The sequence below is a fragment of the Malus sylvestris genome, chromosome 5 (assembly GCF_916048215.2).
Source record: "Malus sylvestris chromosome 5, drMalSylv7.2, whole genome shotgun sequence".
Lineage (NCBI taxonomy): Eukaryota > Viridiplantae > Streptophyta > Magnoliopsida > Rosales > Rosaceae > Malus > Malus sylvestris.
The window spans coordinates 9,877,278-9,949,366 of NC_062264.1; the positions used below are offsets into that span (position 1 = coordinate 9,877,278).

The following is a 72,089-nucleotide window of genomic DNA, read 5'->3' on the forward strand; positions in this document are numbered from 1 at the left end:
TTCTCCATAAGACTTTGGGCAATAGGATGCCGCCATGTATAGAGTAAAACCCTAACACCATGGCCGGCCACTTCCCTATATATACCCCATATTCTACCAAATTTCGGTAAGCTTTGACAACCCTAAAAAGCCCTAAACACTTACTCTTCTCAGAGAAACTAATTTAGGCATCGGAGATCCATTGGCCTAACCCCCCCCATCTCGTAGGCGCATGAGGCTTAGGTCCTTGATCAAATGTGTTGATTGTTTTGTAGGTGCATTTTCGTCAAAGCTAGAGACAGCGGAAATTTGCAATAATGGTCTCTCAACTAAAAATTCATGATCATTGGTCTCTTAACTCATTAAAACGTGCAACTATAGTCGTTTTTGTCAACTTCGTCAACATTTCATCAAAATGAGTCATGTTAGAATGATCATTGATCCAATTAGGTTAAAGTTGAGGGACTTGCTACAATTTTTTTCATTTGGTTTTTCATATTTGCCCTTTAATTCAGCCTCACATGCATGACACATGACTCATTGACGGATGTTCTAACGGAGTTGACGAAAATGACTATAGCTGCACTTTTTGATGAGTTAAGAGACCAATGGTCACAGAGTTTTTGTTGAGAGAGCATACTCCAATTAAATTAAAATTGAAAGACCATTACTACAATTTCCTCGTAAAATTAGGTCGTTAAGGAAGTTCAAGATCATCCATCAAGAAAAGAACGTGTGCTTTTGTATGTGTAATAAAAAAAGGTTTGGCAATTTCAACTCAAAAGAAAAAAAAAGGTTTGTTGATCAATAAAATAGAATCATATATTTATGTCCCTTTCTTTTGCGTACTGAAGAGAGTAATAAGAGTTTTCTAATGGTAATGTGTTGTTCAGTCCAATATTTTGGGTTGTTAAAGTAGCCCTTTTTGTTTAATAAAAAATATATATTGGCTTGTTAATTAAGATTGAAATTGATTAAATAACTCATAAACTAAAGAGATATTAAAAATTTAAAAGTGGAGGTGAATAATTTGTAATGGATTAAATATGAAGAAAACTTATTAATTCTAATCATACTACTTGAGAGCCACTTAGATGACTAATGATATTCCTCTTTACTTATAAGTAAGAGGCTTTAAATTCGAATTTTATAAATAACAAATATATCATTTTATACTTTTAACTTTTTGATGTATCAATCTAAAATTGCTAAAGCTGAAACAATTAGAAGTGCCCCTCGACACTTGGTGGCATGATTTGAGGCATTGCAAAGGCTGACATGGGGGAATAAAGAAGTAGAAGAGTTGAGTCGAGGACAAGGATTCTATTTGAAGTGGGACCTGACTTCTCTGCTCTCCCACTTTTCATACACACACATCATTTCTTATTTGTGCGGTCACGGTTAAAATACGTCAACATTTTATACTACTATTATTTTTTGTCTTATTATCTTTATAAAAAAAATCAATATAAAATGTTGACGTGGCTTAACCATGACCGCACAAAATAGGAAGGGATAAGAGTGTATGGAAAGTGGAAAGGCAGAGAAGTTTTGCATGCGTACCTATTATTATATGGGTCTACAAGCCGAATTAGTCCTTGTACCACAAATAATTGCAAAGATGTTCTTATGCAAGTCAATAGGAATTTGCTGGTATTCCAAGTGATTAAAGTGTTTTCTAAAGATTGGGGATTGAAAATATATGTGAGACCCACCTAAAAGTCGCAATCTGACTCCTGATTTTTCTGGAATCAAACTACCAAACAATATCAGGTATTTAGACTCCGAGAGAAATCTCCATCTGGAATTAAATTTTGGTACCCAAAGTACCCTTATCTCCTTCTCCCTTCCACCTCTATCTTTGGTTCACTCCGTCTCAAATTCTGTTGCTATAAAACAACTCCACCTCTATCCCTGCTTCTCTCCATCTCTGTCCTGGTATATAGGTGGGCAGCGAAAAGGTTGAGAGTTGGGAGCTGGGTCAGGTTTTCGATTTGACTGGGATTTTGAGGGATTTTAATTTTGAGGGGGGTGTATTTTGGATTTTAAGGGATTTTTTTTTAATAAATCTAGGAATTTAATTAAAATTTTAAGTGATTTTCTGAAATTCAAAGTGTTTTTAATCAGAATTTTAAGATAGTTTATTAAAATCCTTAAAAATCTAGATGTATTCATTTAAGATTTAAAGAAGTTTATAACACTCTAGATATATCCATCAAAATTTATGGAATTTATAAATCCATTAAAATCCTCAAAATCCCAATAGAATACACTACGTAGTATGAAGGGTCTACTTTACTTGTAAGTGAGAAGTTCTAAGTTCGAATCTTGTAGATGACGAGTTTGACACCAATTAAAAATAATTATGGGCCATGAAATCAAAATTTTAATCCCGATTAAACTTAAATGATTTTAGGATGTGAAAATCGCCTTAGAAATGCTAGGAGAAACATTAAGGTCAATTAAACAGTTTCTAACGGAACCATCTCTACCACAGTAAACCAAACTGATGAAGACGTAAACCAAACTGATGAAGACGTTAAGGGGAAGGAAACTGAGGGCTTTGGGGATACTTCTCTACAAAACAAATCGTCGTTAGCGAGGGTCAAATGCTGTTAAAAATGACATATTGTTGTTGAAAAAACTTATATCCGATGAGAAAAGGCACTCATTGGTTGTCGAAAACTCTTCCATTGGGAATATTTTTTTGAAAAAATTAGTATCCGGTCCCTAGTTTTTACTGTTCATTGACTAAGACCTTATTAGTTCTCAAATTTTGATTTAAGTCCCTAGCATTAATGTGATAATGAATTTACTTGTTTATTATATAATTTTTTAATATAAAAATTAGTAATTAATTTAGGGTTTAATACTCACACCTCTATTAAACTTCTAATTAATTTTCAATTCAAACATTTCCAAAATAATAAAAAATTAAATTAAATTAAGTTTGTACCTATTAGTTTTTTTTTATATATAAAAAGATTCTCAAATTTTTAATCTTAAATGTACCCATTCATATAATTTTTCAATTTTTTTAATCTTAAATGTACCCATTCTCAAATATATCAATTTGTTATATGTAAAATGTACCCTTTTTTTAATATAAAATCCATTCAAATTTTTTAATCCATGTTTAAACTTATATGGGTACATTCTTTTTTGTTGATTTGAGAATGTATCCATGTTTTGGTACAATAACTTTTTTTGTTAATTTTGGTTAATGTACCCATACATATATGTATATATATATATATATACATACACACACAATATAATAGAGAGTATAATTTATATTTTATTATTTTTTAATCCCATAAATTATGAGTTTTATTTAAAATCTCATTAATATAAACAATTACAAATTTCAATTTTTAATTTTTAATTAAAAAATATAGTAACTTACATTATTACATTAATATCAGGGACCTCAATCAAAAACTAAAAACTAACAAGATTTCAATCAAAGAATATTGATAGCTAGGGACCGCATTCAAAGTATCCCTATTTTTTTTTTCAGACCAACCATTATAAATACTTCATTTCTAAGTACTAATTATCCTTCCATCAAAATAAAATTTTCATAATAGCAAACTTATTTCATATTCGACATGTCATTGTGGTCATAAATACTAATATTGTTGTCGAAAATGTATTCTGAATGACGACATATGTTTTTTGCGATTATTTTCTCTACCAAAACATTGTGTTTGACCTGATAAAAAAATTGTGTTCATTAAACTTTTTCCAACAACAAAAATAATCTTATCTACGAGAGTGCACAGTCGTCACAAGCTTCAATACCGATAATAAGAAGTGGCCGAAAATACATAATGACTTGTTAAAGATACACACAATAACATATTTGCAATGATCAAGTGTCGTAAAAAATATATACTTTTGATGTTGAAGGTTTGTTGGTAATACATATATGTTTGACCATGATCGGTCGTTGCAAAGTTGTTCTAAATAGATAAGAATTGTAAGATATTATCATCAACGAATGCTTGGTCGGAAATATGGTTTTTGTGACTATATTTATTATTGAGTGATTGGAAATCTTGTCAAAAATAGACAATTGTCATTGGAATATATTTTTGGATGTCCTTGTATGATATAAGACACAAATTAAGTTATTTCACATGCAATAAAATTAAAAAAAGAAAACATCGAGCAATCAAAATGACAATGTCCGAAGCATTGCATTAATTTCCTCATTCACGTCATTGCGCCATTTCGGTTGCTTAGAAACCTTAGAGAAACAAGTGAGTTTACCAAAACTAATAGATGATAAGAGAGTGAGGAAAAGGATACCAGACAATGTTGTCAGTGCAAGTCTTGGGTTTGGAGATGTCGTCGTTGAGACGAGTCATCTTGGCATGAGTGGACTGAGTGGTTAAGGGGTAGCATCAATAAGGAAAGGGATCCTCTCTCCGGATCTCTTCCTCCTAATCCACCAAATTCGAGGATCTAGGTTGTTTAAATTTGATTAAATGACTACAAACAGGGGGGCGCCACTTTTAAAGTTATAATAACTTTAGCCGTTAGATCAAATTTTAACTGCCTGGATCTTCGAATTTGGTGAATTAGGAGGAAGAGGATCCCTTTGCACCTAATAGGTGGAAGTGACAGGAGCGACTGTAGAGGTTCAAGATAAGGAAAACACAAACACCTGAAGACACAAAGGTAAGATTGGGAGAAAAACCAAAAAAAACAAAATAAGGATAATTCCAATTAAGCACAGAGTAGGAAGAAGATTGATAAGACGGACTTCTATGACGATAGCTTTAGCCCATAATGGCCCCACAGTGTGGAGTAAGGCTTGTATTAAGGTGATTGTATGGCAATGCTTACTTTCGGCAATCTCATTTTGTTGAGGAGTATGACGGTTGTTATTCAATGTCCAATTCATGAAAAAAAGTATAAAATGATTGATTAACATACTCTGAACCATTATTACTTTGGAGAGTCTAAACAGTAGCATGAAAAATATTGCGAGCTATAGCCACACATATTTTAAAGTGATCAAAGACTTTTGAATTTCGCTTCATCGGATAGATCCAAGAGAAACAGAAAAGTTCATCCGTGAATAAATATCACATCAAATAAAGAGTAAGCATAATAATAATAATTATTATTATTAGAATAAAGAGAGTTTTAACGAAAAGCTCGCGGTACTGTTCACTTTAATGAAAAACCACATTTTTTTACTAAAAAGTCAAACCTGGTACTATTCACTTTACCCTTTATTTTGTCCTTATCGTTAAAACTCAAAGTTTTCAAACATTTTTCATTAGTTTTCCTTAGAATAAAAGGGAAGTTGCTCTGACTTGCTAAGGGCATAACCCATGCAAAAAGATTTATCGATTTTGACAGAAGAACGGTAAACTAGAACATAGACGGGACATAACTGGTGACGAAAGATGACCAAATCTTTGGTGCCAAGTGGATGATGAAATGGTGGCAAGAGCTTGGGGACATCAGGGACAGTAGGCAAGAAGGATAGAGGATAAGCCCATCCTTACACGAGCCTTAAAAAAAGTAAGAAACTAATACGTAAGTCATAAATTTGATAAAAAAAATTAGGAGCGAAAACAAAAAAGACAATATTTTCTTGATTAAAGCGAGCAATAGATAAAATATTTTTTTGAATTTCAGAAATAAAAAAGATATTACAAAAATGAAATTTAGTAGGACCAAGAGTGAGAGTAACGAAACCAGTATGAATAATATTTATTGAATTACCATTACCCAAGTAAAACATTGGTTAAACCATTGTAAGGTTGAAGCCGAAAAAATTGAAGATGGGCCGGTCATATGGTGAGTTGTCTAATAATAATTTGGGATGATTCGGGCGGGTGCAAAGAGAGTGGCAGCAGAAGGCGGAAAGGTGCGGGTCCAATAGAGCACCTTGAGAGGAGGCCTGCTGTTGGTCCTAGAAGGACGGCGGGAAGAGGACGACCAAGAAACTATCAAAACCCAAGGAAGACGCAGGGAAGACCAGGAAGGGGAGATTTTTTTTTTTTTTTTTTTTTTTTTGTTGACACATTTAAGTTGGTAAATGATATCATATTGAAGAAAGTTGACGTTCAATTATAAAACTAATTGACAATACGGAGAGTAGTTCATTTTATTTATAGCTGTTGCAATGTGCCTTCTTTTCTAAGGTGGGATTCATTCTCTCAACAGACTCCCTCACATGTGACAAATTTTCAAGCCTAACACATAGACAATACAAATCAAATAACGTGCAACACGTGTGACTATTGGCCTTCGCACATTAGACAATCAACTCTAATATCGTATAGAAATGTGACTCGTTGAACTGATCTTACATTGTTTACAATATATGTGAGGTTTGAGAGAACTCATTTGTGATAGAATTGTAAATTAATTACAATCGAAATTATATTCCGTTACTTACGGAGATGATTTCAAATTATTTAATTTTATTCTAACAATATCCAAATTTTGAGTTGAGAACATCTCCTTTGGCCACAAACAATCATTCGATAAGACTTTATATTTAATAAATTGATTATTCATAATGAGACCTTTAAAATTTGAAATGTGGGTCAATGGAGACATGCGATTGGTGCTTAAAATGGATTAGAAGGGAGGTTTCATTGGATGACTCACATTTGGAGTTGAGTTTCCAAGCTTGTGGCCATGAACAAATGGGTATACCACAATTAAACTGTAAGACCAAAATCTTTGACCTCTGCTCTCCAGTATCTGTGTCTCTGTGTGGATCAATTTTAGTCTTCCAGATGCTTCGCACCGTCACACTTCTCCACACCCCTTTTCTTGGTCTTAACCAAGGTCTTAAATGCCGATAATATCGGCAATATTTCACCGATATTATCGGTTTTTCACGGTAACGATATTTTAATAGGTATCCAATGGGTTTTCGTCAAAATATCGCGATATTATCGATAATATCGCGATATTTCTGAAACTATCGCAATATTTTGGAACTGTGCTAATCGGAGAAGAACCGGAGAAGAACGCCGGAGCTTCTACAGCTCCGACCGACTGTAAAAGAGCACCCTAGACTCCGATCTAGGTATCAAAATGAAATAGAAGACGAGATGAATGTTTTTATAAAGTCCGTTTGCCGTGAAACGGTTGGAGGTGTTAGGAAAGTTCGTCGACACCCACGGCCTCGCCGGAGATGGGTGTGCCTATTCCCGAGCCGATTTCGTCCCAAAAACCTTGCAAAAACACGATTTTGAACTTAAATTTCACATATAAGCTTCAATCTAGAACAAAAAGAGGCAAACCCGAAGCTTACATAACCGGAGAAATTCAAGAACCTCGCCGGAGTTCCTGCGTTCGCCGAGTTGTAGAGACGAGAAGGAGAGGGAGAAAGACGAGGTTACTGATAATGATGGGTATCTTCCTGAAGCAGGTGCGATGGTGTGCGTGTGTGTATGTGGGTCTCGGACCCTCGGTGCAGAGAGAAAGAAGAGAGACGGCGCCGATGAGGGAGGAGCAGAAGGCGATGTGGGAGGAGGATCGAGAGACCTTGGGTCTCTGTGCATGTGTGTGGGAGAAGGATCAAGAGACCTTGGGTCTCTATGCATGTGTGTGGGAGATCTATGTGTGCGTGTGGGAGAATGGAGAAGGGGGAGAAGGGAGATCAGAGAAGAGAGAAGGATCGAGAGAGAGAGTGTGTGTGTGCGTGTGTTGTGTTGTGTGCGTGTGTGGTGGCGTGTCGGTGTGTGTGTGTGGTTGGGTCATCTGACTCACACTCACCTGACAACTTTTACAATCACAGACCATGGACAAAAATAATAGTGCTTTCATAATGAAACCGTGTGCCACTGTGAGTCTGTGATATTCTTTCACATTCAAAACCATGTGCCACTGTGAGTCTGTAATATTCTTTCACATTCTCAAAGGTGGAGTATCAGAGCCATTCAGAGCATTTTCGTTTCTTCTTCTTCCCTTACCCCTTTCAAAGCCATTCCAGATCCATTCCAGAGCTTGAACACAAAGGTTCCATATTTAAAGTAAGTTTACAAACTTATATTTATATTATTGTAATTTATACAACGACAAAAAAATGTGTGTGGACTCGTATGTTAATTTTTTTAAGTAATTAATACTTGCAAGTTAATTTTTGTAAGCAATTAAGTAATGTTAACAATTACATGTTAATTTTTTTAAGTAATTAAGTAATGTTGTATAATTATTCCCTAGGATAATTTTAATATGTTTAATGTTATTTATTATTTTATTAATATTAGGTTTGATTATCAAATTGGATTATTATTAATTAATATTCGGTTTTTTTTATTAACAAATTGGATTATTATTCATTAATATTAGGTTTTTTTTTATTATCAAATTGGATTATTATTCAATACTATGTTTTATATTAAGATTTTTTTTTATCAAATTGGATTATTATTCATTAATATTAGGTTTTATTATTCCATATTATTTTTATAATTACTTAAATTTTTACAATCATTTTCTTTACTTCGTATTTAATTTTTCTGTAGAATAACTTTATTATTTAGGTTCTCTTATATAACCATCATCACTACTATATTTTTTGGCTAAAAAATAATTGTCTAATTTTCATGAAAAATAAATATAGGTACGTTTAAAATGTCCAGTGGAGTTACTAAACGTGATCCAGCTTAGGAACATGGAGACCCAATAGATGGAAATAAACATGGCACAATTTGCAAATATTGTGGTCAGGTAATGAAGAGTGGCGGAGTGGCACGACTTAAGTACTATCGTAGTTGTCACAGCCCGTCCCGGAGATACATTTGACGGGAATGTGAAATGACGGATTTACCCTTAGCGGGTATTAAGGTACGTGTGTGTGATATGTTTGAACATTTCATGGTTCATAAGTTTTTGGAAAATTAATTAAATTGGATTAAAGGTTGATCTAAAATTTGGTATGTATTTTTGTGTGGTTAAGGAATTAAAAGACTTGGAATTTTGGTGGGTTTTGTTGGACCACACAACACACACACGGGTCAACCTCAACCCTTTCCTTCCCCCGTGCTGCCTCTCTCCTCCCTCACGGCTTTCTCTCACTCTTTCACTCTCGACTTGTACGGACACACTCACCACCAAGCCTACAAGCACGGATCGAAGGTTGTGAAGGTACCATCGTGCTCGTGAGGACTATACGAACTCAACCACACCCATTTCAGGTAAGAAATCTTTCGATTTCACGTCGAAATCCCAAGCACCGATTTTGGCACTGTTCATGAACTTTTTGTTGGTTGATTTTTAGGACAATCCAAGCTTATAGTGAGCTTAGTGAGGTCCCAAGGAAGCTTGGAGTGCTTCGTTGGAAGGATTTGGACGTCGGGATCACGAGGGTTAAGTTTGGCCGGTTTTGCTTGGATTTTTCCGGTGAGATTTAGTTGTTTTTGAAGCTTAAAAGTAGTATATTGTGATTCTACATGTTGAGGGCTTTAAATTGATATATTATACGAAGAAAATGGTTGAGAAACGAAGGAGAACAAGGCATTTGAAAAATGCCCAGAATCCGGCCACCGGAGAAAAACCAGTCCGGCGAACTCGCGAGGAAGAAGGTGCGCGTGGGCGCGCGTGGACCCGTGCCTTCCTTGGCGCGTGGGGGCGCGTGCCACAGTAAAAAATTATTTTAAAAATTTGTCGACGTCCGTGACGTCGAGTAGGTCAATGTGGTATATTCATATACCCAATTTGAGCACCGTATGAGAAAGTTATTACGATTATTGGTTAGGTGCTTTAAATAACGTTTTATAGTTTTCGCATTTAGGTGAAAATGTGAATTGACGATCCGACCGTTGGATCGTCACCAAACTTTGATACGTTGTAATACGTAATATTTGAGGATTATTGGAACTTACGGATTGGGAATCCGAGTTACCGATCTTCCGGAATTGGAGTTGTAAGTTCATAAAATAAAATGTTAACCGTCACTTAGTTTTGGAAATTGACGGCAATCCGACCGTTGGATGGTAATGAAATTTCAGGATGTTGTCCTAGAGATATATTGTGGACTCTGGAAGTTATGGATTTAAAATCTGAGTTGCAGATCTTTCGGATCAATCTATGTAGTGGCGTATTTTATATAAGTTATATTCTATCGATATGATTTCTGAGGTTGGATTTGATTATTGTTCTAGGCGGCGATCGTCATGATGCCTTGATGAGTTGTGCTAGGGAGTTGTAGGGCGAACTCCAGGTGAGTGGGCAGTTTTGTTTTCGTATTACCTATATACTATTGAGTTTTCCCAGAAATTGAATTTAAATGAAAGCATGATTTAAAATGCCATGGATAGATTTATATGAAAAGTATGATTTGAAATGCCATGCATAGAAGTATATGAAAAGCATGAATTGATATATGATGCATATATATATGTGAATTGGTGCTGTGGACGCACATGTAAGTATCAGGTGAGTTTTATATTATTCATGTGCATTGTTGATGTGTATATTGTGGATAGCTCATAACCTGCAATCATGGTGTTAGTGCTTATATTATTCACCACACCGCACGCTCGTCTTGGATCCAAGTAGGTGGATGTCGTATAGACCAAGTGAGGGTTCCGACATGCTAGTCATATAGATTACTAGATGTGATTCCGACTAGTGGGTGACCTTAGATTATGTGCATAGATTATTGATGAGAGAAGCACTAGAGCGTATTATTACACCATCCATGTCGTACAGACTACTTCAGGTAGTTCCGACTTATCTGCAGTGTAGTGCCGTACAGGTCATCGAGGTGACTCCGGTTGGATTGGATGTTGAGCTATGGAATTAACCGTACAGGACCAACTGCAGGGTCTCCGGTTAATTCAACTTTTCACCTGTTACATTGATGCATCATTTATTTTGTTTTCGAAATTAAAACATGGCATACTTTCGGGTTTTAAAGAAAAATTGATGATTCGAGATTTATGAAAAGTATTATGTTATTATACTATTTTCTGGGAAAAGTATACAGGTTTTACAGTGAGGGGTTAGAATTATTTTTGGCGAAATGTTTTTGAAAAGCTTGGTTTTACTGACCCACTCAATTTTGTTTTTCGCCCCTCCAGGTTCTTGATAGCAGAGTTTTGGTGGCCACGAGGAATCCAACGGTATTCTGACAGAAATCACAAAAGTAGGACTCACCCTCGAGGGTTTCCATTTTAATAATTGTATTTTAAAAGCTTCCGAACTGTGTAAATGGTTACGTCACTCTCATGTGACGGCCAGCATGCTCTCCTTCGGGACGTGGTGTGTCATTAGTGGATTAGATCCAGCAAAAAATGTCCAACGATGCGATAATGTCCCCCCAGAAGTGAAGGCATTCATCAGCACATTATTAAAAAAAAAACAGCAGAAGGAAAAGATAACACATGGAATGGAAAGTATTCGAGCTGGGCTATGAGGAGAAGTCTATGGCCAAGCAGTTGACAGTGATGATGATGACGATGAGGATGAATGTGATGATGACATGGGACCTGAAGAACGACGTAGTTTGAAACAAGCATTACGTGCTTCCAAACAGTCAGCATGGGAAAGAGAACACCTTCATAAAATTCCTAATAGAGAACAAGGTTCTGGGACAAGTGGTGGTGCACAAATGAGACGGGGAGGCAGTTTTAGAGAATCACAACCAACACCACCAATAACCCCAAGTTTATATAAGTCATCCAAAGCATGTCAAAAGAGTATTTGGAGTTATTTCACTAGAGCTAATGTGAAGGAGGGAATGGGGCGTCTAATTAGCAAATTCTTTATCTATGAAAATTTCCCTGCTGAGAAAGCATCATCACATCATTTCAAAAATATAGTAGTGGGATGTCAACAGGCCGATGTTGGAGTACAACCTCCCACTCCCTATGAGATAAGAAACAAATATTTGGATATGGAGTATAAAGACACTGGCGAGTATGTTAACAAGTTGAGGTTAAAGTGGGAAACTAATGGTTACACAATCATGTGTGACGGATAGACTGGCCCGACCAGATTGTCTATCATAAACTTCATGGTATACTCCAAGGGAAAGACAATTTTTTTGAAGTCTGTTGATGCTTCAGACCATATAAAGAACTACAAGTATATTTACAAATTATTGAGGGATGTGATCATGGATGTGGGAGAGCATAATGTTGTCCAAGTCGTGACCGACAATGGTTCTGCATTTGTCAAAGCTGGAAAAAAGTTAATGAAGCATCATAATGTGTTTTGGACATCATGTGCAGCACATTGTATTGATCTCATGTTTGAGGCAATGGGGAAAAGAAAGAATGTTGCTACTATGGTAAAAAGAGCTAGAACGATCACAAATTATATTTACAATCACGGTTGGTTGTTGGCAAAGATGCGTGAATTTTGCAAAGGAGACATTATTCGTCCAGCTACCACTCGATTCGCCACCAACTATATTGCATTAGATAGCATACTTAAGAAGAAAGCAGGGTTGAAGCAACTATTCACTAGTGACGATTGGGCCAACCACAATTTGAGCCGCTCAAATGCAGGTCGTATGGTGGAAAGTATAGTGCTTGATCATGCTTTTTGGACACAATCAGAACATGTGTGCTAAGTGTTTGAACCTCTTTACAAAATTTTACGGATCGTTGACACAGAAGTGTATCCTACTATGGGGGCAATATATGAGTTGATGCGTGTAGTGAATGATGAATTTGAAAGCAAACATGGTGCAAGGTGGGTCATAAAGATAATTGAAGACCAATGGTATAAAACATTATACCACGATTTGCATGCAGCATGTATAAATTATGTCATAATTTGCAATTCATTTCTTTAGTTGCTTAAGTTTTATTTCTCTTATTAGAGTATGTGTTTCTTTGAACAACATATTATTTGAATCCTCGATACCAATACAGACCCGGTGTTGGAGATGATAGTACCCTTATACGTGCTGTACATAATGTATAATCTAAATTAGACCCCGCATCACCAGCAGTTGACCAATTTGGAAATGAGGTACACAATTACTTAAATTATAATAATTACTTTGTTGGATTAAACTAACATGATTTATTGAATTCAGCTAACATGGTTTAAAGATACAAGAAGAACTTTTGGAGAACCAACATCAGTTGCTGCTCGAACAAAAATGTCTCCTAGTGAGTGTAAACATATTTCACGATAAGTTTATAATAGAATTTGTTGGAGTTATTAGGCTTATCAACATTGTTTTTCATTGTAGCTGAATGGTGGATCATGTATGAGACCGATGCACCAACTGTGAGAAAGTTAGCAATCAAAGTATTATTACAAACAGCTTCCTTATCTGATTGTGAAAGAAATTGGAGCACATTTGCACTCATACACACAAAGCAAAGAAATAGGTTGGCTCATAGTCGGTTGGAAAAATTAGTTTATTGCTACTACAACATGAAGCTTCAAATTCGAGATAAGGAAGCAGAAATAGATCATGTCGACCGTGGTGACCCACTAGATGTGTTTGATATTGTTGTTGAAGATGATGATACAGAGGTTAACCAACTTTATCAATGGATTAGACCTCTTCATTTAGATGATGATGAAGGCAACCCAGCTCCTAGAGTTGCTGAAGAAGCACGTAATGAAGGGATAAATGTAGAAAGACTATTAGCGGAGGAGGTGGGATCTAGCAGCGCTGACTCTTTGGAAGAACTTTTGCGCCCAAGACCAAGAAACGCTGGAATTCCACCTTCTTCCAATCCTACATAACCACAACATCGTGCTGATACTAATGATAGCTCTAGTACAAGATCAGGAGGAGACTCACCTACCACTGGAGGTGGGAATGATGAATGATATAGTGGAGCTGGAGGTAGTGGTGGTGGATATGGAAACTATGTTGGACCACCTCCCGGATTTATGAGCCCCTTCACTGGTGAGGCAAACTTCATGCATGCAACACAGGATGAGGACCATGGCAGTGGGCGGGCAGGACCAGGAATTGGTGCCATAGGGAAGGACTATACTCGTAGAGAAAGAGGCAAGGGGATTTTGTCAAGTCAAGAAGATGACTCGTTATCTATAACTTCGGACTCTGTTGGAGTGGGAAGTAGTAACTATGGTTATACTCATAACCAACCATTTCCCTACCCTTCATATCCCATTCCTGTTGGATGGAATCAAGCTACTCATGGAAACAATCCGAGACTCAATCTTCAAATGGTTTTGCTTATGGACAAGGTCAACCAATCTCGGATCCATATGGGTGGCATGTTAACAATTACATGCAAAACTATTTTGGGGATTTATCATTTGATAACTACTCTTCATAATACACTCGCTATACACATGGAGATGATGAAGATAGTAAAATATTGTACTAATTCATTATATATAAATGATTATGGTGTGTTTAAACTTCTTTCATTAATTACTACATATTTTCTACACTCAAAATGTTTGCCAGCTCGCTATATAATCAACTTGATAATGTTAAATCCATCATGCAATGCATTCCCTTCCAATTTTTTTTTATGATAAACTAATAGATAATTGACTAAATAAACATCCTGCAAAGTTTCAATAAAAATTTCCAAGTTTTTCTTACAATTTCTGTGGTTTCCATATTATTTTTGTCGATATCGATATTATCCCGATATTTCCATTGATATTTCCGTGTTTTCGGACTACCGATATTTCCGATATCATCGATATTTAATACCTTGGTCTTAACCAATTATATATGGCAAACTTTAAAGGGCGGAGATTTGATAATCAAGTATTGAACTCACTTGTCTAAGTAAATTAAATATGTGATTACCACAACAATTTGGTGATATTTCTCTTCATATATAAGTGAGTATATACGTTATTATCTCACTAAATCGTTGTGGTATGGTTTATTTATTAGGGCGTTTCGATGTAGCCCTCTCGTTTTTAAGCTTCTTAGACTAAACATTTGTTTGTTTTAACAATTTGATTAATCATTCTCTTATAATTTTGATGCCCTGTGTATTTTAATTTACGTAAATTACATGACCTGCCATAGCATTTAACAAAGCAGATTTTGGTTTTTGAATTTCAGAGTATGAATCATGTTAATTTCCTCCTGTGAAGTTTATTCTCCAACAACACATTCTCCCCTTAAATGAATGTACGGCAAGTTTTAAGCTCCCTCTTTCCGTACCAAGGTCCACTTGCTATTGACGTTCCGGTTTTTTTTTTTATTCAAATTATAAGTTGGGTGCATTGATTTTGATCGTCTTTTGAAGTCTAAGGTTGTTTTTTTTTTTTTTTTTTTTTTGTGTGTTGGCTAGGGTTGGTACATTTGTTATCATTCAACAATTGGTTTAAGTTTGCTCTTTTGAAGTCTAAGGTGGTTTTTGTGTGTGTGTGTGTGTGTGTGTGTGTGTGTTGGCTCTGGTTGTTACATTTGTTATCGTTCAATAATTGGTTTAAGTTTGCTCTGTTTTCAATTAAATGATTAGATTACAGTTGAAATGGGAAGGATTGGTACGTTTTGGCTAATGAAGATGAATAACTTATCTCTTTGTTAGTATTTGATATAGTAAGAGTGGGTACGTTTTGTTAAGTGTTGGTTAATCAAGATAGAGCACTCGACTCTTTGTATCAATTTTTATGCATTAGCAGTAGTAAGGACATAGCATGTGGTCCAATATTGTAGTGGGTAGGGTATTGGGTGTCTATCCATGCATACTGGGTTCGAAACTCCTTATTCTCCTAAATTATTATAACAGTTTCGAATCCTTCCCCTTAATAATAATAAATTATTTATAAAAAGAAAAGTAGTACGGAAATAGTGAAATAGAATAATTTTTCTCTGCCATGTAAGATTTTCTTCTTTTATGTAAAAAAATAGTGAAATAGTGAAATAGTGAAATAGAATATTATGGTTCTAACTTGTGATCCAGTATTAGTTGTTAGTTTGTATACTTATTTTTATTCTATTGTAGAATATCAACATAAATACTAGATGTCGACTACCAATTAAAAATGTTCAAGGTACATGATGCCGCTACCAACGACTAAGAATGGGAGCATGAACTACCTATCAAAGCTTCTACACTTTGTTGGTTTGTATGATGCAATTGAAGTATATGTTAAGGTCGGACACAATTTTCATATGAAGGCAACCATTTTGGAGAATATGTTAACAACTGAGCACTTAAGTACTTTGGACAGTGATAGCAAGATGATAATTGAACAATATGACAAAGATCAAAGGTGTTTTGTATTTGGTTACATCAAAAGGGTGTTGATTGCTAATGACATTGCTGATATTTGGCAATCCTAATGAAAGGAAACATTTGGAATACGTACCACCAGAAGATAAAACGAAGAAAATAACATTCATGTCTAACTATCTCTCAGATGTGGTTGACCGTGTTACTAAGACTAGAATTGAGGCATCCATAAAAACTGCAGTTGCAAAAAGATCAAATGAAGACTTTGCAAGTTTGGTGTGCCTTTATTTCTATAACACACTCTTGTTATACAATAGTTCTACCCAAATTTCGTGGAAAATAGTGGGTATATGTGAGAACTTGATTCAAATTCAAACATATAATTGGGCAATGGGGATGACTGAGTGTTTGAACAAATCGCTTGTACATGCTAATAAACCACATTTTGTAACAGGTTGTCTTTCGGCTTTGTTGGTAAGTAGAGAGTTTGATTAAAATGTATTTGCAAGATTGCTCTGTTAAGAATATAAGTCGAATTTATGCTATTTTATTTCTATTATCGATAGAGAATGTTTGGAGAGTCTAAGCCATGTTGAGTTGTGCCGAGAGGCTAGTATTTACTCAAATGGGAAAAAAAATGCTAGAGAAATGTAAAGAAAAAGGCTACCGTAAAAATGGATATTAAATGGTAGTTCATGAAGATAAATATTTGTGTAGTGAAATATACCTGGTTACATATTTTTTTTTAATTTGGTCGTTATTGGTATTCAAGAACTTCACAAAACATTGCCTTAGCAACGAGTTTTGTGCATGACCAATACTATGTATTTACAAGTGATGAGCATTATGTACTACGAGTTGATAAGTTAATATATAAGTACCTGAGGTCTGCCAATTTAGAGTGTACCATAAGTCTAGTAAGTTAATTAATATTATATTGACAAATAATGATTGTTTAGTTCATGTAGTAATTTTAATTTAGAATTTTCCACATGTTTGGTACATAAAGTTTTTATTTTAAAATGTACTCATTTGATGAAATGTTATATAGTGTGCGTTTGAAACATAACAATTATTTGGTATGTCTTTGTACATTATGTCTATGAGTAATTATCATTCGGTATTACACTACTAACTAACCAGTATGTTAATTCATGCTATTGACACATAGTGATCGTATGGTGTGAAGTCTAGACTTTTAGGTTTGGCTTTCCTTGTCAACATTGTCATTGTATCCCATGCTCAATATAGCTTTAGGCTTTTCTCTATTTATGGGCTATGTTTACTAGGAAGAAATGTTCAAAGATGTGGCGCATCTCTGTTCAAAAGGTTTGTTCATGCATGTGCATTTCATGTCTTTATTCCTGCTTCATTCTGACTAGCTTAGTTGTCTAGTCAAGCTTGCGCGCGGATTTCCAGCAAGTTGGGCACACAAATTAGGACCTGCCCACATGAGCTGACTGACAACTTTTTGTTGGTTACTAGCTTTTAACCATGGATCTGCCCAGATTGCTTTGTGGTGTGACACATGTTCCTTGTCTTTGCTAGCTAAAATGAAACATCCCTTTTGCATATATCTTTGGCAGGGTTTTCAGATTATATTATTTAGAGTAAAAAGTTAGAGAGAGACAAAGCATTTATGCTTTCACTTTCTTTCTCCTCCTCATTTATGAAACCTTAATTGCAACACCTTATTTCATGCATTAAACACCAAATCATTGAAGAATAGGGTTGCATTGTTTTTGTGGTTTTGCATTAAATTTGTGGTCAAGTGTTCCTAGTTTCAAATCTTTAAAACTGACCCATTTTAGGATTCTCATCAGGTTCTTCCTTTAACAATTTGACTGGAGAAACTAACTGGACATTAGAATCCAAATTTGCCTATCATTGGCATATCATCATATACATAGTTTGTGTGTTGATCTCGGTTCCACAAGGTGAAGAGTTTATGTGGAGTTGACATCTTATGAAGGCTGGAGACAACATGTTTTCGGTGCCACAAGGTGAAGAGCTTAGGAGGAGCTGCCACTTCGTGATGACTGAAGGAATTTATCTTGTGTGAGGCAAAGTTGCACAAAGGTAAAGTTGCTCCGTAGACTAGGTCTAGGAATTAAGCTTTGCGTGGTACTTTGTAAGAACCTTGATTATACTAGTGGATTGGACTCAATGGAAGGTCCTTGGTTTTTTAACCCAAAAGTGGGTTTTTCTGGCAAAAAAACATCTTGTGTTCAAAATTATATTGTGTTATTTGTCTCACATACATATACATGCTACATGTATAACTTGAATATTTAATTAGTATGTGCTCACAATCATGCTCACTTGACACATTAATAACTTGGAATGAACTGAGGCCTTGCTGACTGGAATAGCTTTTGGTATTTGAAATTGGTTCTTGAATCTTTGATTTATTGACTAACCAATCTATCTTTAGTTGACTAGCGGGATTGACTACTCAGTTCAGTAGGTTATAATTTTTATATACAAGATATTCCGCCTGGTACCAATTTCAATTGGTATCAGAGCCTTACTAGATATACATAGAGTGATCTCTGGGATTTACTGGTATTGGGTGGAATCTCATCATAGACCATGAGCATGTTGGTACATCTTGCAATACTCCTCCATTCTTTGATGGATCTAATTATGCTACATGGAGTGAAAAGTTTCAAATCTTTCTAGAAGCTCAATACTTAATTGTTGTTGACTATCTTACCCTGGAATGGAAAACACCATCAAGAAATGTTAATGGTGAATTTGTGGTTAAATCTAAAGAAGAATGGTCTCTTGATGAAGTTTCTTCTACAATGGTAAACAGAAAAGCAAGAAATACCATTGTCACCGTCATTTCTCCAACTCAATTTGCACATATTCGATGTTGCGCAACGACCAAGCAAGATTGGAACAAGCTCAGAATTCTTTATGAAGGAGATAAACAAGCGGAGGAATCTCAAACTTCAAATGAATCTTTCAAAGTTTAAGGACTTGAGAAAGAAAGAATGTAATACCTTCTCGGCTTTCTATGAAAAAGTTGAAATGTTAACTAATGAAGCTTTAGGGTTGGGCAAACCTATTGATGAAGCTATCGTTGTTCAGAAGACCTTGAGATCTTTGCCTAAGAGATTCATGGCTAAGAAAGTTGTCATTCAAGAATTTCAAGATTTGAATGGGATCAAACTTGGAAAAATGGTGGGTAAGCTTATCACTTATAAAATGGAGCTAGATGTAGAGAAGGATGATGCCAAGAAAATGAGTGATGTTGCTCTTCATAGTGTTGAAAATGCAAAGATTGTCATTGTTCCTTGTGAGCAAGCTCCAGAAGATAATGTTGCCTTGTTTGTCAACCAATTCAGAAGAATTCTCAACAATAAAGGAATAGAGATAAACAAGGTTGGGGAGTTCTCTAAAAACTCAAAAGTACCAATCTCATGGAAAATTTACTTTTGGTAGAGAACAAGGAAGGTTCACAAGTAAAAGGGTCAAATCCTCATCTAGAGAATTTGGTTTATGCTTTTCTTGTGGTGATATTGGGCATCATGCTGATGAGTGTGCGAACAACAAGGAATCAAGTCAAAGAATGGACAAAGCAATGATGGCTACTCAGAGTGAAAGTGAAGGGTCTACGCATTTTAATGAGCCGTCAGATGATGAAGAAAAAGTTGTTGCTTTTGTTGCTCAAATGGAGGAAGTGTCTTAAGTGATGATAGTCTAGTGCAGAATGACAATGAGAAAATGACTTATGATGAATTGTGCATCAAGTATGATACTATTTTTTATGAGACTTGTACTACAAAAGTGGAAAAGATTGAGCTGTCCAAGAAGGTTGCTGAGTTGCAGAAAGAAAACAGGTCTTCATCTAGTCAAATTTGAACTAGATGAAAAAATTGGCTATCTTGAGGCACATATCGAGAAGCAAAATGAGAAGGATTTTCCTTGCGATGACAAAGAGGAAAAAGATGAAGTTATTTATGTTCTTGAAACTTAAGTTCAAAAATTGTTGGAATCTCAAGAAATCTTGATGAATCAAATTCATGCTTTAAAAGCAAATAACGTTATGTATCATGAGGCTAATCGGAAACAGCTTCTTGAGTTCAATGAGGCAAATGACAAGGTTATTTGTCTTACCATTGGGCCTGAAAAAATGGATAAGATGCTAAGCCTTAGCACAAAAGTGGCCTTGGTTACATGGAAAATTGCTTAATCTCTTCTTGTGGCACCTAAAGTCAATCCAAGCTCGAAGTCTAGATTCATTCGCACATGTCATCACTATGGTGAATTGGGTCACATTTGTCCTAAGTGTAGGAAACTTCACTCTGTGAAGAATGATACTTTGAAGAATCAAGTGGATCAAATGGTCAATGAAGTCAACACAATTGCTCAAATTGTACAGTCATCTAGTATGAAAAGGGTAAGTCCTCGCTTCAAATGGGTTCAAAAAGTCTCAACATGTGCCTTGTTATTTTAAATGCTTTATTTGTAACCAAACCAAATGTGTGGTATCTTTGATAGTGGGTGCTCTCATCATATGATTGGAGATAAAGAGGCTTTCTCATCTCTTGTTCATTTTATTGGCAGTGGTGTTGTGTTTGGTAGTGGGGACAAGTCTCAGATCATAGGGAAAAGTGATGTAAAGATCCTTGGATTACCTAAGCTTGAAAATGTTAGCTATGTTGATAGGTTGAAGTCAAATCTCATTAGCATTAGCCAATTGTGTGATGATGTGACTGATGGAGTGTGCTTCTCAAAAGGGGTTGCTGGATTGTGGATGAACATGGAAAGAACTTGTTTGTACTCCCGAGGTCTGGAAACAATTGCAACAGTCTTGATGTCTCTAAAGTTGTTGAATACTCCCAAGTGCAACAAAGCTATTGATAAAACTAGTGTATTGTGGCATAAGAGACTTTGTGAACTTCAAAGACCTCAAGAGATTGTCCAAGCATGAGGTTATGAGGGGGCTACCACCTATTTCTATTTCTGACTCCTATGTTTGTGGATTATGTCAATTAGAAAAGCAATCTAGGGTGGCTCACAAGAAAATGACTAACATTGGAACAACTAAACATCTTCAATTGATTCATATAGATCTTGTTGGACCAATTCAAACTTTATCTCTTGGTGGCAAGAAGTACATCTTGGTAATTGTGGATGACTACTCTAGATTCACTTGGGTATGCTTTTTAAGCCTAAAAATCTGATACCTTTCAATAGTTCCTCACTGTGTACATAGTAATGTTGAATGAATCTTTGTCTAGCCATCCTACTATAGTCATAATTAGAATTGATCATGGAACCGAATTTGAGAATGCTCACTTTGATGATTTATGTTCAACAAACGACATCAAGCATGGATTTTCAACTCCAATCACCCCTCAACAAAATGGTGTTGTGGAAAGGAAAAATCGTGTTTTGATAGAGATAACTAGGGTGCTTCTTAACAACAAAAACTTGGCAAAACACTTTTGGGCCAAAGCCATGAACACTACTTGCTACATCTTAAAATCGAGTGTTTCTCAGACCTAGCACTAATATGACAACTTATGAACTCTGGAGGGGTAAGGAACCAATGGTAAAGTATTTCAAAGTCTTTGTGAGTGTTTGCTACATTCTACATGATCGAGCACATAAAACAAAGTTTGATACTAAGAGTGATGAAGAAATCTTCTAAGGGTACTCCAACACAAGTTGAGCTTATAGGGTTTACAATTTGAGAACAAAAATCATCATGGAGTCTATAAATGTCAAGATTGATGACACTGATGTCCCTCCCTTTTTGGCAACTGGAAATGATAATGTGTTATTTCCCTTTACTAATGAAATGTTCCAAAAATTAATTCAGAAGCTAATTACTGTGGTAGGCCAAAAAAATAAAGTCGTGATTAATTTTTACGCTATTAACCAAAATAAATTTCTTTTCTTAATAATCGTTTACTGATACCATTTTGTAACGTCCCAAAAATTAAGTTGGAAGCTAATTGCTGTAATAGACCAAAAAAATAAAGTCGTGGTTAATTTTTACGCTATTAACCAAAATAAATTTCTTTTCTTAATAATCGTTCACTGATACCATTTTGTAACGTCCCAAAAATTAATTCAGAAGCTAATTAACCAAAATAAATTTCTATTCTCAATAATCGTTTACTGATACCATTTTGTAACATCCCAAAAATTAATTCGGAAACTAATTACTATGATAGGCCAAAAATATAAAGTTATGGTTAATTTTTATGCTATTAACAAAAATAAATTTATTTTCTTAATAATTATTCACTAAAATTTAATTTCTCACTGGCCACACGTCACTGCACACGGCGGTTTCCAATGAACGAAAACCCAATTTCTGACCAACTTCAAAATTTACCAAATTTTACATATATGTACATCTCGTTGAGAGAAATAATTGTCATACCTGGGTTGAAGTCCAATTCGACCAGGAAATACCTGAATTTGTCATCGATCTTTCGAAACCCTAGAAATCTCGATTCGACCTCAAAACAAACTCTGATGCCTCAACCACTGCTTGAGCTTTTAGGTTTGGCTTTCCTTGTCAACATTGTAATTGTACCACATGCTCAATCTAGCTTTAGGCGTTTTCTTTTCTTTTTTGTTTATGGGCTGTGTTTACCGAGAATAAATGTTCAAGGACTTCAAAAGGTTTGTCTATGCATGTGCATTTCACGTTGTTTGTACCATACTTGACCAATCCCGAAACTACCAAGCACCGGTCCACGTTATACAGTCAAGGACCCAAAAGAGTTTCCCTCCAACCAGGAGACCAATCACAACGCAACAAGTGTCAACACCAAGAGGCCAATTACAGAGCGACACGTTTCAACATCAAAGGCCAATCACAGCATGACATGTGTCAATACTAGAACAAAGCTAGAAACTCTCTTCTATAAAAGGAGATCATTCTCCCACAATAATGCCTAATGTCATTTGTACTAAATCATTCACGAATACTCACTAAAGGAGAGCTTGAACCTATGTACTTGTGTAAACCTTTCACAATTAATAAGAACTACTCTACTCTGTGGACATAGCCAATCTGGGTAAACCACGTACATCTTGTGTTTGCTTCCCTATCTCTATCTATTTACATACTTATCCACACTAGTGACCGAAGCAATCTAGCGAAGGTCACAAACTTGACACTTTATGTTGTACCAAAGTCATCCGTCTGTGGGAATCACACTTATTCCTACTCTCTTCAGTTTTGTCAAGATGGTTTCCACCATTCGTACACTCTCTTTTGATCAAGCATCCTTCTTTAACATGGGGAGCGAAGAAAGCCACAACACGCTGAACGACACCCCCCTCGCAGTTGGTGCGAAGCAACGAAAGAAAGAACAAAAGAAGTTTGCTCTTCAGGCTAAAGTCGATGAGCTGGAGGCTTAGAACAACAAGATAGCGATGAAGAATGAGATCTTCCAAGAATAGCATAAGAAGGTCTTCGAGATGCTCCACGAGGCTAGATATACTAAAACATACGAGCTCATCACCCATGGGGAAGTTAACCATTAACTGGGTGCCCCCCCAACACGGAGGGTCATTTGCCCTCGACATGGGTATTCCTGTTGAAGAGCGAGCTACTTATTGAAATGGTGACCAACATGAGACTTTTCTCAACCCAGCTGCTTCGACCCGAAGTAGGAGGAATGGAGGAAGGCACCTCCTTACAGAAGGAGTAGAAGGATCGAAAGCCGTTTTTCGCGACTGTCGAGACTTCCTAAAGCAACGTCAAGACAATCTCATCCATGTAAGCTCGAAGATCAATGACCCAAGGGTTTCTGAAAGACCTGGTCCCCTCCCATGTCCCAGGCCGGCTACCAATTTGGGGAAAGGGCAACAAGTCCTAGAGAAACATGAAGATAAGAGAGACTCATAGATGTTCCGACAGACATACCTTGGAAGTCAGTATGGCGAGTCTAGGGAAAAATCACATGCTCTTGATCAAACCTTCTTACTTCTAAGAGGAGATGGAGATTTACAAAAGAAAGCTCCAGTGGTACATGACTCCACTCAGGATCTTCTTGTCTTACAGCTCCTTAAGGAAGTAAACAAGTTGAAGGTCGAACGATAAGCTGAGATACCTGATTGGAACCAACCTAGGCCTGGCCCTCTTATAAGGAGGATTCTCGACAACCCATTTCAAGCGAAGACAAAACAAAAGCTTGGTTTATAACTCTATACTGGAAGGGAGGACCCGATTAAACATCTTAACCTCTTTGAGTCCACCATGGCATATCAGATGCACGCCGACGAAGAACGATGTCTTCTCTTCCCTTTCATCCTCTCTGGCGGAGCTCTAAACTGGTATTGTCGTCTTCTACCCGAGACAATAGACTCAATTAAGGAACTAAGGAAACTATTTGTCTTTTAACACATCTTCCAGAACGATAGCTTACATTCTGCAGATGACTTGTACACTATTTGCCAGAAGTCGGACTAGTCATTACGAATGCATACTGGTCACTTTAGCCATTAGTATTCTCGTTGCGCTAAAGCAGATGACAATACCGCCTTCAAAGCCTTCACGACAGGCTTACATGGTTGTTTATTCAAGTACATGATCAATGCCAACACTTGGAAGACTTACTCTAAGGTGATGGCACATGCTTGCAACCACGCCTCCGCCGAAGCAATGACATACCAAGGGAACCCCTATATGGTTAACCCCTATCAACAAGTGGGAAGTGGAAGTCAAGTTCTACTAAGTGAGGAGATCTTAGCCATTCAAACACCCATTACATCATCTTCTGCCTCATTTAGCTACTCGCTAAGTCACCAAACGTATTTGTCTCTTAGTAAGAGGAAGAATTTTTACTCTTAGTAAGCCCATTACAACAAGAGGGATAAAAGTTCGTATCAAGACAACCAGGGGTGAACGTTCCGTCGACTATTGTGACTATGGGGCCAAGCCTCACTCTTTCAAAGTGGAAGACTAGGTACTAAAGGAAATGCTATTATAAGAAGGCATACACATTGCAAATGTTTTGACCCTTAACCGCTTGAGATCTTTTGTCACACAAGCCATTCGGCAAATATTTAAAGAATAGAGAATTCAGACAATTTCTTCTGAGTCTTTTGCATTCCTAGCACTGGAACACTTGGTCTACGCTGACCCACTTCTATACTCAAACTCAGAGCTTCAACATGCGTATTTTGACACAAAGTATGTGATACTAAGTGTTACAACCAACATGGTTCACATATCGAAAGCATGGATCCCTTCATGCATAGCAAAACATTCATAAGCATCACTCATGTTAATCAACATAAACATCATACATTCCAACACATTCATACATAAACATCATACATTCCAACACATCCATACATAAGCCAACTGTACTTCGAAAGGGTTCAACCCACTTTGTGTCATTCAACACTTACTACAATGTGCCTCAACACCTTGTCCTTATTCTCACCAACTAGGTGATGAAGGAACTCACCTTTATGCCACCGACTAGGTGATGAAATGTACAACCCGTACTCTCTTTCATGCCACTAACCAGGTGATGAAATGTACAACCGTACTCTAATATTATTTGGCAACTTGCCACTCTTATCACCAACCAGGTGAAGAAGGAACTCATCTTCATGCCACTAACTAGTGATGAAATGTACAACCCGTACTCTCATTCATGCCACCAACCAGGTGATGAAATGTACAACCCGTACTTTAATATTATTTGGTAACTTGCCACTCTTATCACCAATCAGGTGAAAATAGAACTCATTTTCATGCCACTAACTAGGTGATGAAATGTATAACCCGTACTCTCCTTTATGCCACCAACCAGGTGATGAAATGTATAACCCGTACTCTAATATTATTTGGCAACTTACCACTCTTATCACTAATCAGGTGAAGAAAGAACTCATTTTCATGCCACTAACTAGGTGATGAAATGTATAACCCGTACTCTCCTTTATGCCACCAACCAGGTGATGAAATGTGAAGAAGAAACTCATCTTCGTGCCATAACCAGGTGATGAAATGTGATGAAAGGTGATGAAGGAACTCACATTCGTACCACCAACCAAGTGATGAAAGCAACCCACCATTCATTCCACCAACCAGAAGACGAGTGGTACAACTTGTACATGTGAACTCATAACATTCATAAATAACCAAAAACCCTCAAGCTTTACAACTCAACTAAGGGAGCACTTATGCCTAACAAGAGTTATAGTCACCAACAAAGTCTTATTGCAAGCCAACAACGGCTTTAGTGCATGGTATACGAAGATCAAGCTCTTCAGCCCTCTTGCATCTGTTTCAGACATTTCTTCTCTATAACAATGCAAACACTACAACTCATAGAGAGCTTCACACACTCTTGATCAAGACTGTTCGAAGCAAATTCAATTTATATGGTTCATCGAAACCTTCGACTACTACAAGGTGTGGCTTGCATCACAATCTCTTGCTCAATAGTGTGGAAGCAAAATTTGTATATGTTGTCTCTCCCACATTTTCAAATTTCTAGTTTTCCCAAAAAAAAAAAGAAATTAGGAAATTCAACAGAGCTTCATCAATGAAGTGCAACCACAACTCTCAAAAGCTTCACACACTCTTGATCAAGATAATGTGAAGCAAAACCAATTTATGGTGGAAATCAAAAGCTTCATCAATGGAGGATAACCACAAATCTCAAAAGCTTCACACACTCTTGATCAAGATAGTGTGAAGCAAAACCAATTTATGGTGGAAATCAAAATCTTCATCAATGGAAGACAACCACAAATCTCAAACGCTTCACACACTCTTGATCAAGACAGTGTGAAGCAAAACCAATTTATGGTGCCAACAAGAGCTTCATCAAAAGAGTTCAACCACAATTCTCAAAAGCTTCACACACTCTTGATCAAGACAGTGTGAAGCAAAACCAATTTATGGTGCCAACAAAAGCTTCATCAATGGAGGGCAACTACAATTCCCAAAAGTTTCACACACTCTTGATCAAGACAGTGTGAAGCAAAACCAATTTATGGTGCCAACAAGAGTTTCATCAAAGGAGTTCAACCACAATTCTCAAAAGCTTTACACACTCTTAATCAAGACAGTGTGAAGCAAAACCAATTTATGGTGTCAACAAAAACTTCATCAAAGGAGTTCAACCACAATTCTCAAAAGCTTCACACACTCTTGATCAAGACAGTGTGAAGTAAAACCAATTTATGGTGCTAACAAAAGCTTCATCAATGGAGGGTAACTACAATTCTCAAAAACTTCACACACTCTTGATCAAGACAGTGTGAATCAAAACCAATTTATGGTGCCAACAAAAGCTTCAACACCAAAGCTTCACCTACAAAGTTTCAACACAAAAGCTTCACTTATAAAGTTTCACCTACAAAGCTTCAGCACCAAAGCTTTACCTATAAAGCTTCAATTCCAAAGCTTCACCTACAAAAGTTCAACTCCAAAGCTTCACCTACAAAGTTTCAACACAAAAGCTTCACTTACAAAGCTTCAACTTCAAAGTTTCACCTACAAAAGCTTCAACTCCCTACAAAAGCTTCAACTCCAAAGCTTCACCTACAAAGCTTCAACACAAAATCTTTACCTACAAAGTTTCAACACAAAAGCTTCACCTACAAAGCTTCAACACAAAAGCTTCATCTACAAAGCTAAAACACAAAAGCTTCAACACCAAAGCTTCACCTACAAAGCTTCAACTCCAAGGCTTCACCTTCAAAAGCTTCAACTCCAAAGCTTCACCTACAAAGCTTCAAAGCTTCAACACAAAAGCTTCACCTACAAAGCTTCAACACAAAAGCTTTACCTACAAAGTTTCAACTCCAAAGCTTCAACACAAAAGCTTCACCTACAAAGCTTCAACTCCAAAGCTTCACCTACAAAAGCTTCAACTCCAAAGCTTCACCTACAAAGCTTTAACACAAAAGCTTCACCTACAAAGCTTCAACTACAAATGCCAAAAGCTTCACACACTCTTGATCAAGATAGTGTGAAGCAAAATCAATTCATGGTACCCAACAAAGCTTCAACCTCAAAGCTTCACCTACAAAGCTTCAACGCCAACGCTTCACCTATAAAGCTTAAATATATATATATATATATATATATATATATATATATATATATATATTTGGAAATTCAAAAATTCAAAAATTTGGAAATTCGAAAATTCGAAAAGAAAAAAAAAAGGCCTAGGCCTCCTCTTCTTTGGGCCTAACAACTTTCATAACAAATATACATGAAGGAGGAGTTTTGGGCTACCACTTAGAAAGGAAAATGGTGAATTTTTGTTACTTTGGAAACTTGGCTTGGGGGACTCCTACCATATGCTACTACACCTCGGTACTTGGAAGTTTCATGACTACTCAGTGACTTGGATTTTTCAAGTCTCCAACTGAGAAGTTTTCCTCACTCGAGAAATTAAGGGAGCATCACCTCAACCTACATGCTTCACTCACAAAGCTTCAACATACAAGCTTCAACAAAAGAAAAAAATTCAAAGAACTTAGTGAATGAGGCCTTGGTGTATTTAACACAATACGTTGAAATGAAGCAAAGCTTATTTATTGATATCTTCGATAAATTACAAATATGTACATATACATGAATCAAAATAAACAAACAAGATGGAGCCTTCACAAAGGTTGCTCAGAAGAAGTCTCAGCAGTCGGTAGAGCCCCAGAAAGAGGAGGCACCGGACGGTGATCATTTAAAGCCTCAGTACTGGGCAGAACCTTAGAAGGAGAATGCACCGAAGGTTGATCATTTGGAGCTTCATTACGTGGTACAGCCCTAGAAGACGAAGGCAATAAATGCCTTTGGAACAAACCCACAAACCTCTAATGATCAAGTAAAATCTGACCATCAGATTCCTGCAACTGGTTAAGCTTCTTCTTCATGTTTGTAGCATAGTCATGTGCGAGCCTGTGCAACTGTTTATTCTCATGCTTGAGCCCTCTGATCTCCTGTTTGAGACTTATCACTTTAGCCGCCAATGATTCAACTTGGCGGGTTCAAGCAAATAGGCGTTGGGCCATATTAGATATAGAACCTGCTCACTGAACATTGAGAGCCAGAGAATCCTTAACAGCCAACTTATCAAACCGTTTGGAAAGTAGTTTGTTATCTTTAGGAGTGAGAAGGTTCCTAGCCACCACCGCAACGGTCATATCATTCTTCATCACAGAATCACCAATGGTAAGAGGACCAGTAGGGGATAAGAAGGATGGGCGCCATATGTTGTCTTGAGGAGGCGTGGCTGCCTCTTCACCAAAGTTCAAGTCAAAACGACGGTCGGATGGGCCAGACATTTTCAGAAATGATGAAGGAAAAATGAGGTCCAATAAATCTCTGAAGTACAAAAATAAAGGGAAAATTCCTACAAGCAATAACTATCTGAACGTACTTCTTGCACACAATTGGTGCCCTTATAAAAGAAAGGGTAGCAGGGCCGTTTGTTCAAAAATCGAAGAGGCACCACTCTCTGGATTTCGAGAAGCGGATTTTCCTGAGTAAAATCTGTTGACAATCTCCACACGCAACATCAACTCCTCGGGTACCCCGGATAACTTTGCCAAAGAGCTCTGACAAAGTTTAGACACATAAAATTTAAAGGTCCAGCCACCCTACTATTACCCACAAGGGTAAAGGAATAACACCACTGCTTGATAACTGGAAAGTCCTTATGTGTGTCAACTTCCATGCTCCGTGGCAAGGCAGACTGGCAAAAATGCCTAACCTTTACTCACATCCGAGAAAACACTTCCAACAAGATTGCTTGCTCAAAAATCCAAGAGGGACCACTATCCAAATCTCGAGAGCCAGATCCCTCAACAAGATTACTTGCTCAAAAATCGAAGAGGCACTGCTCTCCAAATCTCGAGAGCCAGACCCCCAACATGATTACTTGCTCAAAAATCGAAGAGGCACCGCTCTCCAAATCTCGAAAGCCAGACTCCCAACAGGATTGCTTTCTCAAAAATTGAAGAGGCACCGCTCTCCGAATCTTGAAAGCCTGACTCCCAATAGGATTGCTTGTTCAAAAATCGAAGAGGCAACGCTCTCCGAATTTCGAGAGCCAGATCTTTAACATATCTTCTTTCCCGAAAATCGAAGAGGCATCACTCTCCGAGCTTCGAGAGCTAGATTTTCTTGGATAAAGCTTGTCTGCAATCTTCACACGTAACATCTTCTCTCCGGACACCACGGACCGCTTTTTTCAAAGTGCTCTGACAAAATTAAAACACGTGAAGCTTACAGCTCCCACTACATTGATATGACCAAGAAAGGTAAAGGAACAGCATTACTACTTGTTGGGGAAACTCCTATTTATGGCGACCTCCATCCTCCATAGATAGGCAAACCTGCAAAAATGTTCAACCTTTCCTCATATCTAAGAGGGCACTCCCAACGAAGCCTCTTGAAATACTCAGCTTTCTTTCCCCCGATAATACCTTTGTAAACAAGCCATACCAGAGCAAGTGTATCTAATATCATCAAGGTTAAAAGCAAGAGTATCCCATATCATGCTTTTTCCCTATCTTTTCCTTCGCCTTTGTTCTTACCTGCAAGACAAGGAGAAAGAGAGCAATCAGTCAGCACTTGGAATCAAGCTTCCAGTCAGGAACTGACTGCCTGTAACCCTTTGCCTGATTACTTACCTGGCATTACTCTTAAGTACTCATTTTCAACATGTTGTGCTTCCAGAGAAGATACCACATCTGCCTGAGAAACAGATAGGGCAAGTGAGAATGATACAAGGAAGCATGTGGAAACAAGCGCAACAGAACAAGTGCCGATTTATCTATTGCTTTGTCAACAGAAAAAATATCCCATATCATCAAGGTCGAACGCACTCTTGATTTAATGGACTTGTTTTGACCCTCAAATTCTTGAGTCGGCCTTATACTCTGGAAGAAACCAAAAAACCCTCCAGCCCAATTCAAGAATAAGCCTGTGGAAAGTTACTTCTTCAAAAGCAAAAGTATCTCATATCATCTCTTTTCCATGTCCTTGTCTTTGTCCTTGTTGATGTCTACAGAACAAGGAGAATGAGAACAATCAGCCGGAACACGAGATCAAACTTTCGATCTGAGACTGACTGCTTGGAACTCTGATTGTTTACTATATATGTCACCTCTTTCGGCAGATCTTCTCGCTTAGATACTTGGGGGACTCATATTATAGGGTTTGTATCGTACTTGACCAAGCTCGAAACTACAAGTAAGCTTCAAGTGAAAATGATACATTACCTTGTGCATCCCCATCAGTTAAAGATACCACCCCTAGATGGAGGAAAACTACTTTCAGAGAAGATGCCACATCTACCTATGAGACAAATAAGGTAAGTGAAAACGATACCACACTTTGATACTTAGAAGTTTCGTAATTACTCAGCGACTTGGATCTTGCAAGTCCTCAACCGAGGAGCTTCCCTCACTCAGGAACTTAGGGGAGCACTGTTTGTACCATACTTGACCAATCCCGAAACTTCCAAGCACCGGTCAATGTTATACTGTCAAGGACCCATAAGAGTTTCCTTCCAACCAAGAGGCCAATCACAGCGCAACATGTGTCAACACCAAGAGGCCAATCACAGGGAAACACGTGTCAACATCAAAGGCCAATCACAGCATGACACGTGTCAAAGCCAGAACAAAGCTAGAAACTCTCTTCTATAAAGGGAGATCATTCTCCCACAATAATGCCTAATGTCATTTGTACTAAATCATTCACTAGTACTCATTAAATGAGAGCTTGAACCTATGTACTTGTGTAAACCCTTTACAATTAATGAGAACTCTTCTACTCCATGGACGTAGCTAATCTGGTGAACCACGTACATCTTGTGTTTGCTTCCTTATCTCTATCCATTTACATACTTATCCACACTAGTGACCGGAGCAATCTAGCGAAAGTCACAAGCTTGACACTTTCTGTTGTACCAAAGTCCTCACTGATTTTGTGCATCAACACACATCTTCTTTCTTACTAGCTTAGCTGTCTAGTCAAGCTTGCGCGCAAATTTCCAGCAAGTTGGGCACGCAAATTAAGACCTGCCCACATGGGCTGACTGACAACTTTTTGTTGGTTACCAACTTTTAGTCGTGGATCTACCCAAATTGCTCTGTGGTGTGACACATGTTCCTTGTCTTTACTAGCTGAAATGAAACATCCTTTTTGTATATATCTTTGGCCAGGTTTTCACTTCTTCCTTGGGGGTTTTTAGATTATATTGTTTAGAGAGAAAAGTTAGAGAGAGACAGAGCATTTATGCTTTCACCTTCTTCCTCTTTCTCATTTATGAACCCTAATTGACAAACTTTTTTTTCATGCATTAAACACCCAATCATTGAAGCATTGTTTTTGTGGTTTTGTATTAAATTTGTGGTCAAGTGTTCCTAGTTTCAAATTTTTTAAATTGACCTATTTTAGGATTCTTGTTAGGTTCTTCCTTCAACAGTTTCACTAGAGAAACTAACTGGACATTTGAATCCAGATTTGCATATCATTGACATATCATCTTATGCATAGTTCATGTGTTGGTCTCGGTGCCACAATGTGAAGAGTTCAGGAGGAGCTGCCATCTTGTGAAGACTGGAGACAATACATTTTCGGTGCCACAAGGTGAAGAGCTCATGAGGATCTGCCCTTCATGAAGACCGAAGGAATCCATCTTGTGTGAGGTAAGGTTGCATAAAGGTAAAGCTTCTTCGTAGACTAGGTCTAGGAATTGAGCTTTGCGTGGTACTTTGTAAAAACCTTGATTATACTAGTCAATTAGACTCAGTGGAGAGTCCCCGATTTTTTAACCCAGAGATGGGTTTTTCCGGCCGAAAACATCTTGTGTTCAAAGTTATTTATATTGTCACATATCTCACATAATATACATGCTACATGTATAACTTGAATATTTAATTAGTATATGCTCACAATCATGCTCGCTTGATATATTAATAACTTTGAATGAACTGAGGCCTTGCAGACTAGGATAGCTTTTGGTATTTGAAATTGGTTATTGAATCTTTGATTTATCGACTAACCAATCTATCTTAGTTGACTAGCAAGCTTGACTAATCAGTCTGGTAGATTATAATTTTTATATACAGGATATTCCACCTAGAACCAATTTCATATGGTTCATAACATAATTTTAATTTAGAATGTAGCAGATGTATGGTACATAATGTTTTTATTATTGGTACTTACTGGACTGATGAAACGTTATACAATGTAAGTTAAATGTGTCTTATTTGGTAGGTCTTTTAGCATTATGTTAATTTAGAAGGTATAAATCATTTAGTACATAATGTGCACATCACTCCAAGTAAAAACATGCTAAACTTTCGACAATAGTTGGATATTGGATGAGCTTACATAATAAAAAAAAAAAATTAAAAAAAAAACCCTAAATCTAAAGTTAAAGTTGATGTATGCCAAAGTTCACAACGTACCCAAAGTGAAACCTATTCTTCTATATCAAAACCTACCAAAGAAAAGATATAATAACATAATGATTTATTACCAAAAACAAATACATGATTAAAATATAGTTCAAATATCCCACCATAGTCAGCACATTAATCCAACTCTAGCAAAAAAATTTACAAAAAAATGATAGAGACATGACTGATTAATCAATAGGGTGTTGAGCAAGTCTTCATAAACCTTGCACGCCTAAGTAACAGGCAGGCAGCATCCAATGCTTATTGGGATATTTCATCAAACATGTGTCGGGCAACGTTCAAAACTTCAAGAAGTTGGCACAACTCTTTAAGTGTAGATCCGTCATTGTTATAACTTATCAACAAAAAATAAACTATCAGCGTTTACATTACTGGTACAAACCTGAAGCTAAAAACCACTTAACTTACCAGCAGAAAGCAAAAGGTTGAAGCAATAGAGAATCTGGATAAAGCCTGCACAATGTACCAGCCTCAAGCCGCCAGAAACAGAGAGTAAATTAGCAGAATAATATATGTTTAATGGGTTAATTTCTATTTACTACCTTGAAGTTTCGTGGTTTTCAACATTTAATACATGAAGTTTTTTTCATCCCAGAGTCATACCTCAAGTCTTATTTTTGGGACAGTTTCATACATCCGTTAAGTTTTCTATTAGAACCTCCGTTAACTGATGACATGGCGCCCACTTGGATAATAACTGAACACCACGTGTCAATATGGGCCACATGGAAATTAAAAAATATTTAAAAATTAAAATTAAAATTTAAAATACATAAAAAAAAATACTAAAAAAAAACCTACCCGTCTCTTACCCTAAACCCAAAAAAAAAACTACCCGTCTTTTACCCCACCCCCCTCCCATCTCTCTATGCAACCCGCAAGACCTTCCATTTTCACCTCTGCAAACTACACCAGCCTCCCTTTTCTGCTTTGCAAGCATAGTCTAGTCTCGCCTACAGCTTATCCTCGTACACCTTCCGCTCGTTGGGGAAGAAGATCCTGTAGTTTCTCTCCGATGTGGGACCAAATTTCTTGTCCTCGTTAATAGAGCGAAAAGGTAGACAAGTCAGATCTTCTTTGGGCCTCAAGGGGGTCCCCCCGCCGGTTAATACCCGACAGATGAGGAACTTGGTGGTGTTGTGGGTGTCAACGAAAACCTCATTGCCGATGCAAATAGCTTCGATCTGGGTGTTGGGGTGGTAAGCGACGACGTTTCGCTGGACCTAGTTGGCAGCAAAAGACTGAGACTTGGCGGTGGAGGAAAGCGGTCGACGGTGACCTTGATGTTGGATCCAGCTAGGGCCCGGAGCACGGCCGGGTCGAAGTCGAAAACCTTGACCCGCTCCAAGCCTTGGGACTTCAGAAGCTGGTGCGGTTGGCAGAGGTGCAAATGGAGGGTCTTCCCCCAACCCAGATCCCACCCTCCCTCTCTCTCATTCCTATTCGCACACTGAAGGTTGTGGGTTGAGGCTAGAATTTGTAGGAGGCTGAAGTGTGGATCTGGGAGTCGCGGGTCTGCAAAAGAGATGCAGTTGTTGTTCAATTTTAAAATGGTGAGAGAGACGAGATGCTGAAGGTTGCGGGTTGGTAGTTGCAAGTGTTGGGATTGCGACGAAGCTGTGAGTTGCTCGAGGGTTTGTTTATTTGACTTTGCAGAATGAGGGTTCTTGAGGACTGGGTTCCTTAAATTTCTTAACCATGTCGTGACCTTTGGGGGACTGCAGAACCTCGAAGGAGAGACAACCATGTTTTGAAGTCATGGCTTCAACATTCTGGGTTCTTTGATTTATTGCTACCGCTGTTGGGTTGTTGCTAAGACGCCGGCGCTGCAAGCTCGCCGGAGGGATCCCTCTAAAACTGTAGGCCATCCACAACCCAGATCCCACCCTCTCTCTCTCATCCCCATCTGCATTACGCGGCGCAGATCTGCCGAAACCCTAAGACTTCCAGTTTAGATCTTTGACTCTGAGCAAAGAAGAAACTGAGCTCAAAGCCATAGACTTTTTTTTTTTTGTGTTTTTGTATTTTTTTTTTAATATTGAAGTGGGCTCATATTGACACATGACGCACAGTTATTGTCCACGTGAGTGCCACATCATCACTTAACAGAAGTTCTAACGGAAAACTTAACAGATGTATGAAACTGTCCCAAAATTAAGACTTGATGTATGACTTTGGGATGAAAAAAACTTTATGTACCAAATGTTGAAAACCATGAAACTTCATGATAGTAAATAGAGATTAACCCATGTTTCATTATCTCACACAATAACAAGATAACATTGTGAAAACAAATGGGAGATCACAAAACTCAAACGTGGAAGAAAAAAATCCAGAAACACCATTAACAAACCAGAAACTACTTCCTAAAAAAGGGTCACTTAAAAAGTAATATCCACCTAAAAGGACATATTCAAAATTTAGTAATTAGACCCTTCTTGTAGATGCAACATCACACGTCGTTCAGGGAAGTAGATCATTTAAGCCTTATATGTATATTTTCATCTTTACCTAGCACGAGACTTTTTGAAAGTTCACTGGCTTCAGGTTCCATCGGAACTTCGATGTTAAGCGAGTCTGTGCGAGAGCAATCCCAAGATGGGTGACCCATTGGGAAGTTCTCGTGTGAGTTCCCATAAACAAAACCGTTAGGGCGTGGTCGTGGCCCAAAGTGGACAATATCGTGCTACGGCGGAGTCGAGCCCAGGATGTGGTGGGGGTCCGGGCCGGGATGTGACAATTTGGTATCAGAACCAATCACGAATAAAACAATATGTTCATACACACAAGTGAGTAGGCAAATGATAGTATTAAATATAAAAGTTAGGTGATGAACCTACCAATCAGGAATAAAACAATTTAATTTCAATAATATTAAATATAAAAGTTGATCTTCAATATAGGGCATTCACACTCCTTTTACAACAAATAAAAAATTTAATTTCAATGATTGGCTCTAAACCATGAAAAATAAATAAATAAATAAATAAACATGAAAACCACATGTCTACTTTCATAAATTGTAGTGGAAGAAATTAGAGAACTTTAACGAAAAGCACCTGGTACTGTTCACTTTAACGAAAAACCACATTTTTACACTAAAAAGTCAATCCTGGTACTATTCATTTTACCCTTTATTTTGTCCTTATCATTAAAACTCAAAGTTTTCAAACCCTTTTCATTAGTTTTCCTAAGAAATTAATTTCAAGTGAAAATTGAAGGGTCGCCACCACAAGAATCGTTTTCCATAAATAGTAATGAAACCAAAGAAAAAGAAAACACAAAAACTAACTGTCATACACATCAACGTAACGTGTACGGAGTACCACCTGCCCACTACCTATATACAATGACTCGATTTTCTCCTCCCTCCCTCCCTCACCCCCTTTGTATTTTGCCTGTCTCCGAGGAAACCAGAAAAACAATGGCTTTCTGCAGGAGGAAGGACGGATGAGTATATGAGAAGAAGTGGGAATACAGTATGCGAACGCTTTGTGATGTGTGCGAGAGCACCGCTGCCATCCTCTTCTGTGCCGCCGACGAGGCCGCCCTTTGCCGTTCCTGTGACGAAAAGGTTCTTCATTTCTTCTTTCCCTTTGCTTTTATTTATGCAAACATTGACTTTTAGTTATATGATCCTTCCAATGATTTTAGCACGAACATTTGCAAGTTTTTGGGAAATTGAATTTTGTGGGTCTGTTTTCTGATTGTTAGTCTTGATTTTGGTTATTGCAAGCTAATTCACAGGTGGTTTTTTTTTTAGTACAAACAATACTCTACATTAAAAGGGGGGGGGATTAAGCATGATTGCTTACTGCTTGAACTTGTTTGGCGAGTATACGAGGTTTTGTATCAAACTATGAGTACCCAGATGATGTGGAAGTCATACTATACAATTTGGAATTGTGAAAGTGAGATTGGTAAATTTAATCAACAGTTCACATTGGTGATGAATTTTGAGATGTTTGGTTAGAGAAGTGATTGGCGATGGGTTGCTATCTGAATGTAGCGTGGTTCGAAAATCATGCGTTATACACAAGTCTGACGTTTGCTTCTTAATTTTGAAGTCTTTCTGCCATTTATGTGTATGGAAATCATGACTACCGAAGATGTTTGAATTCTTAGTCTTTTCTTTGCTTTGCATAGCTCTCCTTTCAAATTGTAGTAGAAGCATGATTTTGTTCTTCTGTGTTGGAATTGCAGGTCCATCTGTGTAATAGACTTGCCAATAGACATGTACGGGTTGGGCTAGCCACACCCAGTGACATTCCTTGCTGTGATATTTGCGAAAATGCACCTGGTATGCTAGACTTCAATGTTTTAAACTTTTAGTTTTTGTGAGCTATGTTAAACTTATGTAGAAGAATTTTCAAGACTTATTTTCCCTTCGAAAACATACATGTAGCGTTCTTTTACTGTGAGGTAGATGGTAGTTCTCTTTGCCTGCAGTGCGATATGATTGTACATGTCGGTGGGAAAAGAACCCATGGGAGGTTTCTCCTCTTCAGGCAGAGAGTTGAGGTTTGTGTCTCTCTACTGGAGGGTTTGGGTTAAGGTTATATATATAGGCCTCCAGGGCTTAATTTCTTTTCTCTCTTGGGGCGTTTCTCTATAGTTTCCAGGGAATAAGCTTGGCCGTTCAGAGGAACTAGGACTTCAACCACTTGACCAAAAGAAGGTACGAAGGGACGAAAATCAGCTGCCCGATGTAAAACCAAAAGAGAATGAACATAATCACAATATCTCTCCAACTGCAGTCCTAGAAAACAATATTGACGGTGACTACAAGATAGACAATACATTGATTGATCTTAATACCAGGCCCCAAAGAATACGCAGGCAAGCTTCAAATAACCAGGTAAAAATATATTTCCTCATGTTGATTTTACTATCTGGTTGGGTTCTTTAATAAGGCATTCTTGTCTTCTTATTAACAAGGGATTCTTTGTCTTCTAAACGTGCAAATTATTGACATGCAGTTTGAATGTTGTGAACTCTAGTTCTGTTCCTTTAATTATTTGTACATTATAAGCATTTTGAGTAATCAAAACAACATTTATCTTGCCTTCATATTTAGGAACAAGGTGTGGGTGTTCTAAATGGCTTGAATGACGAATCTGTAAGTGTCGTTCCAGTTGGATCCTTCAAAAAATAGCCTGAAAAGTGAGAAAGGTACAATTTGCGTATCATATTATCCTCATCCATTTTTTTTATGTTTTCAAGATTTTCTTGTACGAAGTTAAATTGCTGCTTATAGCTCAGGAAAATTCTCTAGCATTGACTTTGATGTGTTTAAATTCAGAAATGAAAAGGATTGTTCAAATCAATGGTTTGCATGCACATGCTTATGTAAAATACATGGGCATTTGCATTGGATTTTTGCTTTCAAAATGCTAGAAAATGAGTGAAACTTTTCTCATAGTGGGTAACTAACAAGGAGGGATATTTTGATACCAGTCCCAAAGAACGTATTTGGTTTTGAGCAACTTTAATTACTAGCAGAAAACGATACAATTAAGGCTTACAAAGCCGCAATTTCTTCTTGGTAATCTATTTCTTTCCCCAAGAACTTGGATGGTAAGTTTGAACTGAGACGGATGGTTGACATTACAAAGAAATTGCACCTGTTGTGCATTTGTGGGAAGGGCATCTTCTCCCTCCACTTTGCATATTAGCCTTACTATCTTTAAAGGTTTGCTAGAAATAAAGAGGTGGAGATTGTATTGGCTTCCCATTATACTGTGTACTCGATCGAAGAAAAGATAAGTCGGGAGAAAGTTAATAACTCTGTTTATCAAATAACACATATATGCTGATATTTTTCGGTTCTTGTTTTGAAATGGGTCGAGTGTAGATATAAACAACTTGTTTAAGATCCCCAACTATTTGTATTTCTGTTTTCTGTCTGATCACGTTTTTTATCTAATGAGATTATCTTTGTTCTTTGTCATCGTCGTCCAATAAATTTGCAAACCCTTCTCTTCCTCTACGTTGTGGCTGCAGATGTTGTGGACAAACTACCGTTGCACAATCTTGGTTGACGACTTAGGCACTTGTATTCTAATTTGTACCTTTCTTCTGTTTTCTTTGGATCAGCATCAGTCTGTCACGTTCCTCATGCAAAGTAGATTAGATGAAACTCTTTTGAGTTTGTATTATCACAAGCAATGTGTTTAGCTTGAAAGAGAGATAAGTGAGAGTCATTAGTACAGTTTGTTCAAAGTTAAGTTATCGAAGTACAATGCCGCTGTTGACATTCGTCTTACTTGCACTTCGATGACATTTTTATCAAATCTTAGAAAGGAAATGTGAACTAGTTTCAATTGAAGTTGAATGCTTCCCCAAAAACTCATGTGATTTGGCTTTTAAATGAGAACTTAATCAGGATTACTTATATAGTTTCTGTGTATGCACAAAGGCGATCCAAGGAGGGAGAAAACTTTTCCTATACCCGTTGCATGAAATGGGAGTCTAATGTTCTCTACATCATGTGCTACTCATATAACCATGAATGTGGAACACCTGTTTCGTACAACATTTTCAAGAAACAGTAGTTGAAGACATCCCTGAGAAACGCATGGTGGGGATGTATTAATGTAGTCTACTGATTCGAACTTGGTCATCTTGATAGATTTTGACGTAGTCTAATGATTCGAACCATGTTATCAGACTCAGAGAAATCACTGAAACATTTCCAAGTTTTTTCCAGACGAGCTATATGCCGCGAAGGATCAAGCTGATGGATTTCTGAAAAATTATGCCTGAAAGTAGCAAAATTTTTGGGGTTCAGGTTAACTTATCAACCGAAGACGCAAACTTCAAGCATGAAAATATCCGATTGAATAACTACCGGCTAGCTAACTCATCATCAAGAAGCTTATTAAGTTGCTAAAAAGTACATAAAATGTTCATCAACAAAAATAGTCTTTCATGGCTATAAAGCATTACACACATAAGAGATCCATGTCTCCTTCCTCCATTAACATCAACATCACCATCTGCTATTTGTTCTTCATCATCTACATCGTCGGTACAAATTACTTAGTACACGTAGCCCTTGACGAACAATTCCTTCTTTGCCTCCTCGGACTCTCCTTCTCCGGTGTACTTGCCAAGTTGTGCGAGTGAGTTGGCCTTGGCACGGATGAGCAGAGTATCCTGAGCTGCCTTCACGTTCTCGGGTCTGCCTCCCCATGTCTTCAAACAGGTGTTTTGGAGAGCTCTGGCATAGGAGAACGACACGTGCCATGGGTTTGGCGATTGGTTCATCGCGTTCAAGTTCAGGGTTGCCTCGACCTCAGATTGTCCACCAGACAAAAACTGCGCAACAAACACAATTTCATCATCAGTACATGATATATTCTCATCACAAAAGAAAACAATTAGTATCAAGTTTTTCGAACACTTGCCATGATCCCGGGGACAGCTGGGGGGATTCTCCTGTGGAGGAGCTTGAGGGTGTAGTCCGCAACCTGTTGAGGGGTGGCTCTTTCCTTGGCCTCTGCACCAGGAGTAACCATACTTGGCTTGAGGAGGATACCCTCGAACAAGACATTGTTCTCGGCTAGGTAGAAGAAAACCTCGGCCCACACCTTCAAGGCGACTTCAAAAGTCCTTTCAATGGTGTGTTCACCATCAAGCAAGATCTCTGGCTCAACAATTGGGACCAAACCACTGTCCTAAAGAATCAAGAAGCAAGCACTTTCTCAATCAGAAACACATCCTAACTAGACACAAAACAAAATCCTGCAGTCTAAGTAGCAACTTAATAGCAATTAGTCAATCATATATGAAATCAACTTGCGTAGCATATCAGTTCTCTTACTTGTGCAATGGAAGCGTAGCGAGCGAGACCCCATGCTGCTTCCTTTACTGCGAGAGCTGATGGGCCATTGGGGATGCTCACAACGGTACGCCTAGTTCATCAAGTTGGTAATTACGTTACATTTTACTGTCATCAATTTACCTTATGGAGCTAGAATTAGTTGCCAAAATAACATGGGGAATTCAGATTTGATCCGTACCATTTGGCGAAACGAGCTCCCTGCTGGTAGTAGGCAGCAGTGCGAGAGGCAAGACCATCAAGACCTTGGCACCAGGACTCATCGTTGGAACCAGTTAGGGGCACCAAACCCTGTTGTTATCATAATCAGAACATGCAGCTACCATAATTTTATGTACTAATACTATGCTTACAGAAGAGTATGCGTGCAGCTTGCTTTGGTATGTAAATTTTTGCATTTCAGTCAGCTTACCTTGTCGACTTTAATCCCGGGGACGATGCCTTGCTCAATGAGCACATCAACGATCTTCTTTCCATCAACAGTGGATTGGTAGAGAGTTTCCTCAAAGAGAATGGCACCTGAAACGTACTGGCCAAGGCCAGGAGCAGACACAAGTAGGGTACGGTAGGCTTGGCGGTTGGCCTCAGTGTTCTCTAGCCCGATTGAGGCAAGACGCTTGCCACAGGTTGCATTGGACTCATCCATGGCCAAGATTCCACGGCCTGGGGACGCAACAGTTTTCTATACCGACAACCAAAACCACACCTCATCAAATTCAAACCTCAATAGGCAAAGGTGCAAGTTAAAGATGAACTTTTATGACTAAATGGTTTAGCATGTTACGTTATCAGACTATCAACTTGTTCCACATGGTTCAAACAAAAATCAACCTTATCAGAGTAAGAAACATGTTCAATTACTATAACAAGATGGCAATTCAAGTAACATTTTCAGAGTTTCTCGCGTAAAAAATATAATTCGTATGCGGATATTTTCGAGAGAGCATAAGTAAATCGTTCAAGTCACATATGGTAACTAAAACGTTGTAAAACTTACAGCAGTCTTAACAAGCTCATCAGCATAGGAACCGGCACGAATGGTTAGACCGGTTGGGGCAGTGGGTAGGCATCTGACTACCGAGGAGGCGGAAGGCTGGCGGAGGGTCTGGCCCTTCACCCACTCAGATTTGTCGAGAATCGGAGAAGACTTGAGGAAAGATGCAGAAGCCATCGTTAGCTGTAAAGAGTAGCAGCCAAGTGAGAGAGAGCAAGTGTAAAATAATCTTATCTCCTCCGGCAAAGCTCTCTTGCTCTTTGCCACACATGCACTCGCTCTCTATATTTATAACTGTCTAGTGTAGAACAAAGATGTCCAATTTGAGGCTGGTGTGCTCCGACCAATCCCGGCATGCCATGTGGATGATAACCTGCAGACTTGGCTGGCTGCGTACGTGGTTCAGACATGGGGTTTTTTTTCTCACCTTGGAAAAAAAAGACAAATGCATGACGCTCACAATGCGAAGCGTCCAAAACAGACTTGTGTCAAGATATTCCTCTCCAAATGGGGAAGTAAATATGAGGTTGTTATGGTCTCTCCTGCTTTGTTTCCCCCTTTCTTACTGACTAATGGCTATGGTTTAACGTTAAGGTTCGACGAGACGGAAAACCACGTGGACGGTATATAGCATTACAGGTCAGCTTCTACGACCGTGCTGGTGTTTTTCCACGCCACAGAAACCACGGCGATAGGTTGTTTCAATCTAATGGCTCTCACTAAGTAGCAGATTCATGGTTGAATACAATGCTGATGAGTGGTTTAGGCCCCTTGATGCTGATTTGCACGAACAGGAACCTTTCTACTTCCAAGCTCTTGCCTCCACAAAACCTTTCGGTACGATGTTGAACATAACATAAGAAGAGTTCAACAAATAAATGAGGCATGTGAAATTGTGAAACAACAGCAAGTCGATTATTAACACCGCAACAAATAATGAAATTAAAGCAGAATTCCATTATTCTAATATACAAGATGTTTAACTAGAGTTGAGATCCAAAGATAGATCTGCAATCCCAGAAACTAGATCATCAACCGAATCTACTTTCATACTTTTCCATACATCAGAATCATCAAAAGTTGATGGGACCGGTTGAGGCAAACTTTCTTCGAGGGCCTTGTTCAACTGCTTTACCAGGTCATCGTCTTCCTCCACAGGAACATCCAAATCCCAAACCCTGAAAATATCCATAGTTGAAGGCTCCATCTCAGATAATGAAGAGCTGATATCGGCTCCTAACTCGAGGTTTTCTGTCATTCTCGGGTCATCTTTGTATCCTGGCAAAAATGGATTTCCCGTAAAAGTTGATGACTGCAAATTATTCGTATCCTCATCAGTTGGCATGTCGTCATCATCATCTTCATCACTTCTTTCTGCTTCTTCACCAATACTAAGAACAGCATTTCGGATTCTTCTTCGGAGTTGTTTTGTTTCTGCCCGCTCACGAGATGGAAGTATCACGATGTCAGTTCCCCTGGTTAAACCATCAGTTACAAGTGAAGAAGAGCTGAGTGATTCAGGCGGCTGAGAACCAAGAATTTCTTGTAAGGCACCTTTCAAAGAGTCCCAGTTGTCATCGAAAACATCAAATTCGTTAATGCACGAATCAACCCAAGCATCATCCTCTGGAGAAAGTACCTCGCCTTTTTTAACAGACTCTAGGGAATCCATGATAAGAGACTGAATAGTGCCTTCCATCACTTCATCTCCAACATCCATGGCTACAAATTTAAGGGAAACACTAAGTAGAAGCAAGTACAAGCCATGCTTTTTGCAAATACAAAACAATTTATGCTGACATGTGATTGTGATTAAATTATGTCGGTATACACGTTCAGTTAAATGTTCACATACAAATTTCGTGTTCGTTTTCCATTCTGACATGAAAACTTAGAGCAAAATAAAAAATCCCAAAAAAAAAATGTAAACGCTCCTTGCACAAAAAGCTGAATGACAAAAAAAAAAAAAAAAAAAAAAAACCTGGCTTCCAATCATTTCAGAGGAAGTCAGTACGTTGGTTAGACACCATTGGAGACAGCCTTTTCAAAACATACCCAAGAAACCTAACATGGCTTCATTCATGATATTCACATATTCATGTAATACCAAAAGAAAATACAAGCAATATAACAGACAATGAAGTTCATACTAATACAGGAACACAAGGGCAGCAGATTATGGAAACAACTAATTAACAACAAATACAATAGAATGGTAGCGAACTCGGGTGCTTTAACCACATCTGTGACTTCATCTGTTCTGTTTCTTTTATCTGAATCCATATTTGTTGTTGAGGGTTTCTTTTGAGTAAATTCGAGCTTCAATAAGGTATGGAGTTTCATACATTAGAAGCTAATTTCCTGAGAATTCAACCTTGGAGTAAACATTTTCCAACTAATCATTTACTATGTATAGCAATAATGTCTAACTGTAGCAGTGAAACACATTAATTATCCAAGTGATTAAACTCCATAATGTTCCAAAATTTCCTTTTATCTCATAAGTTTCACCTATAATGCTCTGTTTCGGAAGAAACCGGGATGAAGGTTTTTCAAACATATCAATGAAACCACTCACTCTTGTCAAAGCACCAAAGCAAAACATTCACAAATAGACAATCGATACACATGAAGATATTGCTATACATCATTTTCTGCTTTACATTTCACATTAAAAAGTAAATTTCCAGATATTTATGCACTTATTAAAATGAAATAAAATAGCAAAATTAAACATAAACCCTTAACCTAATCAGATAAAAAAACCCTAAACCTTGGGAAGGGGACTCGCAGGAATGGGAGATGAATTAACGACGACAATGGAGTAAGCTTCAGGGCTTGAGGGCTTGAGGAGCGTACCTTGTGCCATTGAGAACCCTAATTTGGAGAAGCATTTATGGATTAGGGAGAAGAAAAAGACGAACACTTTGGAAGGAAGAAGACGACCCAAGAAACGAATAATGATTCACAATTTCATATGGTTTACGAGCCTATCGGATACGGTTTCACTCCCTGAAATTTCAAAAAGCAATTTGAATTTAAAAGATATATTTTTCGTCAAATCTGTGTTTGAACTACATTATTACTAACTTAAATCTAAGTTCATCCATTTTTTTTTAGTGTAGATAATATCGTTTAGGCCTGGCAAACGGGTCGTGTCAGTCGTGTTCGTGTCGTTTTCGTGTAACACCTGTTATCTTAACGGGTCGTGTCGTGTCACACCCGTTATCTTAACGGGTCCTTAACAGACGGGTAAAGTGACCCGACCCGTTATGACCCGTTAAGAAAAATATATTTTTTTTCTTAAATTTGCACATACCACACATTGCCACATAAATATTACTTCAAAACATTAAAACACATTTGTCGTTTAAGTACTACATCTACACTCGAAAATAAGAGCCTAATAAAACAATAATATATACACTACTAATCTATTACAAATTTTAAATGTGCAAGGATATGCAAAATGAAACAGTTTTTGTTTTCAAAGTTGTGAAATCTTTCTCAAAAGTTTAAACCTCAATTTATAAAATCCTCGATTTACATCGATCATCATGAAATTGCATTGGAACTTTGGCTTGATCTATTGCCTTCAAGAGTTATGTTGATGATGTTTTCAGTAAGGTTTTCCACGTCATAACTATCTTCTGCATAAACTAAGCATAGAAAAACCAAACATTAAAAATCATTCAAATTATGAGAAGTTTACCAAAATAATTATGAGAAAAAATAAAACAATAGTACTATACCATACTTTTATTAAGTATAAACATAAGATTTTGTGGTATCCACTAGTGTAAATATTTTAAATTGAAGATCGAATTCAATCATTGTATTCATATAAGGTCAAAGAGTGTAGTTGTAAAAAATCATCAAAATCGGAGTTAAATTAACCGTTAAATCGTGATTTTTCGTTTATAACCGTCGAAAAGTTTTGTCCCGTTACGTGCTCTCTGAATGTTTGTTTTTTGCAATTTTTGGCGTATGCGATCTCGAAATATGTACAAACATGTTTGACGGTTGGATCATTGAAACTAATTTCGTAGAATGGGTATCCCATCAAAACAATAGATTCACTAATACTTAAGAGTTTATTCATACTTTTATTAAATATAACATAAGATTTTGTGGTTTCCATTAGTGTAAATATTTTAAATTGAAGATCGAATTCAATCATTGTATTCATATAGGGTCAAGGAGTGTAGTTGTAAAAAATCATCAAAATCGGAGTTAAAATGACCGTTAAATCGTGATTTTTCGTTTATAACCGTCGAAAAGTTTTGTCCCGTTACTTGATCTCTGAATGTTTGTTTTTTGCAATTTTTGGCGTATGCGATCTCGAAGTATATATAAATATGTTTGACGGTTGGATCATTGAAACTAGTTTCGTAGAATGAGTATCCCATCAAAACAATAGATTCACTAATACTTAATAGTTTATTCATACTTTTATTAAGTATAATATAAGATTTTGTGGTATCCACTAGTGTAAATATTTTAAATTGAAGATCGAATTCAATCATTGTATTCATATAAGGTCAAGGAGTGTAGCTGCAAAAAATCATCAAAATCAGAGTTAAAATGACCGTTAAATCGTGATTTTTCTTTTTATAACCGTCGAAAAGTTTTGTCCAGTTAATTGATCTCTGAATGTTTGTTTTTTGTAATTTTTGACGTATGCGATCTCGAAGTATATACAAACATGTTTGACGGTTGGATCTTTAAAACTAGTTTCGTAGAATGAGTATCCCATCAAAACAATAGATTCACTAATACTTAATAGTTTATTCATACTTTTATTAAGTATAACATAAGATTTTGTGGTATCCACTAGTGTAAATATTTTAAATTGAAGATCGAATTCATTACTTGTATTCATATAGGGTCAAGGAGTGTAGTTGTAAAAAATCATCAAAATCGGAGTTAAAATTACCGTTAAATCGTGATTTTTCGTTTATAACCGTTGAAAACTTTTGTCCCATTACTTGATCTCTGAATGTTTGTTTTTTGCAATTTTTGGCGTATGCGATCTCGAAGTATATACAAACATGTTTGACGGTTGGATCATTGAAACTAGTTTTGTAGAATGCGTATCCCATCAAAACAATAGATTCACTAATACTTAAGAGTTTATTCATACTTTTATTAAGTATAACATAAGATTCTAGTGTAAATATTTTAAATTGAAGATCGAATTCAATCATTGTATTCATATAGGGTCAAGGAGTGTGGTTGTAAAAAATCATCAAAATCGGAGTTAAATTGACCGTTAAATCGTGATTTTTCGTTTATAACCGTCAAAAAGTTTTGTCCCGTTACTTGCTCTCTGAATGTTTGTTTTTTGCAATTTTTGGTGTATGCGATCTCGAAGTATATACAAACATGTTTGACGGTTGGATCGTTGAAATTAGTTTCGTATAATTCGTATCTCATGAAGTTCAATGGTGTGTGTGTGTGTATATATATATATTTATTTATTAAGTAGATTTAAATCTATTTATTTTGTATGTATAATTATTATAGTTTTTAGGGGTATAAAATTTAATATATATATATATATATAATTATTATAGTTAATATTTTGGGTATAATTATTATAATTATTATAGTTAATTTAATATATATATATATATATATAATTATTATAGTTTTTAGGGGTATAAAATTGTTAAATTAATACATATATATAATTATTATAGTATTTTTTAGGGTTATAAATTATTAAATTAATATTATGCTTATCGTGTATCGTGTTACCCACGTGTATACCCGAACAAACCCGTTATCTTAACAGGTGCTTATCGGGTTACCCGATAACGACCCGTTTCGTTATCGTGTCGACCTGAACACCTGTTAATTTCGTGTCGTGTCGTGTCGGGTTATCGGGTCGTGTCAGGAATTGCCAGGCCTAATATCGTTCATTAAAAAAAATATTTATTTATGTCATACTACAGCCTAATGGTATTCATCTTCACTTATTACAAGTGAGAGGTCTGAGAGCAACTTCACCGTTGCTTATTGACTTGGGGATAGGCAACCCAATCCACTTCTTGCCATCCAAAAACACTCTAGCCCACTGGAGCAGTTCGGCTCAAGGCTTAAAGAAAGTCTCGTCCCAACCTGGGGTTTGCTTAAGAAGGAGAGTCTCGCCGTGTAGAAGTCAAGCAACAATCGCATCCATCTCTACGATGGAATCCAACTTCCAAAATTTCACGTGGACCCTTAATGACATGTGACGCCTAGTCATTGTCCATATGGGCATCACGTCATTAGTTAACGGAAGACTTAACAACCAGACTAACAGATGTATGAGACTGTCTCAAAATTAACATTTCAGGTATGACTCAGGGATGAAAAAACTTTATGTACTAAATGTTAAAAACCACGAAACTTGAGAATAGTAAACTGAGATTTACCCTTTTAATTTATATCTAAATTACCTATTGATAAAATTTTCCTTGTCAATTAAAAAGGAGAGGCCAATTTCATTGGTGCTAGCAGTGTCCTCAAAAACTTGTCGAGCATAGAGATTTCTGGTTTTGTGGTAATCTTGGTTGAGGTGAGATTCTATGTGCTGAAGTTTGGAGTGTTTTTATTGGGTTGCAACTTGCATGGAATAATGGAATTAAAAAAAATTATGGTAGAATCATATCCTGCTCTTGTGGTTCAATTGATTTCAATTGCAAAAGTGGATAACCACCCTCTAGGAAGTTTAGTATTGAATTGTCGTGTCTTTATGCACCAAAGTTGGTCTTGTGAAATTCATCATATCTATCATGAAAAAAAATTTGTTACTGATGATTTGACTAGTTTGGGTTTGTCATGCAGTTTGGGTCCAGCATTTTTTGAGCAAGCTCCTCCTTCTTGTCATTGGTTATCAGTTGCAAATATAGTTAGGTCTCGTAGCTTGTGATATTTTTATGTAATCTTGCTTTTCTTTTGGGCTTATGCCCCGTTGTCAACAAAAAAAAAGGAAGCAAAACCAAATTAACCCTGTCAACAAAACTAAAAGAAAAATAACTAAAATAAAAGTTTCAGGCTACATAGTAAATTAAATACAAAAAAGTTTTACTATTTTTTTTTTCAAAACCTCATAGCTAGGTAGCCATATTAGCTGCTCTTGTTTTCTCTTTCATGTTTTTCTCATAATAAACCTTTAGGGCACGTTTGTTTGACAGGATTAAGAGGGCTTGGACTAGACTAGACTATAGTCCGACGTTTGGTGTGCATCCGGATTAGCTTTAATGAGCTTAACCCGGACTCGCTTGGACTAAGGACCTCCTTAGTCGTTCTTAACGAGCAACCCCAAAATTGGGCGGATTCGTAAGCCAGAGCAAACCGAGAGATTTTCTGCCTTCCCTTCGTCCTGTCTTCCCTTCGTCCTTATCTCTACGTTCCCTCAATGTCGTCGTTGCCGTGCTCTCTCATCTTCGTCCTCCTCACCCTCATCTGAGCGTTTTCCTGTCTCTGCATCTGCTCGCCCTCATCTGAGTTGTACGGTAAACTTCGATTCTTCTATTAATTTCATGTATTTGTGTTGCAGATGGTAATTTTACTGAGCTTTATTTGATTTGATTGTTTTGGGTTTGATAATTTTTGAATCATAGAGATCTGCACTTGAATAAATTAGGGTTTTGATATTTAGGTGAAATTGAAATTAGAATTTGGGCTTTTCATAAGATGAGATGGAACTTGGGAATTTAGGATGTCAAAGTTGTAAAACTTGGAAGTCCTACCCACATGTTGTTTTAGATTTTTAAAAATTGAGGTTTCAACAATGGGAGTACTCTGTGCGTGTGTGTGTGTGTGTGTGTGTGTGTGTGTGTGTGTGTGTGTGTGTGTAATTTATGTGTATGTCATTACCAAAAATCCTCGTCTCCAAGCATACTCTCTCCAAGCACCTGTTTCACTGTATGTTTCTATCTGCCAAATTAGGATGAATTAATGAGTTAGTGCAGAAGAGTTTCCTCTTCTCCATTTAGTGTTAAAGTCATGTCATTCACTAGAAGGCCTTTCATTGCCAAATTAGGTTAATCGAACATAACTGGGCATAGTTGTTTTGGTATGCTTTAGCTCATATCGAAACATTTGCGTTTCTTTAGCTTAACTTTTCTGGATGATGAGGTCAATTATTCTGTTTGCATATTCTAATGTCACTGAGCATGAATAACTTGATTGTGCATTTCTCTTTTCTCTTAAGTTTTTGTTTTCATTTTTTTAATTCTTGTTTCATTTTGTTTCTTTATAACTTTCTGTGTGTGTGTGTGTGTGTGTGTGTGTTTGTGTGTACTCATTAACGTGGGGGGGGGGTGTGTGTGTGATTAATTTCTGTCTGTGTGTGTTTGTGTACTGTGTGTGTGTGTGTAATTTTTCTCTGTGTGTGTGTGTGTGTACTGTGTGTGTGTGTGTTTGTGTACTCTGTGTGTGTGTGTGTTTGTGTGTACTCATTAACGTGGGGGGGGGTGTGTGTGTGTGTTTGTGTACTCTGTGTGTGTGTGTGTGTAATTTCTCTATGTGTGTGTGTGTTTGTGTACTGTGTGTGTGTGTGTGTAATTTCTCCGTGTGTGTGTGTGTGTGTGTTTGTGTGTACTCATTAACGTGGATGGGGGGTGTGTGTGTGTGTGTGTGATTAATTTCCGTGTGTGTGTGTGTAATTTCTGTGTGTGTGTGTGTGTGTGTACTGTCTCTGTGTGTGTGTGTGTTTGTGTACTGTCTATGTGTGTGTGTAATTTGTGTGTGTGTGTGTGTGTACTCTGTGTGTGTGTGTAATTTCTGTGTGTGTGTGTGTGTTTGTGTGTACTCATTAACGTGGGGGGGGGGTGTGTGTGTGTTTGTCTACTGTGTGTGTGATTAATTTATGTGTGTGTGTGTGTTTGTCTACTGTGTGTGTGATTAATTTCTGTGTGTTTGTGTACTGTGTGTGTGTGTGTGTGATTAATTTCTATGTGTGTGTGTGTTTGTGTACTGTGTGTGTGTGTGTAATTTCTCTGTGTGTGTGTGTGTACTCTGTGTGTGTGTTTGTGTACTCTGTGTGTGTGTGTGTAATTTCTCCGTGTGTGTGTGTGTGTGTGTGTGTGTGTGTTTGTTTGTGTGTACTTATTAACGTGGGGGGGTGTGTGTGTGAATGTGATTAATTTCTCTGTGTGTGTGTGTGTTTGTGTACTGTGTGTGTGTGTGTGTGTTTGTGTGTACTCATTAACGTGGGGGTGTGTGTGTGTGTGTGTTTGTGTACTCTGTGTGTGTGTGTGTAATTTATGTGTTTGTGTACTCTGTGTGTGTGTGGTTGTGTACTGTGTGTGTGTCTAGAATTTTTGTTCCAACTGGAAGTCCTCCCTGCAACAATCTCTCTGCTTTTCTCCTCATGTTGCGGTTGAGTTTCATTCAAAAGATTAGTGTCCAGTTTGAACTATTTTTGTCCTTACTTAATTGCTCATCTTTTGATCTTGAACTAGAATGGATGTTTTTTTTGTGGTCTGTGAGTTTAGTTGGTGTGTTTCTGTGTGTGTGTATCTTTAGTTGGTCTGAGAGTGTGTGTGTGTGTGTGTGTTCTGCACTGTAAGTGTGTGTGTGTGCTCTGTAAGTGTGTGTGTCTGCGTGTGTGTGTATTTAGTTTATAACCATGATATTACAATGTGAATGTTTTGTATGCTGAACTGCAATATTCTGTGGTTGTTGGTTGCAGATAAGAGGAGCATAAACGGAAGGATAAGGCTAAGGCTACTGCATTACAGGTGTCCTTTAATTTCCCTCTTGACATGCAATGCCTAGCAATTGTGACTTGACTGGTTATTTTTTTTTGTTGATCCAACATTAATTGTGACTTGGCTGGTTATTTTTTGGGCTGTTAATGTAGTTACTTGTTTCAGAATTCTTTGTATACCGTTTATTTTGATCTAGTTCATTTTGTATCATAATCACTTCATTTCCATCATCCTTAATAACAGTAAATATTACATATATAATGTCCTTATTTAATTTTCCTTTTTTTTGTGTTTGGATAGATATGGATCGAAGGAAGCTTTTATTGATCTTATTGTTAGAGATGTCTCATTTAGAGACAATTTGCATTTGTACGATTCTTGTGTTGATGATGGTAAGGGCCAAACAGAGACATGTTGAACGACCCACTTTGACTAACCGTTCACTTGTTAGACGAGAGATTAGTTTGTGTTATCTGAATGGTATAATAGGGAATACTGATATTGAATGTGTCAACGAATTGAGAATGGATAGAAGGACTTTTGCCATATTATGTGACTTACTTCGTCAAGATGGGAGGGTAAAAACTGATGGTTTGGTGTCTGTAGAGGAGCAGGTGTGTATGACTTTACAAATACTAGCACATCATACTAAGAATTGTAGTGTTGGCGGTAGATTTTATAGGTCGGGAGAGACTATAAGTAGGTATTTCAATAGCGTATTGCAAGGAATTTTGCGATTATAAGGTATCCTACTAAAAGTCCCTCAGCCTGTGCCTATTGATTCTACAGATCCTAGGTGGCGATGTTTTAAGGTATGATAATTTTTTTTCATTTTCCCTAAGCTTTTACTCTTCATTCCCTTTGTATAAATTAACAAAAGCTTATTTTTTTTTTTTTTTTTTTTTTAGAATTGCTTGGGAGCAATAGATGGAACACACATTGATGTGCATGTACATGAAATTGACAAACCAAGATACCGAACAAGAAAGGGTCGAGTCGCAACTAATGTGTTAGGTGTGTGTTCAGGAGATATAGTCGCTAAAGATATGAACAGCCTCTTTAGTAATACATGAGAAAGCTAAAAGAATTGAAATGATTTTTATACCCACATTGTACATTAAACACAATGAACTGAATAATTAAAGTGAATCTATTTCTTGTTTCCTGTAAGTATATGTGCCCTCATTAGAATTTATTAATGTTCTTAACACTCAATTATAAGAGCAATCCTACCGAATTGACCAAATCGGTTGATCGGTATAGTGGCTAGTTACATTCAATTTTGACTAAAGAAAAAGTTAGGGGCTTTTACATCTAGGTCCAAAAATATAGATGGTTTTTAGGAGTGAGTCAAGTTATATATTTTTATTTCTTTTATACTCATTTTATATTTTTTTAAAATATTAAAAATCAATTAAAATTTTCTAATATTAAAATTTTTTCAACTCCAAAAAATCTAATTAATATCTGATAACAAAAAAAAACTAATATACTAACATAAATTATTTACAAAATATTCTTGACACACCCCGACCGAGATCGAGGCATACTGGCCGTCACGTGAAGGTGACGTAGCCATGTGCACAGTGCGGAAGTAAAAAAGATAAGAAATATACGAATAAATAAAAACCGAAAGCTACTAATGTGCACTAATAAACAGGAAGTGCTAGGAGTGAAATAAAAGTGTAAATACTCCTAATCAGAGCATAGAAGTTTAGGTGCAGTCCAGTAGGACAAGTAATAGTTATACAGTACCAAAAGATATCCTATGAATATTTTATTCTGTCAGAACCGCCGAGATCCTCAATGCCACCAACCGCAAGTCTACCTTAAACCTGGAGGGGCGCAAAATAGAAAATGTGAGTGGGCAAAAATAAATGCTTTTCAAAACCATTTCATCATTAAAATGCACTAACCCCTCGCTGTAAAACATGTATAAATTTTCCCATAAATAGAATATAAATATATACATATATATATATATATATATATTCAAATCATGCTTCACATATTTATAATTATAAGTATGCCATACCAAATATAAAACAAAATAAGTAACTCAGGTAAAAATAGATTCATGGAAAATAATATATTAGCCGGAACCCCTGCAGAAGTCTGTACAGCTGAATTCATAGCTCATTAGTCAATCTAGCCGGAGTCACTGCAAATGACCTATACGGCACTACACTGCACACGAGTCGGAACCACTGTAATGGTCTGTACGACAGGACTGGGTGTAATATAGTTATGCTCAGTGCTACACTCTCATGATAGCTATGCGATAAATTACTAGTCACCTACGAGTTGGAACCACCTATAAGGGTCTTTACGACAAGACTGTGCACCTAAATTGGATCCAAAGTGAGCATAGAGTGCGGGAGTTGGCATTATAAACAGGCTTGTACTATATCTTTGGCTAAATTACAATCACCCGGGGTGTAGGTTTATGAGCTCTATGCTTCTCAATTAATCACAACCGTTATTCACATTTACAAATCATAAACTCACTTGAGCTTACCTGAGCGTCCACAGCACCACAATATTATATATATGCAAACATCATATGCATATTCTAAATGTAAGACATTTGGCATGGCAATTAAAATCATAACTCGTTTAAATGCATTTTCTGGGAAAACATCAAGTATATAAGTATACACTGAAAACCAAAAGCCCACTCACTGGTATGTCAAAGGGTCGTAGCCCCCGAGTCGCTCTTGACTGCGCTCGTCCTCGGGATAAGTCTCCCCTATATGCGAAACAACTATAAAAACGTTATTTAAAGCACATAACTAATACTAGCTAATAACTTCTCATACATTGCTCAAATGGGATGTTTGAATATACTAACGTGATTTACACAACCTCACGAGCATCCTCATATTTTAAAAATAATTTTTGGAGCCTTCACGCGCCGTCACGCACCGGCAAGGGCATGGCCTTACGCATGGCCACGCGCAGGGACCCTAACGGAATCCCTTAACCCCATTAGGAATATTTCGTTAAATAGTAATGGAATCCGTTAAACTAACCAACACCGTTAGCAATATTCCGTCATCTCCTCCCTACCTTCGAACTTTGGCGACCGTCGCCGTCGCCGGAAATTGCAAAATTTTCAAACCTTCATTTCTCGTCCGATTCTCAACCAAATTTCATGAATTATATACCAAAATGAAGCTTAAGACAAGTAGAACAAACCCTTACTAATTTTAAGACCTAAAATTCACAGGATCTCGCCGGAAAAATCCACGATAATCCGGCTAAACTTAAAACTCACAAATCTCAGGTTCCCGACGTCCAATTTATTGGTTTTTGTCCTCTGAGCTTTGTAGGAAAGTCCTAAAGCTTCCTACGAGCTTAAAATTCCCTGAAACATCCATAATAACGACCATGTGAACAGTACTCAAATCGGGGGTGATGGTTTCTCGAGTTTTTGAGGGTTTCACGATTTAAAAATGGCATATATGAACTCATGGACTTGCAAGGAGTTCGAATCTTACCTTCTTGACGTTGATCCGTGCGTGAAATGTGAGTTTGGCATTCGTCCGTACAAAGTTGACGGAAACAGAAGAAAATCGAGAGGGAGGAAAGAGAGAGACTGCACGGGAATGAGAGAGAGATAGAGAGTTGGAGTGTGTATGTGGTCCAAAATTGTCCACTCCAACCAAGCAAAACAACAAAACAACTTAATTCCAATTAGTTCCACATACTTAGGAAAATAACTTGGACCTAAACCTAAGTCATGTACACAGACCACTACCCACGTTTAAGGATGCACACCACTACCCACGTTTAAGGGTAAAGCCGTCCTTTCACATCATCGATAAAATTATCCCAGGACGGGCTGTGATAATTCTACCTTAACTCAAGCAACAAATATAAGAATGTATATTATACATATAAGCAAGATATGAAACCTAACTAAAAAGTAAGAAAAAAACATAATATACCTACAAGCAAAACACATTAATTTGTGACACGTTGATTATAAAAAAAATTTGTCATATAGATACATAAAAATAATTAACTTGTGATATAGGTTGATTATAAAAATTAAAAATAAAATATATAAATGAGGTTTAAAGTGGGAGGAAGAACAAGAAATAACAAAATAAATAAATAAAAAGAAATAATCAATGAGATAATTAGGAAGAAATTTGATTTTTATAATAAATCTTATTATTTAATAGATAATTATTGATAATAAAATAATTAAATTTAAAGAATTGGACTTATTTTAATAAATTGGACTATTCTTACTATTGGATAAAAAAATGGGACTTATATCAAGTTTCCCCAAAAAGTTAAAGGGTCCAAAAATTGAATTGAATCATAATGAATTGGTTTGTTTACGGTTTAGAGCTTTTGTAAGCCGGCCGAATTGGACCACCACATACATATTGGTTTTTTTTTTCTTTTCTTTTGTGAGAGGGTAAGTTTACTCTTGCTTCTCCTGGTTTTACGGAGATGTGTGATTTTGTGTGGGTCTGTGACACCTTTCCTTGGTTGAAGTGTCTGTTGGTTGTATCCCCTTTCATTGCCTTGTTCTTGGTTGGTCTATCATGGTGTATGTGAAGGATTATTTTGTGAAAATATGTTCATTTGAATAACATCTATAGCATGCATTTAACAATTAAAAGGCGGAATCATGCTTGCATGCATTCAAAAACAAAACATTACCCATGAAATTCAAAGCCTAGTAGATTGGTGAACCAAGAATCAACTCAAAACAAAGTGAGTTGAAATTTATATACCTTTGTAGATTCCTCTTTGCATAAGCAAAGGCTAATCACCCAAAGAGAGGGCCTTCTTTCCTTGCATCTAAAATCTATGGATTTGGATGGATGAAAAGGTTTCTCCAAGTTCCCAAAATTGAGAACCTCTAAGTATCTTCACCAAGGTTAGATTGGAGAAGAAAATGAGTGACCTTGGAGTAGTGGGATTGCTAGATCCACCCTCCAAGGGGGCCGGCCTCCTAGAGAGAAAAGGAGAGACAAGTTCTCACCAATTTTCTCTAAAAGAAACCCTTAATAAATTTTAGGCTATAAAGTTCTTTATATAGTCACTTCAAATAAGTGACCTAAAGAACCAAAAGGCCATTCTCTCTAACATGGCCGGCCATAAGGGTTTTATTGGGCTTTTGGGCCTTTGTGAATTAAGTTGTCATACAACTTAAGTCAGTGGGCTTGACGTTCGAAGCCCATTGGGCATTGAGGCCCAAAACTAACCCGTGGTCTTTTAACGAACTTTATTCGTTTGATTAATTAACATATTAATTAATCCTTGCCATAAATAATTAAACCATTTAATTATTCTTACTCATCTCCATTGTTTCTTCAATCTTCACCTTACAAGGTGTACGATCCATTAGGTTCCTTTTAGCGAGGCAGTGGGCGATTAAAACCATTTCACATCGATTGTGAATTGAAACTTACTTTCAATTCTCCCTTTAGTGATTACACACATTTAGGGCTTCCACAAACCATGAGTGACACCTAGCAGCATATCATGGTTACCCAAGCTAATCAGAAGAGGTGGAGAACCTATTCAGTTTAGGATTACAAATGCAATACGGTCTTTCTCTAATACAATACTCTTGACCACATTGTTTGGTTTGATAGTTTATTTATTCATGTCCACTATCCAATGTGATTCGTGTGCTTATATGATTACCTTGAATGTGATTTGGAACGACTTCCTAAATCTCATTCATACTCTGACCAGAGGTTCTAAATCATATCATAGAGTATTCTCCCTCAAACGGTTTGAAGGTTAGAGATCCCTTGTTGCGCATTCACTTGCCTCCATAGCTAAGTGGCTTAACCCCAATTATGTCGTGGACACCCTCCTGATGGAGTGACTTTGACATAATCAAAGATCAAGGACTTAACCACAAGACAACTATGATGCCTCAGGTCAAAGGACTACTTTGCATTATCCCAACCATGAGTTCTCATGTGACATGAATATGAGAACTCTTCGTTGATCGTGTTCAGTGTACTCATTCTCTATTGAGCACCTACGTACTTGTCTTGATGTCACACACACCAATGACTCGAGACTAGTCACTCTCCCTGAGAGAAGACACAGCACGTACTGATCTTAACGGACTGTCAATGCCCAATTGGCAATCCTATGATCATGAACGTTTAGGATGTGTCTACGAAAGAATGGTCTCATGAATCTAACTTCTTTAGATCGTATTCTCCCAATCACATATTCCTTGGACTTATCGTTTAAGCATATAACATTTATATGAGACGGCTCAAACAATAATATTTGCCCTTTATATTTAAACTAGATTAGTTTAACATGTGAAATGTCCGTAAAGTATCATCATATGATTGGCTTTAGGGCACATTTCCAACAGTATGCCTCATGGTAGGCTTTCTGGTTCCTGTTTGGCTTTTTAGCTTTGGAATGTGAATTCCTAGCTTTCAAAAAAAAAATAAATAAATAAATAAAAACATTACAAAGAAGAATCCTCACAAAAAAAAATAAAAATTATAAAGAAGAATCTTCACATAAAAATTTGAGCGACCATTTTATATTTTCTCTCTTTGTCCATAATAGCATTATATTTGATTTGAAATGGCCCATACAGAGGACGTAAGACCATCTCCAACCGAAGGGTTCAGAGGGCCAAAAATAGCCCGAAAATCATCTCGAACCTAGGGCCAGGCCAAACGGCTCGTTGGCCCCACCGGACATAAAAAGGCCAAAGGCCAATCGGCTGGCTAGCCCTTTTTTTTTTTTTTTGTTCTTTTACATTTGCCCAGCCCATTTTAGGGTTTAGGGCTTAGGTTTTTTTAGGTCCCAACCCATTTTTTGTTTTTTATGCCTAGCCCACATTTTTTTTTAATTTCTAGTATTTTCCTACACCATTTCCCATATATTTTTCACCATTTCATACTATCTTACCTCATTTTATTTCAATTCTTCACATTCCATACTATAACCCTTTGGCCCTTGGTTAGAGACGGTTTTTTGTGACAGGGCTAAAACGAGCCCTATGGCCATTTGGCTCTCGGTTGGAGATGGTAAGAAATATGGCCATTCATTGTTCATTAAAATATTAATTTCTTAAAGGGCCAAAGGGCTGAAAATAGCCCGAAAACTGTCTCCAACCAAAGGCTAGGCTAGAGGGCTCGTGGGCCCCACAGAATCTAAAAGAGCCAAAGGGCTGGTTGCATGCAACTAGCCAGCCAACCCCGGCTTGCCAAAAAATCAGAGCAATCCTATCGGTTATAACCGACAGGATTGCTTAAAGAAAAATTTGAATCCAATGATCAGCTGACACCAGTTACCGTTGGATTCATTTTTTTTTTGGTTTTTTGGGCCAATTTTTTTTTTTTAATTCTAAAAAATTCTAATTTTTTTCCTATAAATACCTAAACCATTCATTCACCATTCCTCACAAAATTTTCACCATTTCAATTCTCATATTTTCTTTCCTCTTTCAAAAATCTATCCTTCAATTTTTTCAATAATTTTCAAATGACCTTGTCTACAATGAAAGGTACGGCTTGGAGCCGAAAAGAAGATGAAGCTCTTTGCAAGGCTTATACATGGGTGTCGGAAGATAGTGTGAGGGGGAATTGTCAAACAAATGACGGTGTTTGGACTTGTGTGTCCAAAAAAATACTTAGAGTTCTATGAAGGCACCGCTCCACTAAATATCCAAAACCATGAGAGTTGTTCTTCAAGATGGAAGAAACATGTTCAGCCAAGTTTGAACAAATGGCATCAATCATTGTTAGCAGCTACAAGTAGACATGAAAGCAACACTAATTACTACGACGAAGTAAGTATTTTCACAATTTATTTTAAATATTTAATTATATTACATTTAATTTCCTTTAATTTTTTTCTAGGTACGCCAAGCGGAGGAATTGTATATGGAGAGCAGCTCGAAGCCTTTTCAGTTTCACAGTTGTTGGGAAATTTGTAAAAGGTGGGTTTTATTTAAAGATCCACCACATAGAGCTCTTACGCCGGTGTTTGGAACTACATCATCAGTTGCAGATATAGATGAGGATGGATGTCCTACCATTCAACAAACAAGGGTAGAAAATCCGTCTTCAGGTGAAGGTTCCATACCTAGGGCTATGGGACAAAACAAGGCGCGAAGGTTGAAGGAAAGGGTAAGGCAAATGATGATTATGCCGCTTAACATGAAATGGCGGCCTCATTGCGATTAATGGAGGAGCAAAAGGCCTTGAGGCGGAAGAAAGGAAGTGTAGGCATGAAGTATGGGCCAAACAAATACCAGAAGAGATGGATGATAAGAATATGGAAAGGAACACTTCGAATTACACTCCAATGAGTAAGGCCTATTTTGATAAAAAAAAAAAGAAATTATGACTCGGCGGCAGTTGTTTACCTCTAACTATACTTCTACAATGACGGATGATGAATATGATGTTGATTATGGATATTAAATTTAAGTTAATGTTGTTTTTAAATTTAATTTGTAGTTTTAAATTTATTTTTTCGTTTTTAAATTTAAGTTGTAGTTTTTAAATATAAGTTGTAATTTTTAAATTTAAGTTGTTGTTTTTAAATTTAAGTTGTTGTATTTTTTAAATTTAACTAATAAATAATGTTTGGCCATTTGGCCCTTGGTTGGAGACGATTTTTTGTGACATGGCTAAAATGAGCCCCATGGGCCTTTGGCTCTCAGTTGGAGACAAATGCAAATATGGCCATGTACTGTTCATTAAAATATTAATATCTTGGAGGCCCAGAGGGCTAAAAAGAGCCCTCTAACCAGCCTTCGGTTGGAGATGGCCTAAGGAGTTCAAAGTAAACTGAATAAGAAAGGAGTCATCTACATTCGTCATCTACATTCATCCCAATAGTCTTTATTTTGCTGCTTTATTAGTTATTTCAAGATGCTGATGCATGCTTCATATACCATCAAATTTCTTAGCAGTAAGCTCAGCCATGAATGTTCCAGCAAGAGACTTGTCAGCAGTCTTGAAATGAGTCTCAATATTTTTCAAGTATTTGTTAGCAGTTTCAGCCTAAGGAAGGTTAGTCTTTACGATGCTCGCTTTAGTAATTCACATAAACAGCATGCACAATCTATTCGATCTCTCCCAGGCATTATAGAGAGATTTTTCCGTAATAACAACAGGTTTATCAGTTCACAGTACCAAATCAAGGTCCAGGACACCAAGGTGAAATTGAACTTGTTCACTCCAATATGGGAAATTGGTTCCACTGAGTGAGGGAGTAGGTGAAGCAAGCGAATGAAGAGAAATGGGCACTAACACTACAATCCAAAAGTGCTCAAAATATTAGTGTTTTGCCTACTAAGAAGCACGTGTAAAAACATTACATGCATTATCGTATTCTGACACACCTCGACCGAGATCAAGGCATGATGGCCGTCACGTGAGGGTGACATAGCCATGTGCACAGTGCGGAAGCAATAAAGATATGAAATATATGAATAATTAAAATCGAATCTACTAGAGTGCACTACTAAACAAGAAGTGTTAGGAGTAAGATACAAAAGTAAATACTCCTAATCAGAGCATAAAAAGTATAGCTGCAGTCCAATAGGTCAAGTACTAATTATACAGTACCATAAGATGTCCTACTATTATTTTGATAGGTCAGAACCACCGAAATCCTCAAGGCTACCGACAGCAAGCTTACCTAAAACCTAAAGGGGCGCAAAACAGAAAACGTGAGTGGGCAAAAACAAATGTTTTACAGAACCATTTCATTTATCAACATATCTAACCCCTCATTGTAAAACATGTATAATTTTTCCTAGAATCAAGATATAAGCATATACATAAATATATATGTAATTATATCAATTCAAATCATGCTTCACATAATCATATTCATATGTATACCATGCAAAGATATAACAGAGTAAGCAATTTAGGTAAGAATAATTTCATATAAATATAACATGTTACTTGGAACCCCTGTGGTAGTTTGTACGGCTGAATTCATAGCTCAAAAGTCAATCTAGCCGGAGTCACTACAATGACCTATACAGCACTATACTGCACAAGAGTCGGAACCAAATGAAAAGGTCTGTATGACAATAATGGGTGTAATATAACCATGCTCAATACTACTCTCACATAATAGCTGAGCGATAAATCGCTAGTCACCTACGAGTTGGAACCACCTAAGATGGTTTGTACGACAGGACTGTGCACCTAAATTGGATCCAATATGAGCATATGGTGCGGGAGGTGACATAATAAATAGGCATGTGCCATATCTCTGGCTAAATCACCATAGGTGCAGTTTTATGAGCTCAACATTATTCAATCACATATCGCATCATTGATAATTCGCATAACTAAACATAACTCACCTCAGCTTACTTGAGCGTCCACAGCACCACAATTATATATAATGCTTCATATACCAATTCATATACGAAATATAAATTCATAAGCATGGCATTTAAGGCATACTTTCATTTACACACATTTTTGGGAAAATATCAAGTATATAAATATATACTGCAAACCAAAAGCCCACTCATTGGTATGTCAAAGGATCGTAGCCCCCGAGTCACCCTTGAATGCGCTCGTCCTCGGGATAAGTCTCACCTATATGCGAATTAACTATAAAAACGTTATTTAAAGCACATAGGCAGAACTAGCTCATAACTTATCATAGAATGCTCAAATGGGGTGTTTGAATATACCAACGTGATCTACACAACTCCACGAACATCCCCATATTTTTAGAATAATTTTCCGACCACCCACGCTCCGCCACGCGCTGGCCAAGGCACGGCAATACGCGCCCCCATGCGCGGCCACGTGACAGGCATACTAACGGCATTAGTCAACACTGTCAAGAATATATTGGGGAATATTCTGTTAAGTCCTAACGGAATCCGTCCAAACTAACTGACGGCGTCGAAAAATTCCGTCAGACTTGATGGAATATTCCGTCGTCTCCTACCTCTGAACTTTGGCGACCGTCGCCAGCACCGGAAAATTGGGAAAATTTTAAACCGTGATATCTCTACCATTTCTGCACCATTTTTCACTATCTTTATACCAAAATGAAGTGTATGGAGAATAGAACAAGTTTATACCACTTTCAAGCCTCAAAACCACGGGATCTCGCTGGGAAAATTCGAGAAAAACCGGCCAAGCTTCGACCTCTCGATTCCGACGTCCAAAATCACCCAACAAACTTCTCCGAGCCTCTAGAGGGCCTTCCAAGGCTCCATGTGAGCTTAGAATTTCCAAAAACACATGGTTTTACGTTAGCATGAACAGTGTTCAAATCGGAGATTCTTGGTTTACGAGGTTTTCGAAGGTTTTCATACTTGAAACTGGTATGGATGAGCTCGTGGTGAGGAGATGAAGACAATGCAACCAAGCACGACCTCGATCCGTGTGTGAATGGGTGAGTTTGGTGCTCATCCATACGAAGAAGGAGGAGAGAGAGTGAGTCTGAGAGGGATAGCACGGGAAAGAAGAGAGAGAGAGAATGAGGTTTGTGTGTGTGTGTGTGTCCCACGTGATCACCAACCAACCAAGAACATGACATCCAAGTACCAAAATATGTAACACACATACACTACAATTTCAACGTCTAAGGATAAAATCGTCCTTTCACGTCCTTAAGAATAAAATAATACATATTTTTTTTGGACGGGCTATGACAATCTACCCACCTTAATAAAATTTCATCCTTGAAATTACACACAACCAATACATCCACTAATAGTCATAAAACAAGCGTGGATACATCTCTCTCATCCGATCCTCTGTCTCCCAAGTAGCTTCTTCCACTGAATGATTTCTCCATAATACTTTCACCAAACGCACTAACTTATTCCTTAATTCCTTATCTTTCCAATCTAGCAAAGTCACTGGTTCCTCATCATAAGTTAAATCCGAATTAATTTCCAAAGGTTGAGAAGGAATCACATGTGAAGGATCTGAAACATAATGTCAAAGCATCGAAACATGAAACACATCGTGTACCTTGGACAACTCTGGAGGCAACTCAAGCCCGTAAGCAACCTCACCGACTCGCTCGGTGATCATATATGGTCCAATGTACCTAGGACTCAATTTTCATTTCTTTCCAAATCGTACAACACCTTTCCAAGGTTATAGCTTCAGAAATACCCAATCACCTACATTATACTTCCGATCAGTGGCATGCTTGTCTGCTAAGCTCTTTTGTCGATCTTGGGCCGCTTTCAGGTTAGACTTAATTACCTGAACATTTTGAGTAGTCTCCTCCATGATCTCAGGGCCCACTAAAACTCTTTCGCCAACCTCTGACCAACATAAAGGCGTACGACAAGATTTCCTGTAAAGTGCCTCAAATGGTGCCATACCAATACTCGAATGATAACTGTTGTTGTAAGTGAACTCCATCAAATCCAAACAATCATGCCAACTGTCTCCAAACTGCAGCACTGAAGATTTCAACATATCCTATAATGTCTAAATAGTCCTTTCAGATTGTCCATCTGTCTGAGGGTGACATGTCGTACTATAAAGTAATCTCGTACCAAGAGCTTCCTGAAATGTTACCCAGAACTTGGAAGAAAATCTAAGATCTCGATCCGAGATAATATTAACTGGAACGCCATGATACTTCACAATCTGTGATATGAATAACTTAGCTAATCAGCTTAATGAATACTTTTCTCTCACTGGAATAAAATGTGTTGACTTAGTAAGCCGATCAACTACCACCCAAATGCTGTCATAACCATTCTGTGTACGAGGAAGCTTGTACACAAAATCCGTAGTAATATTTTCCCATTTCCACTGTGGAACAGGAAGTGGCTGCATTAACCCAAACGACTTCTTCCTTTCAGCTTTAACCTGTTGGCAAATGGCACACCTACTTACATATTCGGCAATTTCTCTTTTCATACCCGGCCAATAATAAAATGGTCTAATGGTATGATACATCTTAGTGCCTCCTGGATGCATCGCATATGCCGAAATATGTGCTTCATCCAAAATTTCTTTCTTTAACTCGGCATTATTCGGCACATACATTCTGCTTTCCTGCATAAGCATACCATCAGTTTCTCAAATCTTGAAATCTTTCTTCTTCCCTTGATTTCTTGCTTGAATTATTTCCTGGGTCTCTTCATCTTTCATTTGGGCCTGGAGCACACAATCAATGAAAATTGGCCTAGCTTGAAAATTAACAAGCAAGGTTTCTTCTAGATCTTCCACTCCTAACTTCACTCCAGTGGACCTCAAGTCCGCAAGAAGAGGAACATGACAATAAAAATGGCATTAAGTCTGGCTAGAGTCTTCCTACTAAGTGCATCCACCACTGCATTTGCACGACCAGGGTGATACTTAATCGTGCAATCATAATCACTAAGTTACTCAATTCACCTCCACTGCCGAAGATTAAGATCTCTTTGAGTAAATAGGTACTAAAGACTCTTATGATCCGTGAAGATCTTACATTTCTCACCATAAAGATAATGTCTCCAAATCTTCAAAGCAAAGATGATAGCCGCTAACTCCAAATCATGAGTAAGGTAATTCTTCTCATGAGGTTTCAACTGTCTCGAAGCATAAGCAATTACCCTACCATGTTGCATCAATACACAACCCAAAACATTCAAAGAAGTATCACTATAAACTTCAAAATTACCGCTATCATCTGGGAGTGCTAGAACAGGTGCATGAGTGAGATAATACTTCAACTGCTGAAAACTTTGCTCACAATTATTATCCCACTTAAACTTAACATCCTTTCGAGTCAACCTCGTCAATGGCAAAGCAATCACTGAAAAATCCTTAACGAACCGTCTATAATAGCCTACTAGGCCAAGAAAACTCCGTACCTTGGTGACGGTTTGAGGTTGCTCCCAATTCTTTACCACTTTCTGAGAATCCACTTGAATGCCTTGAGCAGAAATGACATGTCCCAAAAATGCCACTTGATTCAACCAAAATTCACATTTGCTAAATTTGGCATATAACTGGTGTTCCTTCAAACTGCTCAACACCAATTTCAGATGTCTAGCATGCTCAACCTTAGACTTAGAGTATACCAGAATATTGTTGTAGACATCGAAATTTCGGTAAAATAAATGTTGATCAAAAAAATTAAAATTTCAATGTTTATGTGTCACATAAATTTTACACATAGCATGTGACTAAACGAAAAATCAAAATAAATCGGAAAAGTCATCAAACAGGACACGTGTCAACACCTGGCAGAGATGATTTATTCCATCTAATTATTTAAATCCAAAAAATCAAGTTTTGGAATTCTATAAATAGAAGGCCAAGGCATTCATTTGAAGGACACCAATTCATAACCAATTCACCTCATATCAAAACCTTAAAGCTTTGAAACTCAAAAGCTCCCAAGCAAATCCCGAAGGATCAAGAAAGCTCTCTTCGTTCTTCGTCAAATCCTCATTCAAAATCAAGCCCCAACGGCCCTTGAAGAACTTCCGCTGATTCAAGATCAAGCCCCGACGGCCCTTGAAGAAAGTGTCCATCGTTCATCATTCGTTCATCCCTAGATCAAGCCCCGACGGCCCTTTGGATCCACGACGTCAACAAATCTGCACAACTGTTTATCCCAAGATCAAGCCCCGACGGCCCTTTGGATCAACAACATCAAATCTACCCATTGCAAAGATAGAATCAGAGGCTAAATTTGTAGAAGAGATTGTAACCCCTAAATCATCAATACAAATATTATTTTGTACACGTGTTTCTTGTGTCGTTCATCGCAGGAAATTTCCGTGTTCACAAATTTAGCACGCCCAGTGGGACCATCTCTACCTCTCATCTCTATCTTTGAATCCGCAAAAAGCACAAATGGCATCAAAGAAGGCTCAAGTTGTTCTCGCGGCCAATGCAAGGAACAAGAACGTTATCACCGTAGGCGGTGTCACTTCGGGCATCATAACTCGAAGCAAGGCAAGAGCTCTTTCTGCCGCATCTTCCACCTCTGCATCAACTCCGCCGAAGGAACAAGAGCACCTGAAGCATGAACCTGTGATCACCCTGGCTTTGCTAAAGGCGCCAAGGAAGGAAAGCCCAAGGAAGTACTCTGGTTTCATGCTTTCCGATGCTGACTCAAGCGGCAACTCAGCCATGCAAGTCATGACTGCTGGAGCAACATCAGTCGATGAGCAGCTGGTTCATATGAATGAAACAATCGCAAGGCTAACACGGATTGTGGAAGAAAAAGACCAGCAAATCGCCGCACTAGTCAATCAACTAGATGTAAAGCCCGACGTGAAAATCGAGCAAGGGGATGGTTCAGTAAAGAAGGAAAACAACGAGGATGAAGAGCCTCTGGTGGAGAAAACCGATGTGAAGCCAGAGCCAGGCCAAGCAGAGGCACTCATGGGATCTCTTTCTATCCAACAACTGCAAGAGATGATAACCAGCACCATCAATGCGCAGTACGAGGGGAGCTCACATACCTCATCATTCTACTCAAAGCCCTACTCCAAGAAGATTGATGCCCTAAAGATGCCAAGGGGTTATCAACCACCAAAGTTCATGCAGTTTGATGGAAAAGGAAACCCGAAGCAACATGTCGCACATTTCGTCGAAACCTGCAACAATGCAGGGACGGAAGGAGATTACCTCGCCAAGCAGTTTGTGCGCTCATTAAAAGGAAACGCCTTTGAGTGGTACACAGACCTGGAGCCCGAATCCATCAACAGCTGGGAACAGTTGGAAAGGGAATTCCTCAATCGCTTCTACAGCACCCGCTGCACCGTGAGCATGCTAGAGCTGACAAGCACGAAGCAATGGAGGGATGAGCCAGTCGTGGACTACATCAACCGATGGCGCAATCTGAGCCTCGACTGCAAGGACAGGCTTTCGAAGATCTCTTCGATCGAGATGTGCGTCCAAGGCATGCAATGGGGGTTACACTATATCCTTCAAGGCATCAAACCACGGACATTTGAAGAGTTAGCCACCCGTGCCCACGACATGGAGCTAAGTATTGCCCATCACGGGAAGAAAGAGCCGATCACCGACTTCAAGAAGGATAAGGTGTTCTCCCCAAATGTAGACAAGACTGGGAAGAAACCCCCCAAGGAAGCGTTCACCGTCAGCACTGCGCCCGTCAAGACCGCATCCGCGCCTATCAAGATCTCCTCTAAAACCAAAGCAAATGAGATAAAGAAAAGTGAGCCGCCTCGCACCCAAGAAAGGTACAAAAGCACCTTGAGGGAATTGGAGCAGAAGGTATACCTTTTTCCTGACTCAGACATGGATGCAATGTTAGACGACTTGCTAGAAAAGAAGGTAATTGAGCTACCCGAATGCAAGCGGCCTGAAGAAATGAATCATATAAACGATCCTAAATACTGCAAGTACCATCGAATCGTGAGCCATCCTGTGGGTAAATGCTTCGTCCTCAAAGAGCTCATCATGAAACTAGCACAACAAGGGCGAATCGAGCTCGACCTCGAAGACACGGCCGCGACACACACTACTACAATTGCATTTGGAACTTTCGATCCCGTGCCTCTCCAAGTAGCACTTGACCATTCCTATCAATGCTCAAGTTACACGATACCTTCTGCACAACCATCACCGGGGGCAAACGAACAAGATGCACATGCCGATGATGAAGAAGGATGGACATTGGTGACCTACAAAAAAACAAGGAAACCAAAACCACAAGCAATAAGACAAAAGGTGGAACAAGTGAGAAAGCACCGTCTCCGCAACAGTGGGAAGCCCAAAAGAAACGTAAAAGTTGATAAGCTAATGTATGCTGGGGAACCTATGGAGCAAGAGCCACGCATTCCTATCTCATTGCACGAGTACTTCCCGAATGACTTCTTCCAACAGTGCACTATCGCTGCATGCCACATGGTCGAAGTAGAAATAGAAGAACCTTCAAAAGGCAAAGATATCACCACTGAGGGAGAAAAAGTTCTCACGCTCGAAGAAGGTCTGCCAACACACTTTAGCATTGAGGAAGCGCTGCGATTATCAAAGAAGATGCGAATAGCATTAGCAGCGATCTTGGAAAGTCCCAATGACCACGAAGTGCAAGAAAGCAAGAATGAAGGCTTCAAACTTCGGTCACATGAATATGACACATGCTGTGCCATCGAAGACACAATCCATTTCACCGACGAAGACTTGCTGCTAGGATCTAAGCCTCACAACCGTCCTCTCTTCGTCTCTGGGTACGTAAGGGAGCACAAAGTCAACCGCATGCTTGTGGATGGTGGATCAGCCATAAACATCATGCCAAAGTCAACAATGACTACAATCGGCATCAAGGCAGATGAACTGTCCTTAAGTCGTCTACAAATTCAAGGTTTTAATCAAGGAGGACAAAAAGCAATGGGCATGATCCGAGTAGAGATGACTATTGGTGAACTCAAGTCAAGCACGATATTCCACGTGATTGATGCAAGAACTTCCTACGGCTTGCTCTTAGGAAGGCCTTGGATCCATGCAAATGGAGTAGTACCGTCCACCCTTCACCAATGCTTGAAATTCTACCGAGAAGGAGTGAAGGTGATCTATGGCGACACCAAACCATTCACCGAAGCCGAATCACATTTCGCAGACGCCAAGTTCTACATGGATGAAGACATGGTGCTCGAAGCTCTTCCAAAAGAGATCAAATCCACGGGTAAAGCAACACCTAAAAAGCAGGAGTGGAAAGCCATGCCCAAGAAGCAAGAAGAAGAAGCCATGTCATCTTCAAGCAAGAACGATGATGAGCTTGCTAAACCTGCAATAACCAAAGGGAGTAAGACGCCCTCAAATGTACCCGTTTTCCGATACATCCCGATGTCAAGAAGAAAGAATGGCCAATCCCCATTCGAAACCGAGGCAAGCAAAGCTGATGCACAACGGTACATAGATAATGTAAAGTTGCTCAAGACGAATGCAGTTCTACCTCTGTCACAGCTAAGCAACGCTAAGGTTGCAAGATTACCACAAGGCTTCGTAAAAGCTCTACCAAAGAGAACGGAACCAAGTTTTCTCCCAACCAAGAGGACTGAAGAAGGTTTTGATCCGAACGCCTACAAATTCATGTCAAAAGCTGGGTACGACTTCGCTTCTTCTTCGAATCCTGGAAAAAAGGTTTCAATCACCGTCAACAATAAAGAACGTGACCTCACCGAGACTCAAAAGAAGTTGAAGAAGCATGGTTACGGAGTTAACAATAACAAAGCTGGACTTGGCTTCACACCAAATGCACCCGTGAAGATTTCAAGACAAGCGAAAAATGCTAGCACTCAACATATCAGTGTGAGCATTGAACAAGATCAAGAGGAGCCTAAATCCACCCCTCGAACGCCAGTCTTCGATAGGATGAATCGTTCAAGACCCAGAACGTCAGCCCTTGATCACATTGGTGGTCAAAACCGAACCTCCGTCTTTAAGAGGCTTAATAGGCCAATCTCCCGAAGCTCTATTTTTGAAAGGTTGTCAAAACCTAATAAGCAAAGCAACACGGCTAGCTCTCCTCCTCGTCAATCAGCTTTGGAAAGACTTGAATACAACATGAAGTTTTCTGGAAATAGGGAAACAACGTCAAAGGAAGAAAAGCTCGACAGGCTGGTAGAAAAAGGCGATATTCGAAGCTCGATTCCTTCAAGGATGAAGCGCCAAGCAACTTTGGAAGTCGACACAAAAGGACCACTGAAGGTAAGGAGGCGCACCATCATCTACACCGGCCAATCTTCACGGCAACAAACCCAAGAAGACCGCACTGAAGAGAAGGCCCAAGAAGACAAAGAAGACGAAATCCTAGAAGAAGACGTCACTTCCGGCTCTGTCAACCCAAAATCTTCACCTCAATCGCTGGGGGTATGTTCCAAAAACATGCCAGTCAAGCCGAGTGAAGTTGAAGGATGGACTTATGTCACTCCAAAGAAACTGCACAAGAAGCATATGTCTTCTCCACAAGTTCACCAATGGGAAAGGGGGCAAAGTAGCTATTGTTCACCTCCAGAACAATGTGAAAGTGTTGGAGATAATGAAACTTTGACACGAAGATCATCCGTCCCCATCACGATGCGTGACATCTTCCCAGAAGACTTCTTCAACTACTCAGTCAAGGCTCCTTGCTATGAAGATTGCGAGGAACGACTCTCTCAGATAGCTTGACGAACCAAAGCTCATTGTCCGCACGAGCCTAAACTGTAGGACACAATGCTCTTTGTTCGCACGAGCCTAAACTGCACGAACCAAAGCTCCTTGTCCGCACGAGCCTAAACTGTAGGACACAAAGCTCCTTGTCTGTAAGAGCCTAAACTACACGACACAAGGCTCCTCGCCTGCACGAGCCTAAACTGCATGGCACAACGCTTCTGGTCTGCACGAGCATAAAAGGCAACACCAACGCTCCTGGCCCGCAAGAGCATAAACTGTGTACGGCAAAATCATCATCAAAATCATCATCAAAATCATCAAAAAAAAAAAAAAAAAAAAAGCATTTGAACTACGTTTCGACTTGATCTCTTCTTTGGAAGGGTACGTAGGCAACTCGAGCATTCAATTTCGAGTTCAATCACATTCAGAAAAAAAAAAAAAAAAGAAGGTTTTATTAAAGTATCATTGATGAAGGTCGATCTTATTACAAATTTATTTGCAATTTTCTTTGTACAAAATTAATTTACAGTTTCTTTGAAAAAAAAAAAGAAGAAAAAAGAGAAACATATATATATATATGGACCCCAAAACAACACCAAGCCCAATCTGTGGCAAACCCATCAAAAGAAGCCGTCCTGATAAAAAAAAAAAAAAAATACCGAAGGCAGCCCACTCAGCAGCCTTGTCAATATCAACATCGTCAAAAACAATTGGGTCTTCTCCCTCCAAATCCAGGCCGCAGCCCATGCTAGGCCATGTCCCTCCAAAGACACGGGCCTCAATCTTTCTGCTAGGTCCAGTCGGATCTCCCATCACACCACATCTTCTTCCTGTGCTCATCCTCTCACCTTCTCCGAAATCCTTCTTCAACGGCGTGAGAAC

At 38.0% G+C, this 72,089-nt stretch overlaps 3 protein-coding genes and 1 long non-coding RNA gene across 5 annotated transcripts; 1 reads left to right on the forward strand and 3 right to left on the reverse strand.

Moving 5' to 3' along the window:
- Positions 1-33,603: 33,603 nt before the first annotated feature.
- Positions 33,604-34,073, reverse strand: LOC126624686 (uncharacterized). Its single transcript, XR_007624188.1, has 2 exons — positions 33,975-34,073; positions 33,604-33,900 (listed from the first exon to the last, which is right to left on the reverse strand). It is a non-coding gene; the product is annotated as an uncharacterized LOC126624686 (long non-coding RNA).
- A 2,781-nt stretch (positions 34,074-36,854) lies between these two features.
- On the forward strand, positions 36,855-39,960 carry LOC126624689 (B-box zinc finger protein 19-like). Its single transcript, XM_050293780.1, has 6 exons — positions 36,855-37,140; positions 37,770-37,866; positions 37,972-38,087; positions 38,182-38,424; positions 38,644-38,738; positions 39,570-39,960. Exons 1-5 carry the CDS (start codon positions 37,048-37,050, stop codon positions 38,719-38,721), a joined length of 627 nt encoding a protein of 208 aa, XP_050149737.1. The 5' UTR covers positions 36,855-37,047; the 3' UTR covers positions 38,722-38,738; positions 39,570-39,960.
- A 468-nt stretch (positions 39,961-40,428) lies between these two features.
- Positions 40,429-42,675, reverse strand: LOC126624687 (fructose-bisphosphate aldolase 1, chloroplastic-like). Its single transcript, XM_050293777.1, has 6 exons — positions 42,407-42,675; positions 41,822-42,091; positions 41,591-41,700; positions 41,392-41,482; positions 40,976-41,245; positions 40,429-40,886 (listed from the first exon to the last, which is right to left on the reverse strand). The coding sequence occupies exons 1-6, from the start codon at positions 42,578-42,580 to the stop codon at positions 40,608-40,610; spliced, it is 1,194 nt and encodes a 397-aa protein (XP_050149734.1). The 5' UTR covers positions 42,581-42,675; the 3' UTR covers positions 40,429-40,607.
- A 594-nt stretch (positions 42,676-43,269) lies between these two features.
- LOC126624688 (uncharacterized) lies at positions 43,270-45,431 on the reverse strand. Of its 2 annotated transcripts, none has more exons than XM_050293779.1 (2): positions 45,177-45,431; positions 43,270-44,125 (listed from the first exon to the last, which is right to left on the reverse strand). In XM_050293779.1, the coding sequence occupies exon 2, from the start codon at positions 44,121-44,123 to the stop codon at positions 43,383-43,385; it is 741 nt and encodes a 246-aa protein (XP_050149736.1). In that variant the 5' UTR covers positions 44,124-44,125; positions 45,177-45,431; the 3' UTR covers positions 43,270-43,382. The 2 variants fall into 2 exon arrangements, with proteins under 2 accessions (XP_050149736.1, XP_050149735.1); XM_050293778.1 differs by having other exon boundaries at positions 45,263-45,430.
- Positions 45,432-72,089: the final 26,658 nt, after the last annotated feature.

Excerpts from the sequence above, each read along its gene's own strand:
- LOC126624687 (XM_050293777.1), bottom strand. The coding sequence starts at position 42,580 with ATGGCTTCTGCATCTTTCCTCAAGTCTTCTCCGATTCTCGACAAATCT. Across the intron at positions 41,701-41,821 it reads CCGGGATTAAAGTCGACAAG|GGTTTGGTGCCCCTAACTGG; the intron begins GTAAGCTGACTG and ends TGATAACAACAG. Across the intron at positions 41,483-41,590 it reads GGAGCTCGTTTCGCCAAATG|GCGTACCGTTGTGAGCATCC; the intron begins GTACGGATCAAA and ends TTGATGAACTAG.
- LOC126624689 (XM_050293780.1), top strand. The coding sequence starts at position 37,048 with ATGCGAACGCTTTGTGATGTGTGCGAGAGCACCGCTGCCATCCTCTTC. Across the intron at positions 37,141-37,769 it reads GCCGTTCCTGTGACGAAAAG|GTCCATCTGTGTAATAGACT; the intron begins GTTCTTCATTTC and ends TTGGAATTGCAG. Across the intron at positions 38,088-38,181 it reads TCTTCAGGCAGAGAGTTGAG|TTTCCAGGGAATAAGCTTGG; the intron begins GTTTGTGTCTCT and ends GTTTCTCTATAG.